Below are 72,089 nucleotides of genomic sequence, written 5' to 3' on the forward strand. Positions count from 1 at the left end.
TATTAAAATTTAAAAAAAATCAGATTCAGTTAAAAAATACCAGCTCGAAGGAACACAAAGCATAATGACCGGAAAATTTTTAAAGAATAGGCAGACACTCTAGCATAACTACAAATGACCTATGCACAAGGTTATTATTAGTAATACCAAAGGAATGGACACATTACCAACATCAATCAATAGAGGACTGTTGTTAGAATAACTTCGATGCATCCAACTGCCATCAAACACCTCGTGACCTTTAGCAGGACGTGTATGTTTATGAAGACGTTTCCAGGATGTACCACAGTAGGCTGTTCTTTCATTCCAGACATACAACAGCCATGCACTTCCCTGCCCACTTGAATTTTGCTTTTGCCGATAAAATATGATGTGCATCACTTCTGTGTGGTGGTGTTGAGAGCAGTGTGTAATTCACCTTTCTCTTGTTTCCCTTTGCTGAGGCTACACTGTGTTCCCGATGGGGTCTGCTCCTCTAGTTTGGGATCCAAAGCCACAGTGACTGACACAAAGCAGCTCTTAGATGACTGGTAAGTGGCGTGTAACGTGTGTGAGAAATAAGCCTTTGTTGTATGAAGCCATTGACATTTCGTATTAATTTGTTGCTGTAGTTTAATATAATATCCTGACATATGCATAAAATGGTACCCAGAAGTAAGGTGCTTCATATATATATATGGCATATGGTATTGTCTTAAGGACCAGCAGTAGGTGGCTCAGAATAATGTAGGCTGGAAGAATGGGACTTCATCTTATGCAATAGTAAAATATTTGGTTACTGCGCTGGTTTGAAATGATGTGTGTCCCCTAGAAAAGCCATGTTTTAATCCTAATCCCATTTTGTAAAGGCACCTGTTTCTTCTAATCCCTACTCAGTATTGTATGTTTGAAACTGTAATTAGACCATCTCCCTGGAGATGTGATTTAATCAAGAGTGGTTGTTAAACTGGATTAAGTAGAGGTGTGGCTCCACCCATTTGGGTGGGTCTTGATTAGTTTCTGAAGTCCTATAAAAGAGGAAACATTTTGGAGAATGAGAGATTCAGAGAGAGCCGAACAGAGCGACATAGCCATGAGAAGCAGAGTCTACCAGCCAGCGACCTTTGGAAATGAAGAAGGAAAATGTTTCCTGTTGTAATTCTCTTACTCCATTTTGTCTTTGGATATTTTGTTTTTGTCTATTGAATAGATAGATCTGGGGTGGAGGGACAGATAACTTTTTTTTTTTTTTTTTTTTTTTTTTTTAAAGGAAAGACAGAGAGAAGGAAGGAAGGATAGAAGGAAGGAAGGAAGGAAGAAAGGGAAACATTTTTAAACATTTTCTTGTTTTTATTGTATTCTGTTTCTCCGTTTTTGTTACATGGGCTGGGGCCGGGAATCGAACCGAGGTCCTCCGGCATAGCAGGCAAGCACTTTGCCCGCTGAGCCACCGCGGCCCGCCCGGGACAGATAACTTTTCTTTTTGGTTCGTAAACCTCTAGATAAAGGAAAGGCAAGTGTAAAATTCTACAATCAATTTAGAAAACTGTTTACACAGCCAAATATAAATTATATAAATATATTGAAAGCAAAATACATGCCTATCCTATTCCACACGAATTTCACTCCTAGGTATAAACTCAAGAGAAATGAGTGTGTGTCGATCAAAAGGCATGTACAAAAATGTTCACAGCTTTTTCCATATTAACCCAAAATGAGAAACAACCCCAAATGCATATCAACAGTAGAATGAATGAGTAATTGTGGAACATTTATACAATACAATAACACTCATAGGATAACATTCATAGAACAGTGCTCATAGAACACAGAAAGGAACAAACTCTTATTGCACATAACAGCATGAATGAATACCACAGACAAAACATTGAATAAAAGAAGCCAAACATAGAAGAGTATGTATTATACAATTAATTTGTATGAAGTTCAAGAAGAGTTTGGAGGTTTCTCAGAATGTTAAGAATAGAATTACCAGCTCTTCCTCTTTCTCCGCCGGCACTCCCGCCGCCATCCAGCCCTCCTCTTCCTCTTTCTCCGCTGGCACTCCCGCCGCCATCCAGCCCTCCTCTTCCTCTTTCTCTGCTGGCACTCCCGCCGCCATTCAGCCCTCTTCTTCCTCTTTCTCTGCAGGCGCTCCCGCCGCCATCTAGCCCTCCTCTTCCTCTTTCTCCGCCGGCGGCGCTCCCGCCGCCATCTTGCCCTTCTCTTTCCCCTTCTGCTCCGGCGGTGCTCTATCCGCCATCTTATCCTTCCCTTTCTCTTCCTACTCCAGAGGCTCTCCAACCACCACCGTGCCCTCTTCCGCCTTCACCTGCTCCTCCGCCACCGTCCTCGACAGCCTTGCCACCTTCACCTTTCCTCCTCCAGAACAGCTACTAGGGGAGTAGAAACGATACAGAACAGCTCCAGGAGCCACGACAGAGATAAAAAAGACAGCATACCCCATCCTGGAATTGCTGACTGTCTGGGAGAACCAGCTCCGGTGAGATTGCTGAGGGGCGCGGGCTTTCCCGGGCGGGGCGGCAAGCGGCCGGAGTCCATCCCTTCCTCCTTCCCTGGCCAGCTGGCAGAATTGGGCAGGCAGTCCCCTCAAGCCGCGGCGGCTGGAGCACCCACCACGCGAGGACCCCCGGGCCAACTGAGATAATTGGATTGGAAATCCCCAGACCACGGAAAACAGTGACCGGGGGGGTCCCTTCCAAACACGTGACTCCCCGGTCCGGCTGGGAACGGTGCACTCTCCCGGGCTGCGGCGGCTGGCGCCCTCCCGCCACGCTTGGCACCCTGGGCCAACTAGGAAATTCGGATGGGTGCTCTCCCAGGCTGCGGCGGCCGGCGACCCTCCCTGTGTTTGGACCCCCGGGCCGGCTGGTACTCTTCCAAGCCGCTTCGGCTGGCGAACCTCCCCCACGGCGAGAGTTTTCCAAAGTTAAAGGACTCACAGCACCTTTTACTGGTGGGACCCGCAGAAAAACGTGTGCCACGAGCACCACCTACTGGGCAGGATAAAAAAAACAGAACCAAACAAACAAACAAAAAAAAAAACAGAACCCAGAGATTTCACAGAAAAATCTTTCAACCTGTTGGGTCCAACACCCAGGGAAATCTGACTAAATGCCCAGAAGCTAGCAGAAGATAACGGATCACACTCAGAAAATTGAAAATATGGCCCAGTCAAAGGAACAAACCAATAGTTCAAATGAGATACAGGAGCTGAGACAACTAATGCTGAATATACGAGCAGAAATGGAAAACCTCTTCAAAAACGAAATCGATAAATTGAGGGAGGACATGAAGAAGACATGGGCTGAACAAAAAGAAGAAATAGAAAAACTGAAAAAACAAATCACAGAACTTATAGAAGTGAAAGACAAAGTAGAAAAGATGGAAAAAACAATGGATACCTACAATGATAGATTTAAAGAGACAGAAGATAGAATTAGTGATTTGGAGGATGGAACATCTGAATTCCAAAAAGAAAAAGAAACTATCGGGAAAAGAATGGAAAAATTTGAACAGGGTATCCGGGAACTCAAGGACAATATGAACCGCACAAATATATGTGTTGTGGGTGTCCCAGAAGGAGAAGAGAAGTGAAAAGGAGGAGAAAAACTAATGGAAGAAATTATCACTGAAAATTTCCCAACTCTTATGAAAGACCTAAAATTACAGATCCAAGAAGTGCAGCACACCCCAAAGAGATTAGACCCAAATAGGCATTCTCCAAGACACTTACTAGTTAGAATGTCAGAGGTCAAAGAGAAAGAGAGGATCTTGAAAGTAGCAAGAGAAAAACAACCCATCACATACAAGGGAAACCCAATAAGACTATATGTAGATTTCTCAGCAGAAACCATGGAAGCTAGAAGACAGTGGGATGACATATTTAAATTACTAAAAGAGAAAAACTGCCAACCAAGACTTCTATATCCAGCAAAACTGTCCTTCAAAAATGAGGGAGAAATTAAAATATTTTCAGACAAAAAGTCACTGAGAGAATTTGTGACCAAGAGACCAGCTCTGCAAGAAATACTAAAGGGAGCACTAGAATCAGATACGAAAAGACAGAAGAGAGAGGTATGGAGGAGAGTGCAGAAAGAAGGAAAATCAGAGATGATATATATATAATACAAAGGCAAAATGGTAGAGGAAAGTATTGCCCAAACAGTAATAACACTAAATGTTAATGGACTGCATTCCCCAATCAAAAGACATAGACTGGCAGAATGGATTAAAAACCAGGATCCTTCTATATGCTGTCTACAGGAAACACATCTTAGACCCAAAGATAAACATAGGTTGAAAGTGAAAGGTTGGGAAAAGATATTTCATGCAAATAACACCCAGAAAAGAGCAGGAGTAGCTATACTAATATCCAACAAATTAGACTTCAAATGTAAAACAGTTAAAAGAGACAAAGAAGGATACTAACTACTAATAAAAGGAACAATTCAACAAGAAGACATAACAATCATAAATATTTATGCACTGAATCAGAATGCCCCATATTACATGAGGAATACACTGCAATCACTGAAAAGGGAAATAGATACATATACCATAATAGTTGGAGACTTCAATTCACCACTCTCATCAATGGACAGAACATCTAGACAGAGGATCAATAAAGAAACAGAGAATTTCAATATTACAATAAATAAGCTAGACTTAACAGACATTTATAGGACATTACATCCCACAACAGCAGGATACACCTTTTTCTCAAGTGCTCATGGATCATTCTCAAAGATAGACCATATGCTGGGTCACAAAGCAAGTCTTAACAAATTTAAAAAGATTGAAATCATACACAACACTTTCTCGGATCATAAAGGAATGAAGTTGGAAATCAATAATAGGCAGAGGGCCAGAAAATTCACAAATACGTGGAGGCTCAACAACACACTCTTAAACAACCAGTGGGTCAAGGAAGAAATTGCAAGAGAAATTAGTAAATACCTCGAGGCGAATGAAAACGAAAACACAACATATCAAAACCTATGGGACGCAGCAAAGGTAGTGCTAAGAGGGAAATTTATTGCCCTAAATGCCTATATCAGAAAAGAAGAAAAGGCAAAAATTCGGGAATTAACTGTCCACTTGGAAGAACTGGAGAAAGAACAGCAAACTAATCCCAAAGCAAGCAAAAGGAAAGAAATAACAAAGATTAGAGCAGAAATAAATGAAATTGAAAACATGAAAACAATAGAGAAAATCAATAAGACCAGAAGTTGGTTCTATGAGAAAATCAATAAGATTGATGGGCCCTTAGCAAGATTGACAAAAAGAAGAAGAGAAAGGATGCAAATAAATAAGATCAGAAATGGAAAAGGAGACATAACTACTGACCTCACAGAAATAAAGGAGGTAATAACAGGATACTATGAACAACTTTACGCTAATAAATACAACAATTTAGATTAAATGGATGGGTTCCTGGAAAGACATGAACAACCAACTTTGACTCAAGAAGAAATAGATGACCTCAACAAACCAATCACAAGTAAAGAAATTGAATTAGTCATTCAAAAGCTTCCTAAAAAGAAAAGTCCAGGACCAGATGGCTTCACATGTGAATTCTATCAAACATTCCAAAAGAATTAGTACCAACTCTCCTCAAACTCTTCAAAAAAATCGAATTGGAGGGAAAACTACCTAATTCATTCTATGAAGCCAACATCACCCTCATACCAAAACCAGGCAAAGATATTGCAAAAAAAGAAAACTACAGACCAATCTCTCTAATGAATATAGATGCAAAAATCCTCAATAAAATTCTAGCAAATCATATCCAACAACACATTAAAAGAATTATACATAATGAGCATGTAGGATTCATCCCAGGTATGCAAGGATGGTTCAACATAAGAAAATCAACTAATGTAATACACCATATCAACAAATCAAAGCAGAAAAATCACATGATCATCTCAATTGAGACAGAGAAGGCATTTGACAAGATTCAACATCCTTTCCTGTTGAAAACACTTCAAAAGATAGGAATACAAGGGAACTTCCTTAAAATGATAGAGGGAATATATGAAAACCCCACAGCTAATATCATCCTCAACGGGGAAAAATTGAAAACTTTCCCCCTAAGATCAGGAACAAGACAAGGATGTCCACTATCACCACTATTATTCAACATCGTGTTGGAGGTTCTAGCCAGAGCAATTAGACAAGAAAAAGAAATACAAGGCATCAAAATTGGAAAGGAAGAAGTAAAACTATCGCTGTTTGCAGACGATATGATACTATACATCGAAAACCCTGAAAAATCCACAACAAAACTACTAGAGCTAATAAATGAGTACAGCAAAGTACCAGGTTACAAGATCAACATTCAAAAATCTGTAGCATTTCTATGCACTAGTAATGAACAAGCTGAGGGGGAAATCAAGAAACGAATCCCATTTACAATTGCAACTAAAAGAATAAAATACCTAGGAATAAATTTAACTAAAGAGACAAAAAACCTATACAAAGAAAACTACAAAAAACTGTTAAAAGAAATCGCAGAAGATCTAAATAGATGGAAGGGCATACCGTGTTCATGGATTGGAAGACTAAATATAGTTAAGATGTCAATCCTACCTAAATTGATTTACAGATTCAATGCAATACCAATCAAAATCCCAACAACTTATTTTTCAGAAATAGAAAAACCAATAAGCAAATTTATCTGGAAGGGCAGGGTGCCCCGAATTGCTAAAAACATCTTGAGAAAAAAAAACGAAGCTGGAGGTCTTGCGCTGCCTGACTTTAAGGCATATTATGAAGCCACAGTGGTCAAAACAGCATGGTACTGGCATAAAGATAGATATATCGACCAATGGAATCGAATAGAGTGCTCAGATATAGACCCTCTCATCTATGGACATTTGATCTTTGATAAGGCAGTCAAGCCAATTCACCTGGGACAGAACAGTCTCTTCAATAAATGGTGCCTAGAGAACTGGATATCCATATGCAAAAGAATGAAAGAATACCCATATCTCACACCCTATACAAAAGTTAAATCAAAATGGATCAAAGATCTAAACATTAGGTCTAAGACCATAAAACAGTTAGAGGAAAATGTAGGGAGATATCTTATGAAACTTACAATTGGAGGCAGTTTTATGGACCTTAAACCTAAAGCAAGAGCACTGAAGAAAGAAAGAAAGAAATGGGAGCTCCTCAAAATTAAACACTTTTGTGCAGCAAAGAACTTCATCAAGAAAGTAGAAAGACAGCCTACACAATGGGAGACAATATTTGGAAACGACATATCAGATAAAGGTCTAGTATCCAGAATGTATAAAGAGATTGTTCAACTCAACAACAAAAAGACAGCCAACCCAACTACAAAATGGGAAAAACACTTGAACAGACACCTCTCAGAAGAGGAAATACAAATGGCCAAAAGGCACATGAAGAGATGCTCAATGTCCCTGGCCATTAGAGAAATGCAAATCAAAACCACAATGAGATATCATCTCACACCCACCAGAATGGCCATTATCAACAAAACAGAAAATGACAAGTGCTGGAGAGGATGCGGAGAAAGAGGCACAGTTATCCACTGTTGGTGGGAATGTCAAATGGTGCAACCACTGTGGAAGGCAGTTTGGCAGTTCCTCAAAAAGCTGAATATAGAATTGCCATACGACCCAGCAATATCATTGCTGGGTATCTACTCAAAGGACTTAAGGGCAAAGACACAAACGGACATTTGCACACCAATGTTTATAGCAGCGTTATTTACAATTGCAAAGAGATGGAAACAGTCAAAATGTCCATCAACAGAGGAATGGCTAAACAAACTGTGGTATATACATACGATGGAATATTATGCAGCTTTAAGACAGGATAAACTTATGAAGCATGAAATAACATGGATGGACCTAGAGAACATTATACTGAGTGAGTCCAACCAGAAACTAAAGGACAAATACTGTATGGTCCCACTGATGTGAACGGACATTCGAGAATAAACTTGGAATATGTCATTGGTAACAGAGTCCAGCAGGAGTTAGAAACAGGGTAAGATAATGGGTAATTGGGGTTGAAGGGATACAGACTGTGCAATAGGACTAGAAACAAAAACTCGAAAATGGACAGCACAATAATACCTAATTGTAAAGTAATCATGTTAAAACACTGAATGAAGCTGCATCTGAGCTATAGGTTTTTTTTTTTACTATTATTATTACTTTTATTTCTTTTCTCTATATTAACATTCTATATCTTTTTCTGTTGTGTTGCTAGTTCTTCTAAACCAATGCAAATGTACTAAGAAACGATGATCATGCATCTATGTGATGATGTTAAGAATTACTGATTGCATATGTAGAATGGTATGATTTCTAAATGTTGGGTTAATTTCTTTTTTTCCGTTAATTAATAAAACAAAAAAAACTAAAAAAAGAAAAGAATAGAATTACCATACGATCTGCAATCCCACTTCTAGGTATATACCCAAAAGAAGTGAAAGGAGGGACTCGAATAGATACACCAATGTTCATAGCACCATTATTCACAAGGGTCAAAAGGTGGAAGCAACCCAAGTGTCCATCAGCAGAAGAATGCACAAGCAAAATGTGGTCTACGTACCACGGAATATTGTTCAGTTGTGGAAAGAAATGACATTCTGATACATGCAAAACATAGATAAACCTGGAAGACGCCATGTTGAGTGAAATAAGCCAGACACATAAAAGACGAATATTGTATGATCCCAGTTATATGAAACAGAATATGCAAATTTTTAAACAGAAAGTAGATTATAAGGTATCAGGGGTGGGTGTGGGATGGGTGTGGTTGCTATCTATGCAACCTGCCAAATCGTCCTTGGTTCCTGTCTGCATGGCACTGTCAGCAGCAGACAATTCTGTTGTTCTTTACTTCTCTGTGATACTGCAAAAGGCCCCACCTGCCTAGAAATTCCAAACAGCCACTTTTCCCCTGGAGTCTATTTGGTTCCCTAGGGCTCCACCCAGAAAGCGAAATATCAAGCCTCCCTATCCAGGGGTAGAGGATGGCAGGGTGGACAGGGCACAGGAAAATTTCTCAGACTCCTACTCTCATTGCTTCCAACCAAATCCCTCTCCCCTCCTCTGGCCCAGTAGGGAATTTTTATGTAGTCCTTGGGGCAGGGAAGCCTAGCTACTAACCCCCCATCATTTTTTTACAGGAGTTTAATTCTTTGCTTTCTCCCTTGAGGGGTGGGGTTTTAAAACTCCTGTTTTTTGTTTTCTCTCTCTCTGCTCTTTGCACTGTTTGGCTTTCCTTGAATAAATACAGAATGCCTTTGCTCTCTGAGTCAAATGAAGGCCAAAAGATTTAAGAAAATGTAACAGCAAGATAGTCCGTTGAAATTTAAAAATAATATGACATATAAAAATTTAATGAGGAGTGTACGCAAAAGACAGAGCTGAGCCTGATGCATGACAAGCACTCAATATACAATGAAGTGATTATTGATATCTGCTGTGCAACGTTATGTTAAGGATTACTTACAATATACACACAATAGCTGGCTTATATTAGTTGTTCAATAAATGGCAGGTATCATATTGAAGAAAAATGGTTTTGTGCTTAATATGAAAGTTAATATTTTCTCAATGAGAAAGTTTGCTGAAAAAATGTATCTTTAAAAAAGCTTTGAAAATTTATGTTACTTATTACCCATTTTTCCTCCTAGTAAACCACATTCTAGGCTAACTCAAGGTGTACAACTTGAGGTCTCTGGCCTTCATGTTCTAGAAGATAACATCAGCAGAAATACCATTAAATATTTGGAAAGACATATGACATAACATTGGCCATTAAATCATCAATACATTGGACTGAATGGAATTATTTGCTTTATCTAAATCGTGTCAGAAAAAGGGGAAAAGCAAAATTATAGGTGGGTGTGTTAGTTAGATTCAGTTGTCAACTTGGCCAGGTGAGCATACCTAATCTTGTTGCTGTGGACATAAGCCAACGGTTTGTGAACCTCATCTGTTGCCAATTACATCTGCAGTCAGCTAGGAGGCGTGTCTGCTGCAATGAGTGATGTTTGACTTAATTGGCTGGTGCTTAAATGAGAGATTGCAAGGTAGCACTGCTAAGCAGCTCGGCATTCCTCATCTCAGCACTAGCAGCTCAGCCCAGGCCTTTGGAGATGCAGAAAGAAGTCACCCCGGGGAAAGTTGTTGGAACCCAGGGGCCTGGAGAGAAGACCAGCAGAGACCATCTTGTGCCTTCCACGTAAGAAAGAACCTCAGTGGAAAGTTAACTGCCTTTCCTCTGAAGAACCAACAAAATAAATCCCCTTTTATTAAAAGCCAATCCATCTCTGGTGTGATGCATTCCGGCAGCTAGCAAACTAGAACAGTGGGGTAAGGGAAGATGCAGAGATCCAAGCTTCAAGGCATGGTTCCAAAAAGGTAGGAAAATGAATCAGCCTTCTGAGATTTCTTCTAGCTTCTAGGTCTATTTTAGTAAACAAGAACTGTTCAGTAGAAGTGGGAACCAATGTGAATAGCTAATAGGGAACAGTTTCCTCTCTACTGCCAACAATTTGGATCCAGGGTATAGGACTTGCAATGAAAGTGTGGGAATCTTTGGGGGGAAACTAGAGAATGTTAATTAAGGCTAAGGAATTAGAATTAAAAATTTGTAGAAAAATACCACTTAAGGGTTAAGACTGTCCCAAGCAAAATCCCAGTGAACATAGAACTGTACCAAATGATTCTAGAGTCCAGTTTGAAAAATAAATATAGTAAAATAGCTATTGGGGGTAGGGAAAAAGAGTAATGAGGAGACACTGCCTTTTACTATATGATAATACGGATTATAAAGTTTCAGCAATTAAAGTGGATTGTAATGGTACAAGAAACAGAAAGACAGGCAATGGAAAAGAATAGTCTGAAACAGACTCTGGCATTTGTAGGAATTTAAATGTAAATGTTTGTGAACATTAATGGTATGGGATAGGTGATTCAACTTTCCCTAAGCACTAGATGAATGTATGCTGTACCTGTGGAGAAAACATTTAGTGTGATTCTGCCTACATATACACCCAAATTATTTCTAGATGGACTAAAGAATTGCATGTAAAAAAAATCAAATCAAAGACAAATTGAAGAAATTATTTTTCTAATATGAGGACATAGAATAATGTTATAATAATAAAAATGAGATCAAAACAAGAAATCCCAAACACAAATGATTCTTTATCTGGTTACCAGCCTGGAAATCCAAATATATTTAGGTTGAAACTGTTATTATCCTTTCGAAACCAACTTTCAGTTTCTCTTGCACACCCTCTGCTTGTTATTTTTAACAAGAAAAATAATTTCTTAGATATTAATTTTCTGCAGTCTTGTCCCAGGTCTCCCCCTGGTTTAACCTTTAACTGTTACAATAGAAGCTGCATTCTCTTTCTAACTAGAGCATTGGGTCTCCTCTCATTGCATTAAAAAGATTCTCCTTCTCTCTCTTTTCCTCTGTCTCTTTCCTGGATCAACAGTTTCCTCTTTTATCAGATTAATTCCCATCAGCATAAATACATGTGGATATATCTTAGTTTACAACACACGCATACGCACACACACACGATCACACCTTTAAGCCTTTCCTCTGGTTTTTGCTTCATTTCTCTCCTGTCCTGCAGAGGGAAACTTTTGGAAAGAACTGTCTAGGAACCCTGCCTCCACCTCCTCAACACACATCCACTCTTCTGCCCACTCCGACTTCTGCTCCAACACTCAAGTAGAATCACTTTTGCGTGTCACAAATCTTGCTGCAATCATTGGGTACTTTTCAATCATCTGATTTCACTTCCCAGCACCATTTGACAGAATTGATGATTCCTTCTTCTCGAAACGCTCTCCTCTCTTGGTATCTGTGGCACGACAATCTTCTGACTTCCTCCTCAGCAGGCTCTCCCTCCTCAGGGCTGTTTAGGACTCTCTTCTGAGTACTCACCATGGATAGTCTCCTTTATTTCCATGGCTTTAAATACACTGTATCTGCTGGCTGCTTCCAAATTTACATACTCACATATCCATTAGCTTATCAAAAATGGATATCTTGAGTTTCCCACAATCTGCTCTTATTTTACTCAGGCTTCCTAATCATATCCCTTCTGTTGCGCAAGCTAGAAACCTGGGACTCATTTTCAATACCCCCTTCTCACAGCCCTGAAATCAATTAATCACCGAATCTTGTGGATTCTGCTCCTGAAAGATATGTTGATTTACTCTGTTCTGTGTCCACAGCTACCCTCCTAAGTTACAATATTACTCTGCCCTAGATTACTGCCAGAAACCCTTAGTCTACCTCCCTCAATCCATTCTTGAATGATTTTTTTTGTACATGCTGATGGTAGTGTCACATTTCATTATTTTTCCATGTGAATATCTGGTTATTGCAGCACCATCTCATGAATTTTTTTGTTTGTTTTTGTTTTGCTTGTTTTTTGGGAAGTGCAAAGACTGGGAATCGATCCTGGGTCTCCTGCATGGCAGGAGAGAATTCTATCACTGAACTACCCTTGCACACCGCCCCCCCCCCCCCCCCAAGCACATCCATTCTTGCTGCCCCGCTATGAGTTTTCCTTGTAGCATCCCTGCCTCTCATTCCAGACCTCATGCCACTTATGAGTCAGGATACGTTATGGAAGTGGAGCCAAAACGAGTTGCTTATGAATTGGAAGTGAGATGGGAGGGAAAGAGTAATCAAGAATTTCTAGTGTTTTGCTGTAGCAACTGCATGGGAGGTAGGGATTTTTATCAAGATTGGGAAATTTGAGTTAGGGACAGATTTGGCTGGTAGTCCTAGGGAGAAGGGAAATCAAAAGTTCCATTGCCCATTTGCTAAACCTGAAATGTTAGCCAGTCTGAGTTGTATTACAGTTAGAGAGAAACGTTAAACACAATAAATACTCATTGAATGAATGAGTGAACTAAACTGGGCTACCAGAGGAGAAGCAAATTTGGGGGGAAAGATTGGTAAGTGCCATTTGCTATGATGTGTTGGAGGGATCTGTATGACATACTAATGGAGATGTCTACTATTAATTGGATAAATGGGCCTAGAAATCAATGGGGACATCAGACCTGGAGGCATAGAGTAGAGGGTCAGAGTTTAAAGCATGCGAAGGGAAAAAGTTCACAGGTAGATATCTAGAAAATTAAAATATTTTCCTGTCATATTTTTTTATTCAAAATAAAATTTGAATTTGATAGGGAATTTTTTTACAAGCATCCCTGCTCTACCCACTAGAAGCCATAGCACACCCCTTTCCTCCCCAGTCATGACAACCAAAAGTGCCTCCAAATGTTCAAATGTGTATGTGTGTACAAATCATCTTTATTGAGAACAACTTCTTTTTAGCTACTAAAGTGTTAGTATTTGGGAACATTGGAGAGGTAGCAACATAGCAATAGTATTATAGGTTTTTATCCTGATAAAAGGCCCCTGGGGAAGATTTCACCATTAAGCAGGCTGCGTGTACCCCAAGAAGAAGTGGGTCAAGGAGAACATCCTGGCGGGTAGCAACACTGAACCACAGGGTGGAGGAAACAAAGCCCATAGTATGGCAATGTGTGGGGCTTCGTTATGTCAGCAGCCTGTGGCCTTTGCTTAGTCTCATAGATAGCGCCCCCCCCACCCCCCCCCCCACTCCCCCACCCCCGCTGCCACTGCAGTAATCCTGCCTGCTATTCTCAGGCTGATGGCCTTGGTAGAATTGGACTGAGCTGTTCCCGGTTTTGCTGGGACTGATAGTTTCTGATTCCCAGTTTGAACTCTCAGCGCAAATTCACCTGCTGCCCCCTAGTGAGGCTACTTGGTGATGCCTGGTAAATTGTGAGTGTCTGATTTTGGTTCAAGGCTGAAACCTTGAACCTGCAGCTGGCTCCCAGCTTGAGTAACGGGGTCTAGCAGAACAAAGAATGCTTGAGTGCTAGCTTTTCTCCCTTACTTGCTCCAAACGGCATCCCTAACCCTCACTAGCGACTTCACAAACATGGAAAAGGTGGAAGGCACAGGAGGTCAATAAGGAAGGGAGAGGAATACAACAGGGTAACACAAAGGCAAATCCATTGCAGCAAGTTTCAGTAAGGTAGAAAGTAGCCCCAAGAAGAGTGGGCCGGGGCACCTCTTTGCTACAAGGGGACATACTCTCCATTTGCTTCAGGTGTTGCTGTCCTTGTAGACACCTGTGAAGAACATCTGGAAGAGATACCATTTTGTTACAGACACACAAATGAAAATGTTGTTAACTAATACAGACCATGGAATGGCACAGCTCCTTAAGAGTTGCAGCTAAAGACAGAGCGTCTATTTTTACATATGTGCCAAGAAAAGAAATGCTAATCATAGGCAATAGAGTTCCTTAGCATAGATTCAGAAATATCGTGGGGCTAATCCTGCCTCTGAAACCTAACAACTGCATATGGGAGGGTAGGAGCAGATATAGAAAACTGTTCAGAAGTGGTGTAAAGGATTCCCATTAAAATGAATAGTTTAAAAGTCCCTAGTCTTTGTACTTCCTTAAAGAAATCTTAAATTTAAAAGTCACACAAATTATGAAAAATCATTTATATTTGTAAAAGATTTATCACAGTTACTTTAAATGGAGTCATCCCACAGTACACCTAAGTTTTTTTGATTGAGTACAACTCAATTTATTCACAAGCATGTGTGTGTGTGTATCAAGCAAAATCCTTGTACATCGTGTATCAGCGTAATTTGTATTTGGATTAAGATTCTGATAGAGTGTTTTGAACAGAGTGGAGACACGACCTGATGTGTTTTAAAAGAATTCTGGCTGCTGTGTTGAGAATATAGGAGACCAGGTGGAAGCAAGATTAGTTAGTGCCTTCATTTTGAACAAGATGAAGGGGACTCTGATTGGGGTGAGAGTCATGCAAATGCTGATAAATTGTCACATTCTAGAGATATTCTAGGTATATTTTGAGTATAGAACCAATGGGACTGGTGCACAGATTGGATGTGGGTTTGGAGAGGGACAGGGAGGGAAGGAAGGAGGGAGGGAGGGAAAGAAGGAGAGAGATTGAGAGAGAGAGAGAGAGAGAGAGAGAGAGAGAGAGAGGGCATTATTGCACTATTAAGTTGAAGATGATGCCAAGATTTTGGGACTGGGCAATGAGAAGAATGGAGTTGCCATCCACAGAGATGGAGAAGATTTAGGGAGTAGCAGAACTGGAAGAGAAGACCTTATGAATTGGAGATAATGAGTTTAAGATATCTGAAATGTTAGACATTTGACTGGAAATGCTGAGTAGGCAGTGGAATATATGAGTCTGGAGTTCAGAGGAGAGTTCATGTTGGAAATATCAAATTGGAAGTTGTCCACATATAGTTGATATTTAAAGGCCTAAGATTGGATAAGATCACTCAGGTGAGTGAGGATAGGAGACTTCCAACAATGGAGTCTCTAAACTCAAGAGAAGGAAAAAACAGTGAGGTATGACGAAAACAAAGTGCAAAATCAAGTGAAGACAGTAGAAGAAGAGTGAGCATAAAAAGGTAGTAGCAGTATCTGCTACATGTGCTTATGATTTCTAATTTCAACAGCCTGAGGTGTGAGGGCTGCTGCGCACATGGTAGGTGAGCATAGAGAGTTGGACAGATCATTAGGACACAAGAAAGTGTTTAATTAAGAGCCTGGTTTTGATCAGTGAGGTGATATGATCAGATTTGCTTTAGAACTATAACTTTGTAGGCAGTGTGGCAAAGCATTTAGAAATATACACCAAGGTAGTGTAGGGAAAGGTGTGTGTGTGTGGGGGGGGTAGAAATAATCAATTTTGTTTAAATTACTTTGCATTGCTATTATGGCATATTATGTATTACATATTAAGGTGTATTACTTTTGTAATTTAAAAACTAATAAGGAAAATTAATTAAAAATAGGAGAAGATGGCAAACGGTGAATAATTGGAAAGTACATTATAAAAGCACAGAAAAGTGATGATCACAGCAGAATTAGGACACTCACAGGGGAATGAAGTGAAGTCACACTTTAAAAGATTTTTAGGATCTGGTTATCCACTAGGAGTTGGATAAAGGTGAATAAGAAAAAGCAAGACAGAGGGGAATGCTAATGAACTCAGAGGGGACATAAATCTCCTCATCCATCTCTCCCAAGAACAACATAACATGAACCCCTCCCTCCAGAATCACCTAAGGAAATGTCCCAACATCATATTATAGGGGATGGGTAGGGATGCGGGAATTAATTCCCTATTCAGAACATGAGAAACTCAGTTATGTAAATGGTTTACTTCAAACTCCTGTTCTCTTTTATGTGAAAGTAAAAACTGGAGTATGAAGTGATATCATTTATTATAAAGAACTTTGAGGGGAAAACATCTTCTTAAAAAGTAACACTCTCCCTTATGACATGGTTTTCTGAGGTGACATGACTTCTAGGCATGAACCAGACAGCTGATTTTGTGAGCTAATACTACCTAATTTGGTTCCCCAAATCAAATTCAGAATTTCTGCTAGGCACTTATTTGGTTTATATTTAATATGCACAAACATTTTAATGATTTCTCGATATCTAGGGAAGTACTTTATAACCATAAATAGGACATGTCCATGAATAGAAACAGAAAAGTGACCCAGCTCACATATAGTAAGCTCACCTGCATCTAGAGCTTTCTGCTAAAGCAAAAGACAATTCATTGTGTTACTAGAAGTATACATCACAACTCTATTCAGTTATCTACCTAGTTGGTCTCAGCATTAATGAATTATAGACTCCACCTGAAGCTTGGCTGATTAAGTGTATAGATGTGCCTACATTTGCCACGTAGCAATTTTAAGACTTGCCATAGTGGAAAATATCTGTAGAGGATTGCCTTAAGAATATGCAGATAGTCAATTCCTCTGGAAACACAGTTTTATGCTTAGATTGAGCCAAACCTGAAAAGAGTTACTTATAGGACTCCAATACTTTAGAAGTTTAAAGATTTGCTTTTTCTGAATTGCATTCAATGTATCAGTGGTCTACATTGTACCTTATGGTAAATTAATTTCTAATATTCTAAGTAATTTAACATAACACCTTGAAGATAAAGTGTTTTCCTCAAGAGGAATTCCCTGAAACAGAATAAAACTTTTCCACAATTATAACAGTTATAACTATCATCTTAAAAAAAATCAAGAATTCAAATTATTTCCAAGTATTATTTAAATGAAAGTATTTATGTAAATATTTTTGTGTAAGAGAAAACGCTGGTAAATGAACAAAATCTGAGCCAAAATGAACAATTCTTGCTATGAATTTTAAAGTTATTTTATTTTTCTGTTGGAAGTTCTGTTTTATTTAAAACCTTATAGTATACTGACCTCTATACCAACATTTTCAAAGTTTATCCATGATATAGTTTTCAAATTATTCCACATAAAGCTGTTTATAAATAACATTTTCATCTATACTGATGATTTTAAAACAGTAACCACAACAACACAAAAACAACGAATCTTCCTCTCTTTAGCAGAAATGTACTGTGGAGTCATCTTGTTTAAACGTCTGCGGTATCAATTCTGGGTGAACCAGGATGGTCTCTTCCTCTCTCGTTCAATGATCCTCTTGCCCTGATCTTGTTCAGCTGGTGTCTCTCCTGTATACAGCACCACAGTCTCCACATTAGGAGCCTTAAAAGGGCCCCCTTCTTGTTTCCATATCTGTCTTCTGATTTCTACAGTCTCCTTGCGCACCTTAGCATAGCAATAGCCACAAAGGACATGCTTCTGTTTCAGGTGGCCACATTCAGGACAAATGTCTATATTATTCTTTAAAAAAACAAAGAAACATATTTCAACAAGAAACATAATGTCCCCCAAAAATCACTGACAGGAATTGTGCTTACATTTTAACTTTCTTAAAATGTTCATACTGCATGAGGTTATATACGATCTAGTTAAATCTCACCTTCAGAGAGAAACTAAGGGCAAGCAACACTGAGTTTGAGTTAAAAAAAAAAGAAAAACCAGGGCCAGAACTCCCATCTACTGACTTTGAATCTGGTCTCATTTCTAAAATCTTAAATTCTCTCAACCAAATTGTATGAATTATTATAAGACTAAGTAATGAAATGTTTTACAGTTTCAGAGTTTAAGTCCAGACCCAAGTGCAATTCAGTAATGCTTACTGGCTCAAGTTCTAAGGGTCTGGTTTAATATGGAATGTGTAAGCTTATGAAGTCAACTTTGTTCTCGAGGTTCATTTGTATAGTGCTGCTGTTATGTAATGCCATAAGATAAATGGTCATTGAAAGCACAACTGTTAAAGCCATGAATTAATGGATCAGAGGTTTTCTGTCAGTAAAGAGCGCATCCATGTGTGGGAAAATCTTCAATTAACTGAGGCTTGAGAATCAGAATGCCAGGGCTCATATCTTGTCTCTACGATTTAATAGCTATGTGACGACAGGCATTCTTTTTGTCTCAGTTTCTTCATGAAGAAAATAGTATTTACTCTGAGGGTTATTGTAAGGATTTGATGAGATAGAGCACATAAAAGCACTTAGATGCATTGTAGGATTTTAATACATGTTAGCTATTTTTATTATTCATTTGACGATTTTCTTTCATAGCATTTTACTGGACACAAAATAAATATGTAAGGGCTAGTAATATCTAAGAGCCAAAAGACCTATAGCTTCTGACTTTAATTTTAAGCTCTACCATAGTTAGGGTGCTTATCCAAAGTGGCTCAAAATTACACAGCTTAGGACTGGCGCAGCTCACAATTCATAAGTCATATAAGCTCTTCACAACCATAAGTATTCTGTCCAATCCCCAAACTACCTCCTTGGCAGTGTTCTTAATGTTTAGGCTAAAGGACAGTATACCTATATGTGAAAATATTGAATTTCATTTCAGCTAAAGGAAAGCAGACATATAAAATCTGAGAATAAGTTATCCATAAGCTACGTGACTATACCATTAGGATGTTAAATGACAGACCTGAGGAAAAGGTACACCCATAAAATCAACACATTACCTTAATTTTAATAAGCTTCCGAGGATTTCTTCTCCTACACCGGTTAACTTCAATAGTGCGTCTGTTTTTGGGAGCTGCCATCCAAAAGATACTATCCAAAAAGCTGGAAATCTCCTTACTTCCACTGGTATCATTTACAGATTCTGCAAACATGGCTGGACCCTGAACTGCTAATGCTGGTCCTATAAAATAAAACATGGAGACAAAGAATGAGTTTCTAGCTTTTAAATGACTATTTATAGATATAATTCTCTTTAATCAACAGTGATCATGCAATAGATATATAAACATGAACACATATGCAGATACACACACGGGTGGCAGAGAGAATTTAACATCTGTTAGTTAAATTCAATAAAGACATTTAACAGGAAAGTGTAGCTATTCAAATATACTAAAGCTCATACAAGAGGCCATAAGGAATTTTAAAAAGCACAAGAATAATTTTTTCTCAGCATTCTGCTGAAATTCTACCAAGAGTTTGTAATTGTCTGAAACGCAAAACTCAGGGGTTTAGTAGCAAACACGAATTAAAGTCTGAAAGGTACCTGCCTTAAACAAAATCACCAATTGACCAAACAAAAAAATCACTACATCGTTCACATATTATTTGTTGGACAGTCCATAATTACTTTACAAACAAATAATATATCAAAAGACTGAGGTTTCCAAAATACACTTCTGAGCTGCAGAGATAACCACCTATTTGCTCTTTTTGTTTTTCACTATATTCAAGTGGAGTCAAGTTCCTCTGTCACATAATCTGTTTATGCCCCTCAAAAAAATCACTGAAATCTACATAATATTTAACTTTGATTTTCCTCTTTTCTCTAAGGTCAAGTGCTAGTTCATTACCACTTAGTCTGACAGTCATTAATTTATTTGTGATATCAAAGTTTCACATTTGCTTTTCTAAACTGTTTTTAAAGACGAAACGATTTTTTCACTATTACCTTGCCATTCCTCAGACTTGAATGCTTCTCACTTCAGCGACTCATAAAAAAACAACAACACCAAGCTCTCTAACAGTTAATAACTGAAACTACTTTTCAATACATCTGTACTGAAACGCATAGCCTAGGAGCAAAGAGCTCTGGCTCTGGCCAGCCTGGTTTTGGATCCTCCATCTGTATGATGCTGGGGATTCTCTGAGCCTACTTCTTCAGTTGTAAAGTGGAACATCTAATGGGATTGTTGTGTGGAAATAGATGTAGAAGTCTTACTTTGCACAATACATGGTATATACCGGGGCTCTCTGTTCAGAATGCCTGTGTATTATCACTTTCGGGGCATACTGAGGCATACCCCAAACGTGCGGTACTTTACAAATCGAGTAAATGTAAACGTCAAAGCTATGCCAGTTATAACAGTAAAGACACAAAATTAATTCCCAGGCGAAACAGAGAAATCAGGCTTGGTCTTCTCGGAGCTCAAATTCTGTGGACAAAATGCATTCCGAGGGCTGGAAAGGGAAAGTAAAATCGATCCAGATAGTGGCGGGCCTTAATGCCCAAACTAAAATCCAAACTAAAACACTTGGATTATAATCTGTGCAGGAATGGGACAAGCAGGGGGCATGGGGCCGGGGGAAAACAGCTGTCTGTTGTTCCTAAGCGAAAGTCACGAACAATATTCTCTAGGAGCGGCTGGGTATCAGAACCCAGGCAAGCACGCAGGCTCTTAAACATGTCTACAGCACTGCCTAGGGTCCCCTCATCCAACCCCTTCACCACGGCGGTCCTCTTCACCTACCACACGGAGGACTGGGAAAACCTGGTCGGCTCTGCAGAAGTTTCCGCTGCAGCCGCTCCCAACAGTTCCGGAGCAGTCTCCCCGCTCCCGGCCACGGGGAAAGGACCAGCAGAAGCATGCTCGACGCCATCTTCCCAGTCAGAAGACGACGCCCACCGGCTGCTGAGTCCCGCCGTCACCTGGGGCATGCGTACAGACGCAACGCCGTGGCGAACCCTCCTCCTGGAACTACAATGCCCAGATGTCCCCGCAGCGGCTGTGACTCTCCTCCAATCAGAGAGAGAGTAGGAAATAGGGGTGGGAGGGGAAGTGAGAGGAAGCCGGGTACGGGACGCATGCGTGCGAATGTGCCTTGGCTCTCCGGGCAAAGATGGCGGAACGAGGTTACAGTTTTTCGCTGACTACATTCAGGTATGGGAGAGTTCCCCAGGTCCTCCGCGTTGCGGAGATTGGAGGCGCTCCGTCAGCCGGGTTCTTTGCGTCCTGGCCTCTGACCTGGTGCTTCCGGAGGGTCCGGTATAGAATAGGGGAAGGAATGCGGCGTTGCAAAGTCATTTGCCGGACCACGGTACTGGGGAGTGGGTACTGGGGAGCAGCAGTCCCAGGAGGCCACGCGGCTTGTGGGATTTGGGGTAAACTTGGGGCTCATGGAAGATGAGGACTCCAGCCAGAGATTCGTTTACGTTTTGGCGCCCAGATAGGAAGGCAGTTTTGGATAAGTCATCTCTGGGTAACCCTTTCAGAACTCTGTATTTGCTTCCTGGCCCATTCGGGCCTGATTCGGGAGCGTCCGAAACTCGGACTCTTGGTCCAGTGTGTGGAGTCCCTTTTCCTCGGAAAGCCTCCGTTTTCTGGAGTTTTAGTCTCCAGTTGGCCATAGTGACTTTAGAAACCTCCCGCTTTCGGTTTCTGTGCCTCTGTTAGAAGAATAAAGAAAAAATGAAAGCGTTACTCATTCTGTCACTTGGTGCTTGTGGACCTAGTACTTCTCGCTGAAGTACCAGGCTATTTGCGTTTTAGCTATTTTTTTGAGGATGGCATATTAACTTTAAAAAAGATTATAGACTTTTCAGTTGTCGAACAAGAGGTTAAAAATAATATTTTTGAAAATACAGTTGAAATAATCATCGTTCCCAATGTAAGAAACCATCACCGAAGGATTTAGTAAGTCGATAAGGGAAAGGTTCTAATTTGGCTGTTTTCTTAAGGAGCACCAATGCTCTACCTAAATATAGTCCTGTTTAATGACTAAAGCAGATTGGCTGTAAGTTTTGTTGAGTACGTTCTTGCGTGGGTACAGCTTAACGTCCTACTTCTCTTTCCACAACCATGTATGATAAATGTCCTGCTAACACTTTACAGATGAGGAAACCAGAGCTCAGAAATTAAGTGATTTGTTCAAGATCATCAATGAGTAGCCGAATTGGCATTCAAACTGGTTCTCTATGAAGGCAAAAGTAATGCACTTTCTATTACGTTGTTGTCTTAAAATCCTAAAATACTTTCCTTCTGACAGTTTTCGATAAGGGAGGATATGTACTAGATTTTTTTTTTAACCTTTGAATGAAATTAATTTAATTCTGCAATGAAAGGGACAATATGTGCCAGGTAGTCATTTCATATTAGTGAGCAAAGCAAATGATCCTTTATCTCTAAGGAAGTGTAATCCTGGTGTAATTGAAACAAAACAATATATGTCATGAGCGACTGAAACTTTTTTAATGTTTCTTTATCAAAATAATTTTCTTTTTCTGAAAGGAGTTCATCTTTTATTTTTTTAACATGGTGAGTTCATCTCTCTTTTAGCTAAAAAAGAAAACATTTGTCTCCAGTCTGTTTTAATCAGGATTAAACAATTCACAGTAGAAGTGACTAGAGACTACATAAAGAAGTGTTACTGTGAACTACATTCAGTTGAGGAGGTTGATAATAAATGAGTAAAACAAATTGGCTCCTGGTAATGAATTCTGAAAAAATGCTTTTCTTTCCCTAGTTTTATAAAGTTTAAGAGGGTGGAAAGATTGGGCAGTCAGGAAAGGCCTATGTTTAGAGGTAATTTTGAGACTAGAATATGAAAAGGAGCCAGCCATTTGAGATTTAGGAGTAAGAAGAATTGTGGACAGAGAGAACAGCTTGTTTGTGAAAGCCCTAAAGGTGGAAAAGAGCTTATGGTCTTAAAGGAGTTGAAATAAGCTGGAGTATAGTGAGCAAGGATATATGTGGCTAAGGGCCAAATGATGCAGGGCTTTGTAGGCTAGAGTAAGGAGTTTTTATTTTGTTTTAAATGAACCAAGAAGTTATTACCAAATTTATGGAGGAGTGTGACATGGTGCAAAAATAGGAAAAGTAGTTAATAGGCTATTTCAGTTTCCCTGGTCTTTTGGAATAAGGGTAATGGGAGGACAGAATACAATGATGTCTTGGATTGATTGCTCAGTGATGGGTAGACCAGCTTGGGCAGGCACACAGGAAATAAAAATGATAAAAGTATGTATAGGTGGCTCTGGGAATATAGAAAAGAGAGCTGTTAAGTTTACCTGAATCTGTATATTCCACAGAGTTATTTCAGCTAGGTATTGAACAATAATTGAAAACTGGATTGACCCAGAAAGTCATAATATAATTATTGAAATAGTGACCATTAAAGCACAAGTACAGCTTAATTTTAAAAATTTAAGTGTCTACTGATGTTATTCTGCTTAAGTCAGCTAATTTTGTAATTTAAGTCTTTGTAAATCTGTCACCCTTAGGTTTATTCTTTAAATAGGTGTAGATGTGTCTCTATTAACCGAGTGATTGTGGACTCCTCAAACTAGGTTATTGCTAGACTACTGACTGAGTAGAGTTTATGCTCTGTTGAGGAGGAAAAATATTGTAAAAACAATTCAGATATGATGAATCTTAGCCAAAGAGGAAGTACAGGACACATAGCATAAATGTATGGGTATTTAACCTAATCTGAGGGGTCAGAGCTGGCTTCTTCCCTGAGGATGTGACATTTCTGCTGAGGAAGGATAGCAAGGAAGGAGTTAACCAGGCCATAGAGTGGAAAGCATTCCGGAGGAATTAGTTTGTAAAATGGGCGTTTGAGGTGTAAGAGTAGGTTCTCTGTCAGGTTCAAGATGGTATACTTCTTCTAACTCAACAAATAAATTGAAATAAAGTATGACCTGTAAGGCCAGTTTGGGACTAGAATTAGACCACCAAACCTATGGAACCAGACTTAATTATAGCTACTTCATGGCATCTAGAAGTAGTTTTATTGTATAGAAAATAATTTGTCATAAATGATATCTAGGTCTTACATCTTAGGCCATTTCTAAAATTTATCAGCACCCGTGAAGTATATACTGTTTGGTATTTGACAGACATATACACATTCTTAGTAATTTTACTATTCAGTGTTTAGCTAATTTTGTGCCAGGGACTGTTCTAATTACTTTAATAGACATTATTTTAATCAATCTTCACAGCAGCCCTTTAAAATAGGTAACTGTAGTATTATTATTCTCATTTTACAGGTGAGAAAACTTGAGACACAGATTAACTAACAGGCTTTGTGATGAAAGAGGCAATAATAGTGATGTTGTTCCAAGTGGAGACAAGAGAAAGCCTCCAAAGAAAAGAGCTTCAATATATGTGTTTAAATCTCCTTGTAAACTTGATTTCTCTACAACTTCATGATAAAGGTTTTGAAACCTAGCTATTCAAACTGATATTTGATCAGTGGGATTTGACCTGTCTGTTCTTCTTCTGTTTCATAGAGATGTTCCTATGATAAATATTTGAGAATATCTGTACATAGCAAATAACCTGTTTTGTTTTTTAAAAGCCCGTCTGGTAAACTTGTCCAGATTGAATATGCTTTGGCTGCTGTAGCTGGAGGAGCCCCTTCAGTGGGGATTAAAGGTAATTAAATTTTAGATGATTTTAGATGATTATGGATGTGATAAAATAAAAATTTATTAAATGTTTCATTCATTTCATATGCCTGTAATAATCATCCTAATTTCCTTTTGGTATTAATTTGCAAGTAAATAGCTGTGGTAGCATAATTTTTAATGGCTCTTTTTGCTAATTTATAATGTTTCAAAGAATGTAGTAATATGCCTAAGATGATTAAAGTTTTTTTCAAAGGAAATATAGGATGTACATATTAGCTGTGATAATCCATGAATACTATTTCCTATGCAGAAAACTGTTACTTTCTTTTCCCACTGATTATATTACTGTTCTCTGACAGTTTTTTATCTTCCCTAAAATTAAAAAATGGTTCATTATGAAACTTAATTTAAAGATACTACTATAATGTTTTGTATCAATACATTTTTAAAAAATCTGTATCATTGGCCTTAAATTTCATATTATAAGAATATATATATATCTTATAAGAATATATATTTCATATTATATTTTTTAGGTAGGTAGAATTCCAGTATTTTAAAACATGTCACTCTTAGGTATACTTCAGTTGAAGAACAGTCTTATCATAATATCTTTTACTATAGGGATTTCTTGGTAGAATATAAATGACCGGTGAGAAAAACTTGATTTCCTCCTTAATTTTGACACAGAAGTCTAGCAAAAAAAGAAGTGAACAAAGGAGTTTTGGTGAAATGCGTACATGGATAAAACTGTTGAAACAAAGTCTTTGAATGATTGAACATTCAAATGTTTCTTGCTTTGTTTATAGCTGCAAATGGTGTGGTGTTGGCAACTGAGAAGAAACAGAAGTCCATTCTGTATGATGAGCGAAGTGTACACAAAGTGGAACCAATTACCAAACATATAGGTTTGGTGTATAGTGGCATGGGCCCAGATTACAGGTATTTTATTCTGTTTATTCTTGTCTTCCTCACCATCTCTTGAATTGCTTATAATCTTTACTTTGAGGAGGAAAATCAAAAGATATTCAGCTCTTTTTCCCTGTGTTTTGTTTGTACACAGCAACCTGAGGGTTACTTTAAAGTGATGACTTCATGTTACTCAGTTCTAGGAGAAGAGATAGATGTAATGTTATTCCTCCTCTTACCTCTATTTATGGACTTTTCCTTCTGATCATAGTCCCTCCCCTGGCATCCTAGAGCTGGGCTTAAAAAGGTTAGGTGTTCTGTAATGCATTATAAAAACGATAAAAGCAGTACATATTTTGGTAAACTATATTTTTAAAGTATCAGGCAGCAAAAAGAAAGCATCACCACCCAGAGTTAATCTCATTATCTGTTTCTGTTCTTAGCAAAGGGTTGAAATTCTCAAAAGCTGCTTCAGGATTCTGATAAAGCAGCCAGCAAAGATCCAGATGCTCATATAATCACTCCCTATCTATTTCACAGAAAAAAGGAGAGTAGTTATTTTATCCAAAATTGTAATAAAAAATCACATATAATTTCTATCCTGTTATATCTGGATACTGTCAAATTGAAAAAGATTGACAGCTTTCTATGTTTATTATTTAGCAAGTCAACAGAATAACTATTACTTAAGTAAAAAGGAATAATTATTACTCTTGATTTTGTTAACAAGCTTGATGGAGGCAAAATTTAAATGAGCAATAAAGTCACTGGAATGTGGTTAGGCCTTACTACAGTGGATCTTTTTACTGTGGTACAGACGGGATATTGTAATGTTTAACCTCTGATAGCATTAATCTGAGAGGGATGAGAGTTGAAGATTGTATAGAGGATTAATGGGTATATTTTACATCAGCAGTACATAAGCAGGTAAATGTAAATCCTTCTTGTCCTGCTAACATATTTGCAAATATATTTAGCGTTGTATAGCCTGTTCTTAATGTTTTTTGATAAGTTTTATGGTTTTTGAATTACAGAGTGGTTTCTTGCTGTTCCTTAATCTCTGAGGGGGTTCCTTAATCTCTGAAGTGCAGGCATAGAGATTAAAGCATTCTTTGGAAATATCCAGCCAGAATAAGAGAAACATGCCAGGAATTCTCTGTGTGTGGTATTTTAAGGCACCTACATGTATGTGTACGTTAGTTGGGGTAACATGCTCTTGGAATAAGGGAAACAGTCCTGAAAAAGCCATGGAAGGAGATAAAGTTCTGATTTTGTACACTAAAACTGTTTCTGCTGAGCTGACTCATACCCTGGGTCCCTAATTTTCTTCATTTTGCCATCCTCTTGTCCGTCTCCTATGGCTCAGCTTCTCTGTGGTGCTCTAATTCTAATTTTCTTCTAAATAACCTGGAATCAGATCTGAGAGCAAGACTGACTTTGAGCTGATGGCTACTATTAAAGAGATACATGTAAGCCTTGTGTTGTAAGTATATGCTTATAGAAGGATAATAAGTCTTTAGGTAGCAGAGCATCTTAATTTTAATCAAATGTTATTTCTCCCTTGTCTGTTAGAGTGCTTGTGCACAGAGCTCGAAAACTAGCTCAGCAATATTATCTTGTTTACCAAGAACCCATTCCCACAGCTCAGCTGGTACAGAGAGTAGCTTCTGTAATGCAAGAATACACCCAGTCAGGGTAAGTTGCTTTAACTATTTGAAATGTATTGTGAATTAGGAAAAAAAGTATCTTTTTTTTTTTTTTAAATAGTATAAGTAGAAGAGAACTTACTATTCCCAAATTTGTGTAACAAGTAGAGAAAATCAGTGTGCTGTATGTTTCTGATCTTAACTGGATCTAGAGTATTTTCTCAAGGAAAAAAATGTGAATTTTTCTTGCTATTCATAAAGCAGCAAGAAAACAGTTTCTAGATATACAAAGTCCTTTTGCCAGTAATTAAAACACTTCTTTATGGGCAGATAATCATTTCCACTTCTGAATTTATCTTTCTAACCAGAAATGATTGTAAACAAATGATGAAAGAAATAGCTCTTTGACAAATGATACTCATTGTAATTCTAACGTTCTTCAGTTTTGGTGCGAACATGGATGAGGAGGTAAAAAAGTGGTAGTTATATAAAGTAGCCAGTGGAAAAACTACATATTTTGAAAGTTGTCATTTTATTAGGATTCTAAATGTTACTCGACATTTATTAACCCTAACTAATGTTATTAATTTATTAGGCTTCAGTGTCATTTTGTTTTCCAAAATGATTTGACTAGTGTTTCTCAGTTCCATGAAGAGAATTCATTTTTAATTTAGTCCCTCAGAAAGGTGTTAAATACATTTTTAAAGAACTTATATTTCAGTTTACCTGATACCTGCCTTACTTGAGATTATTGATGAATTCTTACCTTAGGATGAGTTAACACAGTGAAAATGACAAGTAATTTTCCGTTTTCTTCTTCAGTGGTGTTCGTCCATTTGGAGTCTCTTTACTTATTTGTGGTTGGAATGAAGGACGACCATATTTATTTCAGTCAGATCCATCTGTAAGTATCATTAGAGAGATTTGGTTATGTGCTTTTTGAGTATCTAATCAAAATAGCTGCCATAGTAGAATTTAAAATTGAGTAGTATTTTCTCTTACTTTTTCATTTGAGCTTTAGACAGTATGAAGTAGTACATATTCAGTTGCACATTTGAAATTTTGGTAATTTCAGTCTTCTGATAAGGAAGCTATATTAGTTCTACCGTCTCTGTTCTTCTGTTGTGTTCATTAACTTCACATTCTTGAATACGATTTGTTGAAATAATTATTACCTAGTCTCTTTAAATCTATAGAACTCTGTTACATTGAAAAGTATTATAATTATAGATATAGTTCTAGAGAACAGTGTTGTACTCTGCCATAGATTTACTCTTGGGGTTGACTTCAGTGTAATTTTTCAAGTAAAAACATTGATGTATCTAGAATTCAGTGTTTTCTGCAAAACAATCATGTAACTAATATCTTGAGTGAGCTGTCTTCTCTAAAGGAGAAAATTAGTATCAGATTTATAAAGCATTCAAAGAAGAATTATATAATGTTCCACATTTATCTCATTTTCTATGAGGAGAACCTTATGAAAAAAAGAAATCAAAGATCAGTAGCTCATCATTCATAGTACATCAGATCAGAAATAATTGTTAGTGGATAATTTCAAGTTCACTCAATTCAAACCTCATGATCTAGCCTTATAATCTGAAAAGGCAAGTGAAGAATATTTTGGTTTGTTGTTACTTAAACCAGTTAAAAAAGTATTTTGGGAACTTTTAAGAGTGTGGTGTTATACCATCTCTGAGCTTTGGAAGCTATATGACAGGCCCTCTCATCTTCCTTGCCAGTGGGTAGCAGTTACTACTGTCACTAGAATTCAGGGGTTTTAGCCTTTTTTTTCCTTCCTGTTTTATTTAAAAGGCATTTGCTTCTATTAAAATATAATTGGTTAGTTTCTTTCAACGTCTTCTGTGTGTCCATGTGTGAGCCAAGTTATATAAGATTTTTCTGGTGCTTTCATTTAACATTAGATAACAATATATCAAAAACATTATTTTTAATGAAAGGCCATCTTTTTAATATATTCATTAATGATGTTGAAGAGGTATATATATGGACATAAATATAACAAACTTTTAGATCTCTTCAGTCCTGTTAAGCTAAAATATCACTTTTGATTATTTGCTTTAATTTCAATTTCCTTTAACTAGCTTTTTTACTTTACTTATATAAAACAGACTGAACAGAAATAAAGCATACAGATTGGTGAATTTTAATAGATATGAATACCTGAGAAAGCCATTACCATAATCAAGATACCAAACTTCCCCATAATCCCCCAAAAGTTCATCATTCCTCCTTATTATCCATCCTTCTAACCTTTTAAAAACAAAATCTGTTCTGTGACATATCAATTCCAGTTCCAGTAAGTATTCAGTCACCCTAGAATTTAGAGCTAAGTTACAGAGCTGAAAAATAAATGGCAAAGAAATATAATTATATTAATTTTTAATTTATTGTAGTAACTGATACAAAGTACAAAATTTGTCATTTTAACCACATTCAAGTGTACAGTTCAGTAGTATTAATTATATCTACAATTTTGTACCACCATTACTGACATCCATTACTCCTATTTTCTCCTCACTTCAGACAGAAACTTCTCATCCATTAAGCTTTACACCCTCTTCCCACCCCCTACTCTTTCTTTTTTCTTAATTTTTTTTTTTACCACTCCCTACCCTTTTCTAACTTACAAACCACCATCTGTCTATGAAGTTTGCTCCTTCATATAAGCGAGTTCGTACAATATTTGTCTTTTTATAACTGGCTGATTTCACTCAACACAAGAAGTTCAGGGTTCATCCATGTTGCAGTATGCATTAGAATTTCATCCTTTTTCACAGCTATAATATTCCATTCATTGGTGGGGGGCATATGCTAAAAAGTGGGATTGCTGAGTCATGTAAATGCTATTTTCATTTTTCTGAGGAATGCCAAGCACATTTTCACAGTGGCTATACCGTTTTGCATTATCACTAGCAATGTATAAGTGTTCCTATTTCTTCCCATCCTCACCAACACTTACTATTTTCTGCTTTTTTTTTTTTTTAATTATAGCCATCCTAGTGGGTATGAAGTGGTATGGCTGTGGTTTTAATTTGCATTTCCTGATGACTAATGATGTTGAGCATCTTTTCATGTGCTTTCTGGCCATTTGTTATATTACTGTTTATATATATATATATTTATAATGTTTTAAAATTTCTTTTCTTCTTCCTCCCCCTCTGATTAGGGTGCTTACTTTGCCTGGAAAGCCACAGCAATGGGAAAGAACTATGTGAACGGGAAAACTTTCCTGGAAAAAAGGTAGGCTCCCTGTAACCATATTCACTACCAAACTTGGTTTATGGTGTTCAACTATCTTTAAATAGTTAACTTCATAAGTCTGAACACATTTCTCATATCACTATATATTTGACCCTAATTACAGGTAAAACAAACAGAAGAATTTTTATCCACCCTCACTCCCAGCCTTCAGTATGTTAAGTGATAAGTTATTTTAGGACCTTTCTTTCCATATTCTTATAGTTGTGTCCGAAATGTGTTCTTTTTACTTTTTTTTCCTACCATCTCAATTTTAAAAAGCGAGAATGAGAAAACGTTGTTATGCAAGAAATTTTAAAAAATGATACAGCTGGAAAAAAAGAAACAATACAGCTAACATTACGGCAGTTACTAAAAAAACTGTTGCGAAATGGTGGTGTTGATGGTGGATTCAATATCTAATGTATGTACTTGATAAAATATGGAACACTACATAAAAATCTACTGTCAATGCTCTCGCACAACGAACTGCTCACTTATTTCCAGCAGTCTTTTAGATTCACCATTATTGTAATGTGACAAAAATATTGTGACTTTAATCATATTTTTCACATAACTAATTTTTCACATAATATTAATGCTAAAGTTATTAGAACTCTTTGATCCAGGAAAAATGTTAAATTTTAAATAATCTTAGGATTTTAAAGCACTTTTTCTTTTGCATATTTATTCTTCTAAACATTGCACATGAAATTATAAGAATAAACATAATAAATTTTAGCCAGAGTCAGATTTCTCTGCTTTATTTTTTGAAATGATATTATTGGCACTATTTTCTCATTATATTAAAATATATAAAGAATTTTCCTCAAACTCACTTTGAGTTTACACTTTTTCATGATAATGAGAATTGAATACCATATAATTATCAGTTTCTTATTTTGGGACACCTTTCTCAATGAGTTCACTAAAAGAATATGTAACTTAGTATTTTTAAAAGTGTTTTAGATATTAAAAAATCTTATAGTACTGTTATCCTCAGTGTGTTTCAGTAGTGCCAAAGAGTGTAAGCAGTGCCATAATTAGAAAATCATTATTTTTTTTAAACAATTCTTTAGATATAATGAAGATCTGGAACTTGAAGATGCCATTCATACAGCCATCTTAACACTAAAGGTTAGCTCAGTGTTTAACAATTGGATTTATAATAATTTTATAATTAACTACATGGAAAAATTGACTTTTTTCCTCCCTTTTCAATAGGAAAGCTTTGAAGGGCAGATGACAGAAGATAACATAGAAGTCGGAATCTGCAATGAAGCTGGATTTAGGAGGCTTACACCAACCGAAGTCAAGGATTACTTGGCTGCCATAGCATAATAATGAAGTGACTGAATAGTCTGAAATTTCAGATGATCTGTGTACTTAAACATGTTTAAAGTATGTTTTGTTTTGCATACTTTTTGCATACTTATTTCTACATGGTTTAATGGACTGACGTTTTTAAAATGATACTTATAAATCATAATAAACTGTTAAACCCAACTTCTGGCTTTTACTTGTTAGTAACATTTTAACGTAAGTATTCCCTGCTTTTATCACAATTAATTTTTGGAAACTACATTCCAAAGAGTGATGAAATTAATCTTTATAGACCTCATGCAATTTTAGTTTAGATACAGTCTTGTCACTCTTTTGCTCTCAGTTGTTGCCTGTATATTATGAAGCAAAATGCTAACTTTGATAAACAAATCTGCTTAGAGAGCTGGAAAAATCTACAAATATTCATAAATTCATGAGACAGATGTAAAGCATAGGTGTTTGTTAGGCGCACTTAGGGATGCATTAGTGTTATCCTTGGATGCTCTGTGAGATTTTACTAGAGATAAGAGTGCTAAGTGACATAGGTCTCTTATAGATTGATATGGTATGTAAGTAAATAAAAATCAGTTTGTTGATTCCCTATTTGGTTTTCCATCACAAGAAAAAAGTATTTAAAAGGAGCACCCCTGGATAGTACTTGATCTTTTTAACTCAAAGATGAACATGCGTGCTGGAAATTAAATACTAATATTTAAGTACTACTTGCCTAAGTACTATCCGCATTTATGTAATCCCAGCATAATCAGAATCTTTACTATAAATGTAAGGTCTATGCAAGCAATGGGGCATTTGCTCTTATATGTGACAGCATGGGGTTTAGTTTTATTTTTTTATTTCTTGGTATTTTTAAAGCTTCTTAACAGAAGTCCTGTCTTTAGTCTGGCTCACATAGCAAAGGAAGGTTTTATAAACTTCATTCTTACCAACATGAGGGATGATAGGCCAGTTTATCACTTAAGTGTAGCTCAAAAGATTTTGATTAAAATTCACCTAAGTTTCGAGGAAAAGAGTCTCGGAGTATTTTTGTGAGGACTCCCCCAGTACAGATACCTATAAACCCTGAAACACCCATATCTCAGGTGGCAGAATTATAAGAGAAGGGAGATGGCAATTTGACCTCACCCCCACCCCATTTCAAGATGTTTACCTTGAAAATTTTGTCTAATACTAGTGTATCATGACTCTAGCACACTAGTAGAACCTAGTAGTAAAAGGAATAGTCTTTGGAGTCAGGTAAACCTGAGTTTTAGTCTCAACTCTCCCACTTCCTTACTGAGTAATAAAGCAAAGTGAGGACTAAATTAGTTAATGCAAGTGAAAGGCCTGGCGTGGTTAGTAGTTAAGTACTCGGCATTCTAGCTGCCTTTGAATTTGCTTAGATCCTCTAATCCAATATTAAAAACCAGAGGAATACCAAATACCAAAAGTACAAATCAATGAAAGGAAAAGTAATGGCAAATAATACTCTGAGATGAAAGTGCATGTAGATTCTCACTGGGTGTTAACAGACTAATCATACAGAATAAAGGAAGGAAAAATTAGCTGAAGCAGATTGGAATCCACATTGTATATATTTTGTCTCTTCTCCCTCTTTAAATGTGAAACCCTGTTCCAGTTGAAGTTGCCTTTGTTCTCAGTTTATTCATTTGCCTCGAAATTTCAGCTATAACAAGTTACTCCCTGAACCATCTGGCTAAGCTATTCCTTTTTGTCCTTGGGGTAGCAACCCATTGCATCAAAGCTCTTGAGTCATTTCTGTCCTGAGGATTCTAACTTCTAACATTAAGTGTCATAAGACTGCTATTGTTGATAGACCCTTCTACTTTTGGTTCAATTTGCATCTTCTCACCTTTACACATACATTTTGTCTCCACTTGTCCTCTCTGAACCATCAGTTTATATAGCAAAGGAATTGTTAACAAAGAAACATGGAAAAACATTCACATCTATTGGGGGGTTGAGAGGGCAAAGAGGAATGAGGAAGAGGGTTACAACATTGGGCACTGATGAGTTAATAAGAGAACCTCAAAGAAGTTTTCATCTGCTGCTTAATTATTTTTACAGAATGAAATAAGTAGGAAACCTCACCCCTTTATCAAGTGTCTTCTTGCAGGGGAGGCAAGCTCTGTAATATTACACCCCAGTCCCCGTTTTTTACATCCAAGTGTAAAAAAATTCCAACGTCCAAGGAATTGCCCAAGAACATCCAGGAGTTATCCCCTCCCTTGGATTAGAATCCTGGTTTCCTGAAAACCAGTGTAGTAGTCCTGCATTAATATATTGTCTTAAACGGGTCCCTTAATTCAGAGCTCCCCTAGTCCTGTACCCTATTCTTAGGGACCTTATAAAGCCAGAAATCCCTGGCTGCCAATTCAGTGACAGCTTCCTTCGTATTAGCATTTCATGAAAGATAAACACTTCATCAAAGGCCATGCCCCTGAGTTGCACTCCTTGAAAGCTAGCACTTTTAACTCAGATATTTTGTCAAGTACTTGCCTCCAGTATTTCAAAATACAGTATTTCAACTATTTCTGGAATCATGAAGTCTAGCCATCATCCAGTAACTTTCTATTATGAAGATGAGAATTTAAAACTTACTCTACCCTCACTTTCCTGCCTCCATACTCAACTAGATTCCTTAGTATGACTATAAGTATACTGGTGTTTACATTTCCTTTCTTATGTAACTTTTTGTATGTTTCCTGGAGATGCTACTTTTATAATTGCTTTTCTACTTTTTCTGTGTTGCTATCACTGATTCTTGCCAGATTCCCCAACAGAATTTTAAAATCCTTTGCATATAATTTTCCTCATGGTCCAATATCTGGTAATCTAACAGTCCTCCCACTATCTTAGAGAAGTTTCTGCTTCAATCCAGACTAGTAAATTTTAAACTTTTTATCCTCTCCCTTCATCATTTGGAATCTCCAAATTTTGAAAACATTATTCCACTTTTAGATTCCAGTATTGCTGATAATAAGCTTGATTCTAATGCCAAATCCTTTATCACTTTTTTCCTCTGAAGCTCTTAGGATCTTTTCTTTTATCCCCAGTGTTCTGAAACTTCACTGACATACCTTTGTGTGGATTCCTTTTTTTAAAAAAAATCCTTATTTTTTCACTCATCCGTCTATTTCTTGGATAAAAAGGACCATCAGACACAAGGTTTTCACAATTATACGTCAGATTGTAAAAGCTATGAAGTTATACAATGGTCTTCAAGAATCAAGGCTGCTGGAACATGGTTTAACATTTACAGGTATTACCCTCTAGCCACTCTAATACACCATAAACTAAAAAGGGATATTTATATAATGCATAAGAATAACCTCCAGGATAATCTCTTGACTGTGTTTGAAATCTCTCAGCCACCGAAATTTGGTCTCATTTCTCTCTTCCCCTTTTGGTCACGAAGGCTTTCTTGATCCCCTGATGCCAGGTCCTGGCATCCCGAGAGTCCTGTCCCACGTTGCCAGGGAGATTTACACCACTGGGAGTCATGTCCCATGAATGGGGGTAGGGCAGAAAGCTCAATCTGCCAAGCCGACTTAGGCCACATCTGAGCAACAAGAGAGGTTCTTTGGGAGTGACTCAGGCATAATTCCTTTGCAGGAATAAGTTTCATGGGAGTAAACCCCAAGATCTTGGGCTCAGCCTAATAATTTGTTTGTCCCCACTGCTTATGAGAATATCAGGAATTCCCCAGATGGGGAATGTTTCCTCCTCTCTCCCCAGTCCCCCAAGGGGAACATGCAAATACTTTTTTATTCATTGCCCGAATTACTTTGGGATGCATTGGGACATCCGTATGGATTTCTTTACATTCATTATACTGAGCACTGAAGGGGCTCTTTAACTGTAGAAACTGTGATCTTTCAGTTTTGGTAAATTGTCCAGTAGCATTTCTTTGAAAAAATTGCTCCATTATTTTTTATTTTTGTTTTTGAAACTTCTATTAATTGGATGCTAGATGCTTTTAAAAATGTTTTTGCTCCAAAAAAAGTTTTTGCTCTATTTTTCATGTCTTTTTATTCCTTCTAGTAAATTTTTTCCCACTCACCCTGTTCTTGTTTATGTTTAATTTTGAAGAACTCTCTTATATTGTGCCTCCTCTTTTTAAAACACACAAAAAATAACATCCTTCTGTTGTTTTGTGGTCAAAATATCTTTTATCTGAAATTGCTAGTCATGGAATACTTTTTGAAGCCATTCTGCTTTGTTTCCTTCAAATTCCAAGCAGAAAAATGTTTGGGAGTAGGGCTCAGACCCACTTAGAGGAGGATGCTAAATGGCAGTATTTATAAGCCATTTCTCTAAGGTCTTTCATTTGCTCAGTCTCTCCAGAAAGGAAAAGGGTTTGGGAGAGACAGTGATGGGGGAAGGGGAGAAGGAAGAATGTCACAGATGCCAGCATTCTTGGAGGGGCAGTAAAGGGGTCAATGGCACTTCACCATTTAGTATGAAAATTTTTCCTCTTCATAATGATGCCTCTCACCATTCTTTTTTGTGTGCCTTGCTCTGGTTCTTTATATTAAGCATCATAAACTCTAGTCTTCTGACAGGAGAAGGATGGTACTTGTTCTACACCGGGCAGAAGAGAGAACTTGAGTGTTTCTCACACAGATTTTTCAAGCTATCTCCATCTTCAGCCCTGCCCACTGCTCCCTTCCCTTCTGTCTTCCAGGCACCTGAAGTTACAGATCCTTTCCAAATGTAGCTAAAAATATTTAATAAATTAAGATGCATAAAGCACTTAGAAACAACAAATAAATGACATTTAGAACAATATCTGGCACATAGAAAGCTCTGAATAATTCTGCCAGAAATGAGTTGACACATCTCATTTGCGTTCATTTCTCTTGTTCTTGTTGTCTTTGTGGGATAATTCGTTTTTCATTCCCTTACTGTCATTTAAGCAAAGCTTGAGGAAAGAAAGCTTAAGATTAATTTTAATTAAAGTCCCCTTTAATTTTTAAAATGAGCTTTGCCTTCTCAAAGCTCTCACCTTCTGAGCAGCTTTGGACACCCTGCTAGGCTAACATAAAGTTCCCCAGTCCCTCAGAAGCCACTAAAATCATTGTTTTCAGAAGGGCCGCATATGTCCCTAATAGCATACTTTCTTCCAAGAGCCCAGTGCTGTACAGATGTATATGTGTTCACTTGGAGTCAGAAGTCCCAGCTCCAGCATTTACCAGTTTGACTTTGGACAAGCCTCTGGAGCCTTTTTCTTCTGTTAAAATGGGCCTTTTTTTTTTTTTTTTTTTTAAAACAAAGACATTCATTGCCTGGCATTCGATAGAGAGGTTCGAGCATTGTAGCAAAATAGGGTGTACTTGGCTGGACCTAAGGAGTTAAGTGCAATCGGGAGGTTTTCTCCAAATCGACTCCCGCGGGGCAAAATCCAACCACGACTGGGAGCTGAGGCGCTAGGTCAGCTCGCCTGGGACTCCGCAGCGGCCGGAGACCCACAGACCAAGGTCTAGCTCGGGCCTTTCTTGAGGCCAGGTGGGTGCACGCGTCCAAGATCATTCTGTAGCAGAGAAGCCTGGCGCCCTCAACAAACATGGCCGCCACGTTAGCTTCAGCGTCTCTCCGGACGCCGCGCTGCCCCCTGGGAATCGCCGGCTCGGCTTCACCCGTCCCGGAACCACATGACGCGCGGGTTCCTTAGGCGAAGGGGCTAGCGCGGCTTGAACGGCCGGGGCTGCCTGAGGCAGGGTGTGGGCTTCCCTATGAGCTTTCCTGGCCGGTCCCAGCCTCGTGGTGCTTGCGCCCGCCTGCTTGTGCTCTCAGCCCGGGACGCTGCTGGTGAGGATCCGGGAGTGGAGGAGAGAGGGGGGTAAGGGGTGGGGCGTCCCTTCTGCTGTAGAGAACCCGTCTGGGCCGGGCCGGCCTGGAGGGGGCGGGAGGTGCGGAGGGTAGTTTGGTGCGGGTACGCGGGGCGCTCCCTCGTTTAATAGTGGGGGTTGCTTTGACCCTGCCAGGCAGGGTCCAGTCTGCAGGTGGATGGCATGGCCCAGGGGCCAGATGCCCACCCGGAAGGCCCCGCTGGCCTCTGCGGCGCCCGCACTGCCGACCCTTGGAGTTCAGATGACATAATCTTGACTTTTGATTCAGAGAGGGAGCGGAAGTTGGTGGGCTCCTTCAGTCTTTTAAAATATGCTGGGTTAACGTCCAGTGCAAAAATAAGACAACTTGATTCCTTGTCCCACGGAATAATGTGTATTGTGTGATCCGTGGGAAATCACGGGGCAGCGGGTTAGAGGAGCCCAACTCATGAAGGAAAGGCTAAGTAGTCAATTTAGGGAAGACGCACTTGCTTTGGACAATTCTTCTAGTCGTGTGAATGCTTTTATTTAAGGATTAAAGTCTTGACTTTAGGAGAAATTACTAAAATTTTTCTGTAGCCAAACAGTAAGGCTGCTGATAGACATCAGGAAATTCCTTTTATACCAGATTGCCGAACTCCTGAATTTTATCCTGACCTGTGACATGCCCTGTGTTCTTGAAGATGAAAATCTAAAGTGTATCAGAGTCTATATATCCCATAAAATTATAATTTGCATTCTTTCTTTAGCTATTTGTTGAAGTCACTCCAAAAACAGATACGCAGAATGCAGAAATCCAAGTTCATAGACTCAGCCTTCATAATGAAACAACTTTGTTGCTAGATTGAAACTTTTAACCCTCAGTGAATAACTGCCATAATGTTTGAGGATTGTTCAAATTTAACACTTTTCTTTTCTTTCCATAGGAATAATGCTCTCAGCATGTCTGCACATTCCATGCTCTGTGAACGAATTGCCATAGCCAAGGAACTGATCAAGAGAGCAGAATCCCTTTCCAGATCAAGAAAAGGTGGCATAGAAGGTGGTGCCAAACTGTGCAGCAAATTGAAGGCAGAATTAAAGTTCTTACAAAAAGTAGAAGCTGGGAAAGTGGCCATTAAGGAATCGCATTTACAGAGCACTAATCTAACACACCTAAGAGCCATTGTGGAATCAGCAGAAAACCTGGAAGAAGTTGTTAGTGTTCTTCATGTCTTTGGTTACATGGACACCCTGGGAGAAAAGCAAACCCTTGTGGTGGATGTAGTTGCAAATGGTGGTCATACTTGGGTGAAAGCCATTGGCAGAAAGGCTGAAGCTCTGCATAACATTTGGCTGGGCAGGGGCCAGTATGGTGATAAAAGCATCATTGAGCAGGCGGAAGACTTCCTCCAGGCTAGTCACCAGCAGCCAGTGCAGTATAGCAATCCTCACATTATCTTTGCATTTTACAATAGTGTTTCCAGCCCCATGGCAGAGAAGCTGAAAGAAATGGGCATATCTGTGAGAGGAGACATAGTAGCAGTTAACTCACTATTAGATCACCCTGAAGAGCTCCAGTTGAGTGATAGTGAGTCAGATGATGAGGGCCCTGAACTTTTGCAGGTGACCAGAGTAGACCGAGAAAACATATTAGCAAGCGTTGCCTTTCCAACGGAGATTAAGGTTGATGTGTGCAAAAGGGTAAATCTGGACATTACTACTTTAATCACATACGTCTCTGCCCTCAGCTATGGAGGCTGCCACTTTATCTTCAAAGAAAAAGTACTCACCGAACAAGCAGAGCAAGAGCGGAAAGAGCAGGTTCTACCTCAGCTGGAGGCATTTATGAAGGACAAGGAGTTGTTTGCTTGTGAATCTGCTGTCAGGGATTTTCAGTCTATTCTAGATACCTTAGGAGGACCTGGGGAGAGAGAGAGGGCCACCATGCTAATTAAACGAATTAACGTAGTGCCAGACCAGCCTTCAGAGCGTGCCTTGAGACTAGTGGCCAGTTCAAAAATCAATAGCCGCTCATTAACCATTTTTGGGACTGGAGACACTTTAAAAGCCATCACAATGACTGCTAATAGTGGTTTTGTCAGAGCAGCAAACAACCAGGGTGTTAAATTTAGTGTGTTCATCCATCAGCCGAGAGCACTTACTGAGAGCAAAGAGGCTGTGGCCACCCCCTTACCAAAAGACTACACAGCTGGCAATGAACACTAATGATGGCCTGTATTTATTGTCGTGGAAATAAGTTATTTACACCAAAGGTTGGATATTCCCATCTAAATTGGAAACAATTAAAAAAAAATCTGTAGTAAAAATAATTACTTAGAACTCTAAAACCAGTAGAGATTTTGTTTATCTCATTTGTATTTAAAAGTATATAACCTCATAAAGATAAAAAAAGCACATGAGATAACCTTATTTATCAGACTATGTTATAGCAGTTAAGAACAAAAATGCATCTATTTAAAACTTTTAGCTGTACTGCAGTTGTTTTGTTTGATTCCGTAGGGCTATGGACTCCTCCAGTTAGGTATTCACATTTCATGGAATATGGCTACATTGCATCTTGCATTAAATATCTGGAGAAAACTGATGCTTGTTATTTATTGTATTGGCTTATCAGTTGATGTGGGTTGAGGGTTAAGAAGTAATAATTCAAAATTGACTGTAGGTTCTAAAGTTAATGGCTGTTAATACTGAAAAACTATGTAGTTTGACCATCAGATTCAGTCTGGTGGGTATATTTACAAAGAGTATATAATACAGAAGAAATTAAAGTGAATTCCAACTACGTAAGTCCCATGGATCTGTTGATAAACCTTTGTGAAAATAAAGAGAGCTAACAGCCCTACTATGATAAAATAAGCCTAGAACACCTAAGGTAAAATACTAAATTGATAAAGTATTTAAATTTTTTAAAATTTAAGTTTTATTTATAAATACAAACAGTTCCCATACTAAGAGTATTTAAATTGTAAGTGCTCCTTTTTCTGTTTCTTTTGCAAGTGGAAAGTAATAACTGGGCATTACCTCACTCTCATGATGGCAACAGAAGAGATTCTGTGGGTGTTCCGTGACACAGTTCTAATTAAAAAGAATTTTTTATGTCCACATTTCACTAGGTGCTTTATTTTACCTTGTAGCAAAGGAAAGCAGAAAATGGCAAAGTAGAAAAAAATTCACCATATTTTACAAATTCAGGTTAGAGTTTAAGTATTGAGCCTGACCTCAAAAATGCTTTATAAATTTCCTCTTGTGGGTAGAGAAACTCCTTTCCCAGCCACAGTGTTTGGCGGGAGATAGTATCTGATTCCAAGTCTAAATTAGGATATTCTTAAATTGGTGTCCATGAACACTGAAATGAAATGTTGAATTAAATGTGTGGACATTTCTCTGGGGAGAAATTCTGTTACTTATTTAGGACACATTAGGGGAAAAAGCTGGGGTTCTAGTTTATTGCAGAGAGGTTTATTTTGCTTGTTTCTCAGCTGAAATAGTCTAGTGTTAGAAAGTGAACTTGGATTTTCTGAGCAACGATTAAATACCAGACATATTGTAATAGTTTGATATTGAAATATGAATACTTGATCTTTGATCTAAGGAGTACGCATTCTGGAGTGGATATTAACTGAATTCTCTAAAAGAGTTATGTTTATGATACTTTGGAAATGCAGTAAGGGAGTAATTCTTGCTATAGGACTAGGAAGTCAGAGGAAGTAACATTGGAGGGTCTTGGGTGAGATTTTACAAAGTGTGTAAGAGAAAGGGTACTTAAGAGTTCAGGGAAGGAGATTGGGCAGGTAGAGAAACTGAGTGTTCAGGGAACAAGCTCATGTGGGCTGTTGATAAAACAAGGTAAAGCTAGAGAAGTAGATGAAGTTCTCTAAAGAGTTTAGCATTAGAGAGCCATTGGCAATTAAATTGCCAATGAATCACTCAGGAAAAGAACAAAAACCTGTACCATGGAGGAAGAACTGAAGGGAGGAAAGATGGGGCAGTAGTGCCTCAGCAAGGGCAGTGATAACGGGATACAGTTTCATGGGCAAGTGTCAAGCAGGATATGAGGCAGAATTAACATGATATTTGTTTATTCACTTAATAGTGCGTGTTATGTTTCAGAAACAGTGTGAAGAATTGGGTGTATACAGAGAAGTTTTGCTTTCAAGGAGTAGCAGGAAGAACGTAGATTTTTATACTTGCCGACCTTCGAACTTGGAATCTGCCAACTGGAAGTGGGACAACCACAGCTCTTCTTTGAAGAGCATTGTTTTCTGAAGTGGGCACAGCTGTACACCCTCCTCCGCCCACCAAATGCATTCCCTTTTTACAACCATTCAATGCTCACAGTTCTGATAACATAATACAAGTTGTAGATGTGGACAAGTAATTTGGCACTGCATCCCAGAATGTAAAATTCTATGTTCTAGAAATACACCCCCCAAGACCTGTTGACTAAAAAATTAATAAAGGTAAAATATGAGAAAAGTCATCTTGTAAAAGGAATGTTCAAGTATTAAATACCAGTTAAAAATCATGAAGTTGAAAGAATCATAATAGTTATAAAGCAAAATAAATGTCTAAAAATTACTAAAAGAAGGAAGGTAATGTAAAAAACTATGATTATGACTGGGAATTGGAAGGAATAGAGAGGAAAAGTAAGAAGCATGTTAAAAATCTCATTAAGAAGGAAGTCAACAGGAGCTTTCAAATATTTACCATTGAAATTAGAGCAATATACTATTGTGTATAAAACAGAAAATGTGAATTGTTAATATACATTAAATCAAATGCCTAACTTCCTAATAAGGGGAGGGGATAAAGAATAAATGTGGTTCAAATAGGAAAAGACCAAAGAATTATCCACAAAGTATTAAAAAAAAAAAACAGGATGAAATAAGAGAGTGGTCAGAACAAGAACACACAGCTTTGGAGGAGATTAATTAAAAGGAAATATATATACTGTTTTGATAAATTTGGAAATCTCATTAAAACATTTCTTAGGAAATATGAATTAGAATAGAAGAAATCAAAGCCTAAAAAACCAATAATCATAGGAAAAAATTGTGGTCCAATAATTTTCTCTAAAAAATGTCCAGGTCTAGATAGATAGCTTTATTAGATTTTTCTTCCTTTAAAATAGATAATTCCCTTGCTCATTCCCATGTGGATAGAACCTATCTTCCTCATCTATGTTCTGAAAAAGAGAGAGGGAGAAATAAAGAAGTTGCAGATAGAGGTTTACCTGTAGCAAAACACTGAATACAACAATGTTGAGGGACGTGGTTTATATCTGCCATAACGGGTAGTGTTGGGTGTTGGAGCAGGTGAAGGAGAGAGATTAGCCCCAAAAGAACTGCAGAGAACACCTCCTTTGTGGGAAGTCTTTTCCCAAGAAAAAGCAGGACAAAGCTAAACCAATCATCTTAGATTTTCCTCTCAGATTTAGAAATTGAATAAATTACTCTATCTTTCCAGAAGCAGAGAAGGGCCAGGAGTAATGCTGGGGTGAAAGAAAGCTCCCTATCACAGAAACAATATGAGGAAAAAGACTTTTCCTTCTTCACAAAGATTCAAAATAATTAAAGGACATACAAGAAGTTATAGAAATTATAAGGAAGAAATACAATCTATGACTTGTAGAAATAATAAAAAAAAAAAACCTCACTGAAATTAAAAGCTCAGAAATAAACCTTTAAAACATAGATAAAAGTAAAGAGAAGATACCTGAACTGAAATGTAAATCTTAATAAATATCCAAGAATTTAGCAAAGAAGTAAAAAAAATGGAAAATGTGAAAGAGAAATAGACATGGAGGACAGGGTGAGAAGGTTCGAGGGAGGTTGGGGAACACAAGATGGGCTGACTCTCTCTCCATGTGTTCCTAATTCTTGTTTCCTTTGCCTGCCTTTACTGTGGAGGCTGGAAACACTAAAATCTCTGTTTTTTCCAGACTTATATTTAGCCAAGGGTGGCCATATTCCTTGCCAACGCCAACAAGACACAAGTGAAAGTCTATTAACGCTGCCTCTTCTTCCTGATTTTAATGTGGACAATGGCTGTGACTTGCTACCATTTTCTGAGATGAAAAGCCAAGAGAATCTCACAGACATTGGTGTGGATTATATGATTTCCTCAGGACTTATTGCTATGTGAGAAAATAAAATCCTATTTATTTTTGCCACTATTGTTGGCTTTTCCATGGCACATAGTTGAAAATGTTTCCGATCCATATTAAAGTTTATTTGTTCCAAAAAGAGGGAAGAGACAAAATGGGAGAGAAGCAATAAATATGTGTTTCAAATGTACAAAGGAAAAAGTTAGAATAGACTATTAACACCCATGCACCCATAATCTAGGTTTTAAAAAAGTGTTTGGGTTTTTGTGGTTTTTTTGCTTTATTTACTTTGTTTAGATTTTCTTTTGCTGAAATATTTCAAAATGAAGACATTATTTCATTTCAATTATAAATACCTCAGTATTCAGTTCTAAAATGAGTATTTTCCTACACATCCATGAGTCCATGAACTCACCTAACAAATTTGACAATAGTAATTCTGAGCATCATCTAATGCCAGTCCATATTGAGCTGTCAAGAGAGACTTAATTCAATGAAGAACCAGGATGTATTTAGGTTTAATGTTTCTGAGTTCTATTTTAATCTAAAACAATATGCCACTTTTCTTTCATGACTTTGCCATTTTGAAGACACCAGGACAGTTGTTTATAGGATATCCCAGATTTTGCATTTGTTTGTTTTCTAGTGGTAAACTCTATTTCCTATAAACTGGAAATTAGAGCTAAAGGCTGGATTCAGTTCTCGTTAAGCATATAGGGCAAGAATACTATAGGGGATACTGTGTCTTTCATTTTGCATTATTCCAGGAGGCATAAAAGATCTGGTTGTTCCATTCTTAGGTGGTAACAGCTAGAACTTTCCACTGGAAAGCTACACTTACTCCCTTGTGATTAGTCAACTGTGAAATAATACTTTGGCACCAATGAGCATATTCAATTCCTACTCACCCTTTCACTTAATGATTTTAGCAGGCATTGGTGATTGTGATCTGAATCCATTGTTTCCCTGGGGGGCAAAATGGTGACTTTCCCTGATTCTATCATTTATTTTACATTTGTTAGCTATCATTCTTATTTCCCTCATGGATGGGGCCATTTGTTTACCCAGAAATACAGTTTCCCCTGGAATGACAGCGTATAAGCCTAATTTTTACTCTAATAATTTTCAGAGTTAGGGGGTTTGGTGTAATAGTCACCTCCAAAAAATAGCTAAGAAATTTTTTTAGGAAGGCATTTCTATTTTTTTAGTGTCATATTTACTCATGAATCATTATATATTCAAATGTTCCTGTCAATTACACTTATTATTCTTTTTTAATTAATCTTTTTATTCTGAGATAATCATAGATTCACAAGCAGTTGTAAGATGTAATACAGAGATCCCGTAGACACATTACTCAGTTTCCCTCATCGGTAACATCATGGAAAACTTGAGTACAATACCACAACAGTGTATTGACATTGATAATGTCAAGACAAACAGCATTTCCATCACCACAAGTGTCCTTTTATTTATTATTCTTCCTTAGGCTTTAATGGTCCACATTTGTGCCAGTAGAAACTCCTTCAAGACCCTTGTGTCATTTTTTTCCCCTGCCATTCCAGTTTATTAAAGTGAGTAAATTTATAGCTTTATTTGCATACAGAAAAGTACACAGGAGAAAAGTACGTATAAACAGCTCTGTGGCTGAACATGACTCAAAAATTCAACTATCAAGATAGAGTAGCCTCCAGTTTTGCACATTCAATATTTGGACATTTAAAATGCTATGTCAAGTCTGTGTTTGTAATGACTGAGTAGGAAGCCAGATGGAAAATTATGCCATATGTTCAGGCCTTACCATTAGACATACCTCAGTATTCAGCTCTAGCTCTTCAGAAGATAGTCCTGTATTGCTGAGTTAACTTGTTCCTCGTCAACATTAACTGCTGTTCTGGAACTTCAGCTGAAGAGGATGACCTTCAATTCCACAAGAAGGATAAACGTTGCGTCCATTTGCAATTCTAATTACTATAAAGGTAGAGAGGCTCCAGATGTGTTTTTTCCCCTTTCTAAAATCCTGTGGCATGGAAAACGGAGGCAATGCTGTTGGAACCCAGGAGCAAAGCTGACTGAAAAAAAGACAGAGGGCAAAGGAGAGAAGAGATACCTGCTTTTCCTTCATTTGCAATAGCTAGTAAGAGCCTGGAGAAAGATGCTCTTTCCCTAGGGAGAAAACTGAGCTTTGGAAAGAGCGGAACATCTGTTACATTTCAAAGGGCCTAAGGAGAAGTTAGACTTGCTTCAGTTTTACTTTAAAAATTCTCTGTGATGGTGTGAAGCAAGATTTCTTTTAAGGGGTGCCTTGTTCTACTACAATCTTTAGTTTTTATACCCTAAAACAGAACCCCAAACACCTTTGAATGGTAAGGATTTGAACATTTATTCAAAAAAGTTTGACTGAGGGATTTGTGGTGGCTACATCTCCCAATCAGAGGGTACATGGTAGAGTATTCTAGAAGATTCTAGGGACAAAGTAGCCAAGGGCTCAAGAAGGGAAACTACTTCATTTATATTTAAGCTAGAGAGTTTAGCTTCTGAATGTATTTAAAACCATAGACTCAGTTTAGCTTTAACCTAGACAGAAAGTGAAAGGCATTTTACAATTGAAAGAGGCAGCAAGAAATAGGTCAACAGATAATATGTCAAAGCTGGAACCAGGGCAGAGGACAGGACACATCTGGCTATTAGCTTTCTCCTTGACTGCTAAAAAAGCCAACTTTTTGTTCCTCTGTATCGTTGGCATACCAAGTTCAGAAGTTATGCAGATGGTTTTCCAAAAGTGTCCCTACATACATCAGGAGCTGCAGGTTGAGGAGCCACAGGGAGTTGTGGTGATGAACTGAAAGAACCTTTAGAGAAAGGGTTCTCAAATGCATTTTCAGCAGATTTGGTAACTGGCAGGGCACTTTGTCTGGGAGCTGGCTTTGGTGGTTCATTGATTTTGCTCAACAGTTGATTAGCATCAAAGTCATCATGGTCTGCGCTATCTTGAGGAGTGCCAACTTTGTTGTGAAAATAACTAGAGAAGGCACTGGAAGTCCCAGAGTAAGTCTGCTCTTCCTTCCTCACAGGTACAACAGGTGGCTGCCTCAGTTGTAAGTCCTTAAACATTTCTTTCACTTCCTTAACTTCTTAATCCCCTCATGGGTCTAAGGCAGTGAAAGCATCATTGGAGACGTCCTGTGCAGCAGCAGTTCTGGAAGGTGGCTGAGGAGGGGTAACCAGAAGAGAGGGGACCATAGGAGAGGACTGTGTTGACACAGCAGAAGCTGGAAAAATATTGCTCTGAAAAGGATTCCCCAGGGAGGTTGTTGATGGCCATGCATTAGCTGCCACAGATGCTACAGGGCCTCAAACAGCAGGGGCTGGAGGGGAAGCTGAGGCTGCAAAGGTGAAGGCTGGTTCCAACCTGGAACAACTGGACTTGTGCTAAAAATGAGTGACTGACTAAATCCTGAAGGTTGACCACCCACAATAGCTTCTGGGACCATTGAAGGGGACTGACTGAAGACTAAAGATGCTGGGGGGGGGGGGGGGGTTCCACAGTCCTGCCTGAGGGGTTGTAAGTGGTACAACAGCTAGACCCATAAGGGGCCCTACTTGGATAGAAACTTTTGTTTTGAAGAGGTCCAGAGGGTTAGTCCGTTGGGTTGCAGGTTGTCTTGTAGGTGACATCTGGCCTGGAGATTCTGAGATAGGAGGAGCAAAGAGGTCTGATGGAAGCAAGTCACTGGCTGAAGATGTTGGACTGTTTAGGTCAGGAGGTGTAGACACGTCCCCAAACAAATCCATCTGGTTAATACCCAATTTTAATTTGTTAGCTTGGTCATCAAGATTCAGGAGGTTTTCACTCCCATTCTCTACAGCTTTGTTGGCTTCTTCAGTCTTTTTCTTTTCTTCTTCCTTTTTCTTTACATTGTAGATAATCTGAAAAAAGATCTTTAAGAGCAACAACCAATGGCTCAGCCTGTTGCCCAATTTTTATGGCAAAAAACTGCTGCTGGCCTTCTCCTCCACATATATAACCAAATGCCTGGTTGTCTGTCACATCAGGGCAATGAAAGAAATTTTATTCACAGGATGTTCATGTTCTATTACCCCAGTTTTCTCATCAATTAATTTTATCCCAGAGAGCGAAATGTTGACCCAGAGCTTTTGCTTGTGTTGTCCTTGAGACTGAGCAGCAGCCGCCATTCCCTTTAGTTTCATCATGGTATCTTGGGTCATTTTATCCCCTCTTGCATCTGGCACATCATCATTGCCAGTTAGCTTGGCCTTGTATTTCACACTGTCACCTTTAAACCTGGCCAAGAGATACTCATCTGTCTTTTCAGAGCCTTTCTTTTTTTCCTTCTTTGATGGTGCTTTTGGTGCAGCCTATTGGTCAGGGTGACTGTTGGTTGTACTTGTCTCTACTTTGTTTGACATGGCAAGAAATCAGGCAGCAAACCCTGGCTCTAGAGGACACTTAGTAATACCAGGTGATTTCCAGCAGAGAAGTCTCAAATGAACATAACCTACAGACACATGCTAGCTAGTGCCTCAGTGAAAGAAGCATGACTTCCCCATCCCCAGAGCCTCCCCCTTGTGTCATTTTGACATAATCCCATTATAATTGGTTTCTTTCTTTCTGGCAGAAAAAAATGCCTCAGAATCACCTTGTACTTTCCTGCCAAAGAACTGGAATCAGTGATTTCTTCAAGGAGTCTATATTTCCTTTAAAAAATAATGGCATTTCAAAACAAAAGCCTGAAGGCTAGTGGCCCTCAGTGCTGCTTGGTAGTCACTGCGCTTGGGCCCTTTCAGTGTGCAAAGATGAAATATATTTATTTATTTTGAAGTGATCAACTTATACTAATATTTTCAATTCAAATGAACACTACAGGATTTTATTCAACTGTAATTTTAGACTTTGTGTCTCCTTTCTCTTGCACTGAAAATATTTTCCTAATTAATGATTACTTATAAGCTTTATGATTTGTAGTTGGGTTTTTTTTTTGTCCTTATAGCTCGTTAAGGATATAGTTAAAGTACTATTTTATGTCACATAAAAAATTTTTCCCTTTATGGAGTTATATGACTAATTTGTTATATATAGTTTGGTTCACTTGTTTCAGTTTATATATTTTTTCTCCTTGGATTTAATTTATTTTTAATATGTGTGACATTTATGTGATTCAAAAGTAAAAATGATATTAAAAATATTAGAAAACTGTTGTTCTATAACTGTTTTTCAAAATCATTTTCTTCCACCCCAAAAGAAACCATTTTATCCATTTCATAATTTTTTCCCCTCCCTCTGTCTTTCAATCCCTTTATCTTTTCTTCCCACCCTCCCTCCTTTTCTTTCTCAAAAGTAAACACATATGTAAGACTATTTTTCCCTTTCTTTCTTTCTTTCTTTTTTTTACATGGGCAGGCACCAGGAATCGAACCCAGGTCCTCGGGCTTGGCAGGCAAGCATTCTTACCTGCTGAGCCACCATGGCCCACCCTTTCCCTTTCTTAAATAAACTTTTTAAATAAGTTTTTTTTTTAAATGTAGAAATATAAGCTAGAGATGACTCCCTATGACATGGGGTCTTCTTCAAGCTTGTGAACGTGCCCTATACTCCAAAGTATGGATGTGCAATTGTCTAGTCAACCACTCCCCTCCTCATGGACATTTGGGTTGTTTCTAATCTTCTGTTTTTACAAATACCACCTTGTGCAGAGTTTATGGGATTTTGATTTTTGTTGTTGTTTGTCTTAGTGCAAATTTATCTTTAGAAATGAGATTTATCTTAAGAATGAGATTTTGCCAAAGAGAGTCTTTGTAGTTTGGTCAGATATTATCAGATTTCTCTCCTTGGGGATTTTAACAGCATGATGGATTTTATTATGTTTCTCGATTTAGTTCTTGGTCATGAGCTGCATTCATGTGGGTGGAGACCTGTTGTAAACAGGACCTCTAGAAGATGTTGTTTTAGGCAGGATGTGGTCCAACTGAATGAAGATGAGCCTTAATCGGCATTGCTGGAATCCTTTACAAGCAGAAGACATGCAGACATAGCATGAAATAAAGCCACAGGAAGGAGCTGGAAGCCGAAAGTCTGTGGGAACCAGAAGAAAGACATCTCCATGTGACGAGAAGGCCAAGGACGACCAAAGAACTGCTGGCAGCCAGCATCGGAAAGCTACCAACCTTGGAGAAAACGTGCAGTCGTGCCAGCACACCTTGATTTAGACTTCTAGACTTAAAACTGTAAGCCAATAAATTCCCACTGTTGAAGCATTTGTCATAGCAGGTGAGGCAAAGCTAACACAAACAGTTTGCATTCTCACCAGTAATGTATGAATGAATGTTTTCCCACAGCCTCCCCAATAGAGTATGTTGTTCACACTGTTGAAGCTATTTTTACTTTCTGCATTTCCCTTTTAAGAATGAACTTGATAATCTTTTCATGTTTAAGGATCAGTTCCCGTTTTTTTTTTCCCATGAACTCCTCACATATCTGTAAGATCTACCTTTTTTATAATGTTGTTTATGCCTCCTATAGCCTCTGTTTTTTTTGGTCCATTTGATCTATCTTGTGTTGAGATAGGTGTATTAAATTATCTTTGAATATTCAATAGTTTCTGCTTAATGAAGGTTGTTACTGGGTTGTTTGGTGTATAAAATCTGTTAAATTGTCATTGTGAATTGCAGTTTTTATCATTATAAAGAACTCTTCTTTGTCAACCTTTATATTCTGTTTTGTTTGATATGTAAGAATCCCTGCTGAATGTTATATCACTTGCCTTATTTTCCAATTATTTTATTTTTTCCTTTTTAGCCTTTTGAGTCATTGTTTTTTTTATTGAAATATATATTCATATACCATATAAATCATTCAAAGTGTACAATCAGTGGTTCATAATATTATCACATAGCTGTGCATTCATCACCACAACAGATTTTTTAACATTTTCATTACTCCAAAAACTAAAAATAAGAATAAAAATTAAAAAGAACAACCCAAAACACCACATCCTGTCATGCCTTCCATTGTTTATTTTTTTATCTTTTTTTTGCTTACTTATCTGTCCATACACTGGATAAAGGAGGTGTCAGTCACAAGGTTTTCACAATCACATAGCCCCCTTCAAGCTCTCTAGTTATTCAATTATCTTCAAGAATCAAGACTATTGGATTATAGTTCAAACGTTTCAAGTATTTTCCTCTGGCTACTACAATACACCAAAAACTGAAAAGGGATATCTATATACTCATAAGAATAACCTCCAGAATGACCTCTCAAAGCTATTTGAAATCAGAAATCTATCAGCCACTGAAACTTTATTTTGTTTCATTGTTCTTCCCCTTTTCAGTCAAGAAAACTTTCTCACTCCCATGTTGCCAGGGCCAGGCTCATCCCCGGGAGTCCTGTCCCTCCTTGCCAGGGAGATTTATACCCCTGGGAGTCATGTCCTACATAGCAGAAACGGTAGTGAGTTCACCTGCAGAGTTAGCTTAGAGAGATAGAGGCCACATTTGAGCAACAAAAGAGGTTCTCTGGCAGTGGTTCTTAAGTGTAATCATAGGTACACTTAACTTCTCCTCTGCAGAAATAAGTTTCATAAGGGCAAGCCCCCAATATTGAGGGCCTGTCCCATCAAACTGAGAGACTCCAATGCTTGCAAGAATATCAAAGGTGATATTTCCACCTTTTCCCCCAGTCCCTCAAGGAGACTTTTAAAACTTTTGCCCTGATTACTCTGGGATGTATTGGGGCATCACACGAACCTGTACAAACCAACAAGATCTTAGTTCCTATTCAAGGTTCCATGTAATTATGGTGTTCAAATAAGCTGACCAGAAAAGTTAAATTAGATAATGTGCTACTAAAAATACAAATTATGCACCAAATAAACATCTCTTCCTTTATCTCACACAGAAGTTTAAGTTTTAAAATACAGTCACGATTCTTTATCCTTTATCTGATATACCTTTGTCCTACCAAGATCAGCTTCATTCATATCACTAATTGAAGTCCGATCACTTTTTCAGTGTTTTTTGGGGGGGTGGGTGGGTGGAATGGGGTACGTGGTCTAGGAATCGGACCCGGGTCAGATGTTGGAAGGCAAACATTCTACCACTGGGTTTTTCAGTGTTTTTAACAGTGGCTGTATGGGGTACAGACATTAATAGCTCTGATCCTCAGGTGTGACACAAATATCCAAAGTTTCAGGGAATGACCAGGTTATACAGAAAGAGCACAGCATCTCAGCATTTAGAAATAACAGTTACAACTCTGGAATAGATGTGACTGCTGTAATAACTTATGATCTAGGAACCTTTACATTAGGCCTTCACCTGATAACCTATGCTCTTGAATTCAATTCCCAGAGTTTGGACATTATAGTTAGTTCATATTAATGAGGCATTGTAATATTTGTTTTTGCATTTCTGGCTTAATTCACTCAACATACTGTCCTAAAGGTTCCTTCACCTTGTTGCATGCCTCATAACTTTATTCCTTTTTGCAGTTACCCAGTAGTCCATTGTATGTATATACCACAGTTCTCCCTTCCATTCCTCGGTCAACGGAGGTATCCTTAGGCCACCTCCATTCATTGGAAATCTCTAACACCACACTGCCATTAAACCAGCGTGGAAATGTCAATTTGTGTCCCTGCTTTCAGTTCCTCCACATATACATCTAATAGCGGAGTTGTAGGACTGTCGCACACCTGGTGCTGGGGCACAGCCTTCAGCCAAGCGGCTTCCTAAACAGGACGTGACAACAGAGGTCAGGCTTGAATCATTGTACTTAACTGAGCAGCAGGACACAAAGTTTTGCTGGTGCCACGGCAAGTCCGGACAAAGGAGGTACAAGCAGCTACAGATTTTATACATAGCAAGATGCTGAAACGTTCGGATAAGGCATTGTGGACCAATCAGGCAAATTAGGAGTTATAACCATATTTGCACTGGAGGGAGATGTGTTTTTACTGACTCATTAACCCGTATGCTGTGCAATCATGAGGCACCTTCTGGCTTGTGTACATGACCATCTGGCTTAGAGTTAACATCAGCTGGCTGGTGCTTGTGACTGCCTCATTTACAGTTAGTGGCTGCCAGCTGACTATGGCTCATTTGGATAACCTGTTGCAAGTTTCACAGGATCATGTGGCAACCTCATCCCTAGCCTCCTGTGGAGGCACCACATGCCCTCCAGAGGGACTGCACCACTCTACTTCCCTACCAACAGTGACAAAGTACTTCTCTCTCTCCACATTTTCTCCAGCACTTGTATCTCTCTCTTCATTTTAAGACAGTTTTATTCTCACATCTTACAATCCAAACAAAATAAAAAATCAGTGGTTCCTGGTATAATCACATAGCCATTCTTTCACTACCACAATCCATATGCAGTCATTTCCTTTTTTCCCCGCGAAGAATTCCTCCTTCATATCTATCACTTATTGACATTTAGTTTTGGCATACTGCTTTTGCTACACTTAATGGAAGCATATTACAATGGTACTGTTAACTGTAAATCCTAGTTTGCATTGATTGTATTTTTTCCCATATACCATCTGTTTTGGTTTGTTAAATGCTGCTGGAAATACAATATACCAGAAATGGGTTGTCTTTTATAAATAAGGAATTTATTAGGATACAAATTTACATTCTAAGGTCGTAAAATGGTGAAACTAAGGTGCCCAGAAAAAGATACCTTGACTCAAGAAAGTGCTGATGACATTCAGAATTTCTCTGTCAGCTGGGGAGGCGCTTGGTAAAGTCTGCTAGCTTTCTCTCCTGGCTTATCATTTCAAACTGCTTTCCCAGGGGCATTTTCATTGCATCTCCAAAGGTTTCTTTATCAGTTCTGAAGCTTTTTTCAAAATGGTTCTTGTGCTGATTTGAAAGTGTTGTGTACCCCAGAAAAACCATGTCCTTTACTCCTGATACAATATTGTAGGGTGGAAACCCTTTTGATTAGATTACCTTCACAGGATGTAGTGCTCCCAGCTGTGGGTGTGTCCTCTTGATGAGATTATCTCCATGAAGATGTGGCATGCCGAATTGTGGGAGTGGCCTTTTGGGTAGATGGAAATGCATCCCCGCCCATTCAGGGTGGGGTCTTCATAACTTTCTGGAGTCCTTTGAAAATGGAAACAGTCAGAAACAAAAAGACATATATCATCATACCTTATTCATATGGACTAACTATAATATAAAAATTCAGTGAACTGAAGTCAAGAGCATGGGTTATCAGGTTGGGGCCTTGTACCAATTTGAATTCATTATGTATCCCAGAAAAGCCATGTTTCAATGTTGATTCAATCTTGTGGAGGCAGCCATTTCTTTTAATCTTAATTCAATACTGTAGGACAGAAACTTTTTAGTAGATTATCTCAACATGTGACATGCCCAATTGTGGGTGTAACCATTTCTTTTATTTTTTTAAAATTTTTATTGATGAGTCTTCACACACATACATTCCACACATGGTGTATATTCAGTGGCTCACAGTATCAGCACATAGTTGTGTATCAATCACCATGTTCATTTTCTTAGAACATTAGATTAGATGGAGATTTGACTCCTCCCATTCCAGGTGGGTCTTGATTAGATTACTAGAGACTTTAAAAGGGGAGACATTTTGGAGAAACCTCAGAAATGACAAAGTTGACTGAAACTTCAGATCAGAGCTGACACAGATGCCAACACTTGGAGAACAGAGACACAGATGTTTGGAGATGCTTGGAGCCCAACAGATGGCTCCATGAAATGTTAAGGAAGCCAGAACCTGGAGAGAGCCAAAGGAAGCCAAGAGATGAAAACCAGCCCCAGAGAAGCAAAGTGAGGAACCCCCACAGGAACAGAGGCTGAAAGCAATGCAGCCCAGGAGCAAGGGACCAGCGGATGCCAACCACATGACTACATAGCTGACAGAGGTGTTCCAGACCCATCGGCCTTTCTTGAGTGAACGTAACCTCTTGCTGGTACCTCAATTTGGACACTTTCACTTCCTTAGAACTGTAAACTTGTAACTTATTAAGTTTCCCTTTTAAAAAGCCATTCCATTTCTGGTATATCCCATTCTGGCAGCTTGGAAACTACTATAGGCCTATTGTAAAGGGTTCTAGATTGGAAGCTCTTACAGAAGTCACATATATTCAGGAGAGGTAACTGCTATTTCTAAATTCTGAGGTACTGAGCTGTTTGTATATAACCTGGTCATTCTCAGAAACTTCAGGTATTTATGTGACACCTGAGACTCAGAGCTCTGAAGCTATGAAAATCAGCACTACCCCATGCAGTAACTATTTAAAAAGTTGAAAAATGGATCAGATTTTAAGTAGAAATATGAATGAAGCTAATCTGGATACAATTAGTGTAAATCAGAATACAGGGTTAAGGATTATATTGTTCATATTTTTAAACTACAACTTCTGTGTGAGACCAAAGGGAGAGATGTTTATTTGGTGCAAAATTTATATTTTGGGTAGTGCATTACTGAATTTAACTTGTATGGTCAGTTTAGTTGAACCCCGTAAGTACATGGAATCTTAAATAGGGTGTGAGATCTTGTTGGTTTTTCCAGGTTAGTATGATGCCCTGATATATCCCAGAGTAATTTGGGCAGTGAATAAAGAAGGATTTGCAAAGTCCCCTTGGGGAACTGGAGGGAAAGGAGGAAATATTCAGCTTCCTCATTTGGGGAATTTCTGATATTCTCTCAAGCAGTGGGGACAACCAACTAAATAGGCTGAGCCCTCATTCTTGGGTTTCACCCCAATCAAACTTATTCCTGCAAAGGATAGGCTAAGCCTATTTAAAATTTGCCTACAAGTCACCCCCAGAGAACCTCTTTTGTTGCTCAGATGTGGCCTCTCTCTCTCTAAGCCAACTCAGCAGGTGAAGTTACTGCCCTACACCCTATGTGGGACATGACTCCCAGGGATGTAACTCTCCCTGGAAATGTGGGACAGAACTCCTGGGATTCACCAGGACCTGGCATCATGGAATTGAGAAAGCCTTCTTGGCCAAAATGGAGAAGAGAGAAATGAGACAAAATACAGTTTCAGTGCCTGAGAGATTTCAAGCAGAGCCAAGAAGTTATCCTGGAGATTATTTTTATGCATTATATAGATATCCCTTTTTAGTTTGTGATGTATTGGAGTGGCTAGATGGAAGTATCTGAAACTGTTGATCTGTGTTCCAGTAGCCTTGATTCTTGAAGATGATTGTATAACAGAATACCTTTTACAATATGACTATGTGATTGTGAAAAACTTGTGCCTGATGTTCCTTTTATCCAAGGTATGGACAGATGAGTAAAAAAATATGGATAAAAAGAAATAAAAAATAGGTGATATAAAAGGTAAAATAAATTGGGTAGATTGAAATACCAGTGGTCAATGAGAGGGAAGGCTAAGGGGTATGGGATGTATGAGTTTTTATTTTTCTTTTTATTTCTTTTTCTGGAGTGATGCAAATGTTTTAAAAATGATCATGGTGATGAATACACAACTATGTGATGATATTGTGACCCATTGATCATACACCATTTGTTCTAGTTTACTAGCTGCCGGAATGCAATATACCAGAAGAGGAACAGCTTTTAGAAATGGGAATTTATTAAGTTGCAAATTTACAGTTCTAAAGCAATGAAAATATGCAATATTAAAGCAAGGCTATAGAAATGTTCAATCTAAGGCATCCAGGGAAAGATACCTTGGTTCAAGAAGGCCAATGACATTCAGGGATTCTTTCTCAACTGGAAAGGCACATGGTGAACATAGTGATGTTTGCCAGCTTTCTCTCTAGGCTTTTTGTTTCATGAAGCTCCTCTAGGGGTGTTTTCCATCTTCATGTCCAAATCTGAGCTCTCCACATCTGAGCTTTTGTGGTTCTTATTGCACTCTCATGGCTTTAACAGGGACTCTCTCCAAAATGCTTCCTCCTTTAAAGGATTCCAGTAAACTAATCAAGACCCACCTGGAATAGGTGGAGTCACAACTCCATGGAAGCCATCTAATCAAAGGTTACCACCTACAATTGGGTATGTAATATTTCCATGGGAACAGTCAAAAAGCTTCCAGCCAGCAATATTGAATAAGGATTAAAGGACATGGCTTTTCTGGGGTCCACCACAGATTCAAACTGACACACCATGTATGGATTATATGTGTGTGAAGATTTATCAATAAAAATATTTTTTAAATACAAAAATAAAAAAGAGAGGAAACATTTTGGAGAAATCTCAGAGCCCACACAGCTAGAGACCTTGGGAGATGTAGAAGGAAAATGTCCCTGGGGAATTCTTATGGAATGAGAAGCCTGGAGAGAAACCCAGCAGACATCACCATATGCCTTCCCACTGACAGAGGCGTGCTGGATGGCATCAACCTTTCTTGAGTGAAGGTAACCTCTTGTTAGTGCCTTAATTTGGACATTTTCATGGCTTTGGAACTGTAAACTTGCAACTTATTAAACTTCCTTTTTAAAAGTTATTTCATTTCATATTGCATTCTGAAAGCTTAACAAACCAATACAGTTTCCTCTTAAAGGACTCTAGTAAGTGACCCACCTTGAATGGGTGGAGACACATCTTCATGGAAACCACCTAACCAAAATGTCCCACCCACAATTAGGTGGGTCACATCTCCATGTAAATACTTAATAAAAAAGATCCTACCCGACAATCTTGAATGAAAATTAAAGAATCTGGCATTTCTAGAATACACAACAGTTTCAAAGTGGCACATCATCCCATTTCACCATCTTGCAATGTTGACATTCATTTGTTCTCCCTCATGCAAAAACATTCTTATATTTGTACATTCACTCATCATCATTGTTCACTCTAGGCATTGCTACTTTATACTGTCCTAGTCTTCATCCACTATCTTTCCTTCTGATGTCATACATGCCTGCAGCCCTTATCCCTCAAATACAGTCACACTCAGTTTCATTTTGTGTACTTACAATGTTATGCTACTATCAGATAGTATTGTGCTATCCCTTTCTGGATCTCTACAATCAGTCCTGTTAACATTCTTTACTCCTTCAGCACCAAATGCCCAATCTCTACTTTCTTTCTATCTCCTAATAGCCTGTATTCTCAACTTCAATGCTCTAAGTTCACTCAATAAAGTTAATTCATATTAGTGAAATCATACTGTATTTGTCCTTTTGCTTTTGGTTAATTTCACTCAGCATATTGTCCTTGTTCTAATTTGCTAGCTGCTGGAACGCAAAATACCAGAAGCAGAATGGCTTTTAAAAGGGGGGAATTTATTAAGTTGTAAGTTTACAGTTCTAAGGCCAAGAAAATGTCCTAATCAAAGCAATTGTATAAAAATGTCCAAATTAAGGTGCCGGCCAGAGGTTACCTTCACTCAAGAAGGGCCAACAAAGTTTAGGGTTTCTCTTTCAACTGGAAAGGCATATGGTGAACATAGTGACATCTACTAGCTTTCTCCCCAGGCTTCTTCTTTCATGAAGCTCTCCCACGGACATATTCCTTCTTCATTGCCAAAGGTCTCTGGCTGCCTGGGCTCTCTCAGCTCTCATGGTTCTTGTGGCTTCTGGTAGTTTTGCAACTCTTTCCAAAATGCTTCCTCTTTTAAAGGATTCCAGTAAACTAATCAAGACCTTCCTGGAATGGGTGGAGTCACATCTCCCTCTAATCAAAAGTTAATAGCCACAATTGGGTGAGTCACATCTCTGTGGGGATAATCTAGTCAACCTTCCAACCTGCAGTGCTGAATAGGGTTTAAAATAAATGGCTGCCTCCATGAGATGGATCAGGATTAAAATGGCTTTTCTAGGGTACATATCCTTTCATACCAGTACAGTCCTCAAAGTTCATCCACACTGTTATATGCTTAATGACTTTATTCTGTCTTCAAACTGTGTAATATTCCATTGTATGTATAAACCACAATTTGTTTAACCACTCATCCATTGATAGACATTTGGACTGTTTCCATCTCTTGGCAATCATAAATAATGCTGCTTTAAACATTGGTGCACAAATGCCCATTTATATCCTTGCCTTCAGTTCCTCTGAATATATTCCTAGTAATGGGATTGCTGATTCATATGGCAATTCTATACTTTGCTTCTTGAGGAATGACCAAATTGCCTTCTAAAGCAGTTGCACCATTCTACATTCCCACCAATGGTGAACAAATGTGCCTTTTTCTCTACACCCACTCCAGCACTTGTAGTTTTCTGTTTTTTTAAAATAATAACCACTCTAGTAAGTGTGACATGATATCTCATTGCGGTTTTGATTTACATCTCCCTAATAGCCAATAAGGTTGAGTATCTTTTCCTGTTTTTGAGCCATTAGTATTTCCTCTTCTGAAAAGTATCTGTCTATGTATTTTCCCCATTTTTTAATGGGGTTTCTGTATTTTTTTTGTTGCTGTTGTAGAATCTCTTTATATATTTTGGATATTAAACTCTTATCTGATATGTGGTTTCCAATTGTATGTATGTATTATCTCCCATTGTGTAAACTGCCTTTTTACTTTCCTGCCAAAGTTCTTTGATGTACAAAGGTGTTTAATTTTGAGGAGATCCCACTTATCTCTTTCTTTTTTCTTTGCTCACACTTTGGGTATAAGTTCTGGGAAACCACCTCCTGTCACAAAATATATAACATATTTCCCTATATTTTCTTGTAAAAGGTTTATGGTCTTAGCTCTGACACTTAGGTCTGGTCCATTTTGAGTAAATTTTTGTGTAAGGTGTGAGATGAGTCCTCTTTCATTCTTTTGGTTATGTATATCCAATTCTCTGAATACCATTTATTGAAAAGGCTGCTCTGTCCCAGTTGTGTTGGCTTGACTGCTTATTGAAGATCAATTATCTGTAGATGAGAAGGTCTATATCTACACACTCAGTTAGATTCTACTGGTTAGTATATCTATCTTTATGCCAGTACAATGCTGTTTTGACCACTGTAGTTTTTTTAAAAAAATATGCTTTAAAGTTAGGTAGTGTGAGGTCTCCCACTTCATTCCTCTTTCAAGAAAATTATTCAGGGCACCCTGCCTTTCAGATAAATTTGGTTATTGGATTTTTTATTTCTGAAAAGCAAGTTGGGATTTTAATTGGTATTAAATTGAATCTATAAACCAATTTGGGTAGAATTGACATTTAAACTATATTTAGTCTTCAAATCCATGAATATGATATGTCCTTCTATTTGTTTAGGTCTTCTCTGATTTCTTTTAGTAATTTCTTGTAGCTTTTGAGTAAAGGCCTTTTGTGGCCTTGGTTAAATTTCTTACTAGATATCCGATTCTTTTGGTTGCTACTGTAAATGGATTTTTTCCCTTCATTCCTTGGCAAATGTTCATTACTAGTGTATAGAAACACTACTGATATTTGGGTGTTGATCTTGTACCCTGCCTCTTTGCTGCTCTCCTTTATTAGCTCTAATAGGTTTGCTGTAAATTTTTCAGGATTTTCAACATATAGTTTAATGCCATCTGCAAACAGTGAATGTTTTGCTTCTTTCTTTCCAATTTGGAAGACTTTTATTTCTTTTTCTTGTCTAACTGCTCTAGCTAGAACTTTCAGCACAATGTTGAAACGGTGACAGAGGACATTCTTGTCTTGTTCCTGATTTTAGAGGGAAAGCTTTGAGGCTTTCCTTATTGTGTATGATGTTGGCTATAGGCTTTTCATATATTCCTTTATTTTGTTTAGAAAGTACCCTTATATTCCTGTTCTTTGAAGTGCTTTCATCAAGAAAGGATTGAATTTTGTCAAATGTCTTTCCTGCATCAATTGAGATGATCATGTGATTTTTCTGCTTTGATTTGTTGATAAGCTGATTAATTGATTTTCTTATGTTGAAATATCCTTGCATACCTGATTGTGGTATATAATTCTTTAAATGTGTTGCTGGATTCAGTTTGAAAGTATTTTGTTGAGGATTTTTATATCTATGTTCATTAAAGAGATTTGTCTGTAATTTTCTTTTCTTGTAGTATCTTTGTCTGGCTTTGATATTAGAGTGATGTTGGCTTCATAAAATGAGTTAGGTAGCTTTCCCTACTCTTCAATATTTGGGGGGCTTTTGGGCAGGATTGAAACTAATTATTTCTTGAATGCTTGGGTAGAGTTAAAAAATGAAGCCCTCTGGTCCTGGACATTTGTGTGTGTGTGTGTGTGAGCTTCTTGATGACCTATTCAATCTCTTTACTGGTGATTGGTTTGTTGAGGTCATCTATATCTTCTAGAGTCAATGTTGGTTGTTCATGCCTTTCTAAGAAGTTTTCTAATTCATCTGCATTGCCTAGTTTATTAGCATATAGTTGTTTATAGTATCCTCTCATTGTCTCCTTTATTTTCTGCAAGGTCAGTAGTTATGTCCCCCTGCCATTTCTGATTTTATTTATTTGCATCTCTCTCTCTCTCTTCCCCCTCCCTCCCTCCCTCCCTTTTTTTGTCAGCCTAGCTAATGGTCCATTAATTTTATTGATTTTCTCAAAGAATCAACTTCTGATATTGTTGATTCCCTCTATTGTTTTCATGCTCTCAATTTCTTTTATTTCTACTCTAATCTTTGTTATTTCTTTCCTTCTGTTTGCTTTGGGTTTAGTTTGCAGTTCCTTCAATAGTTCTTCCAGGTGTACAGTTAATTCCTCTATTTTTGCTCTTCTTTTTTAATATGGGCAAGTAGGTAATAAATTTCCCTCTCAGCACTGCCTTTACTTCATCCCATAAGTTTTGATATGTTGTGTTTTCATTTTCATTTGCTTTGAGATATTTACTGATTTCTCTTATAATTTCTTCTTTGACCCACTGGTTGTTTAAGAGTGTGTTGTTTAGCTTCCATGTATTCATGATTTTTCTGGTCTTCTGCCTATTATTGATTTCCACCTTTATTCCATTATGATCTGTGAAAATGTTTGTATAATTTTAATCTTTTAAAATTTATTGAGACTTGCTTTGTGACCCAATGTATCATCAATCCTGGAGAATGATCCATGAACTTTTGAGAAATATGTGCATACTGCTGTGGGGTGTAATGTTTTGCACAGGTTTGCTAAGTCTAATTCATTTATCATATTATTCAAAATCTCTGTTTCCTTATTGATCCTCTGTCTAGATGTTCTACCCATTGATGAAAGTGGTGTATTGAGGTCGCCAACTGTTATAGTAGTGATGAATACTCCCTGCAGTGTTGTCAGAGTGTACCTCATGTATTTTGGGGTACTTTGCCATATTTAATTCATAAATATGAATACATATTTATGATTTATCAAGAATTTATGAACAATTCTTGATGAATTGTTCCTTTTATTAATACATAGTTTTTTTTTCTTTGCCTCTTTTAATTGTTCTACATTTGAAGTCTAGTTTGTCAGATCTTAGTACAACCACTCCTGCTCTTTTCCAGATGTTGTTGTGTGAAATATCTTTTTCCAACCTTTCACTTTCAATCTATTTTGTTCTTGAGTCTAAAGTGAGTCTTTTGTAGACAGCATATAGACGGGTCCTGTTTTTTAATCCATTCTGCCTTTCTATGTCTTCTGACTGAGGAATTTAATCCATTGACATTTAATATTATTATTGAAATGCAGTACTTTCTTCTACCTTTTCTTTTGGATTTTATGTCATATTTTTTTTTTACCCTTACTGATAATATTCATTTCTATAGTCTTCTGCAGATCTCTCTCCTCTGTTTTTTCTTATCTGCCCAGGGGATTTTTTATTTAATATTTTTGTATTTATTTTAAAATATTTATTGTAGAGCTGGTCTCTTATTCACAAACTCTCTCAGTGACTGTTTGAAAATATTTTTTAAACTCTCCCTCATTTTTCAAGGACAATTTTTCCAGATGCAGAATTTTTGGTTGGCAGTTTTTTTCTTTCGGTATCTTAAATATATCATATCACTCCCTTCCCTGAGTGTATTTCTCAGCAGAAACTGAGAAATCCACACATAGTGTTATCTATTGAGCTTCCTTGTATGTGATGGATCACTTTTCTCTTGCTGCTTTCAGAATTCTCTGTTTGTCTTTGACATTTGACAACCTGATTAGTATGTATCTTAGAATGAAGTTCTATTCTGTTTGATGTACATTGTGCTTATTGGATCTGTAATTTTATGTCTCTCATAAGAGATGGGAAATTTTCAGTAATGATTTCCTCCACTATTCTTTCTGCCCCATTTCCCTTTTCTTCTCCTTCCATGACACCCATAACATTTATATTTGTGCACTTCATGTTGTCATTTAAATCCTGATACCCTGCTCATATTTTTCCATTATTTTCCCTATCTGTTGTTTTGTGTGTAAGATTTCAGCTATCTTTTCCCCTGGTTCACTAATCTCGACTTCTGCCTCTTCAGATCTGCTATTGTATGTCTCCATTGTGTTTTTCATCTCTTATTTTGTGCCCTTTCATTCCCATAATTCTGCTGCTTGTTTTTTCAAGCTTTCAAATTATTTTTAATGTTTATTCAATGTCTTCTTTATATTCTTCATCTCTTTCGATGTATCTTTCCTCAACTTATTGATTTGATTTTTGACTTGATTTAGCATGTTTGATTGAATATTAATTAATTGTTTCAACTCCTGTATCTCATTTGAAGTTAGTTTGTTTCTTTGACTAGGCCATATCTTTGCTTTTCCTAGTATGGCTTGTAACTTTTTGTTGGTTTCTCAGCATTTGATTTTCTTGATTAATTTATTCTGGAGGTCATTTTTACTCTTTAACCAAGGGCTTTCTTGTTGGTTGGCTTTGTTCTCTATCTGTTTTATTTTATTTTACTTTTTTAAATTAATCATACCAACATACAAACACAAACGTTCTTATCATATGATCATTCCATTCTACATATATAATCAGTAACTCACACATCACCACATAGTTGTATATTCATCATCATGATCATTTCTTAGAACATTTGCATCAATTCAGAAAAAAAAATAAAATGAAAACAGAAAAAATTCATACATACCATACCCCTTACCCCTCCCTTTCATTGATCCCTAGCATTTCAATCTCCTAAATTTATTTTAATATTTGTTCCCCTATTATTTATTTATTTTTAATCCGTATGTTTTACTTGTCTGTTGATAAGGTAGATAAAGGAGAATCAGACACAAGGTTTCACAATCACACAGTCACATTGCAAAAGCTATCTCATTATGCAATTATTTTGAAGAAACATGGCTACTGGAACACAGCTCTGCATTTTCAGGCAGTTCGCTCCAGCCTCTCCATTACACCGTAACTAAAAAGGTGATATCTATATTATGTGTAAGAATAACCTCTCGACTCTGTTTGGAACTTCTCAGAAATTGACATTTTATTTTGTCTTATTTCACTCATCCCGCTTTTGGTCAGGAAGGTTTTATCAATCCTTTGATGCTGAGTCCCAGCTCATTCTAGGATTTCTGTCCCACATTGCCAGAAAGGTCCACACCCCTGGGAGTCATATCCCATGTAGAGGGGGAGAGCAGTGAGTTTTCTTGTCATGTTGGCTGAGAGAGAGAGACCACATCTGAGCAACATATGAGGGGGGTAAATCTTATGCCTAATTTTAAGTAGGCTTAGCCTATCCTTTGCGGGGTTAAGTTTCATATGAACAAACCCCTAGATTGGGGGCTCAGCCTATTGCTTTGGTTGTCCCCACTGCTTGTGAGAATATCAAGAATTCTCCACATGGGGAAGTTGAATTTTCCCCCTTTCTCACCATTCCCCCAAGGGGGCTTTGCAAATACATTTTTATTCCCTGTTCAAATCTCTCTGGGATTTATCAGGGTATCACTCTGGACAAAACTACAGAATCTCATGCCCACTCAAGATTCCATGTACTTTGGTGTTCAATTAAGCTGTCCATATCAGTTATATTAGGAAATGCACTAGTCAAAATATAAATTTTGTACCAAATAAACTTTTTTTTCTTTAGTCTCACACATAAGTTAAAGTTTTAAAATGTGAATTACCATCTATTTTCAATACCCTGCAGTATTGACATTCCTTTGTTCTTCCTCATGCAAAAACATTTTTAAATTTGTACATTTAGTCACTATCATTATACATTCTAAGCATTCCTAAATTATACCATCTCAGTCTTTATCGTCTATACTTCCTTCTGATTTCATTTGTGCCCCCAGCCCTCCTCCCTCTATCATTTTCACACCCAGCTTCATTAGTGTTCTAACATTGCATTACAATTAAATAGTATTGTGCTATCCATTTCTGAATTTCACAATCAGTCCTGTTGCACAGTCTGTTTCCCTTCAGTTCCAACTGCCCAATATCTACCCTATTTCAATCTCCTGATGGTCTCTGTTACCAACTGCAGTTTTCCAGGTTCATTCACTAATGTCAGTTCATATCACTGAGACCATACAGCATTTGTCCTTTTATTTCTGGCTAATCTCATTCAGCATAATGTCCTTAAGGTCCATATAAGTTGTTACATACATCATAGCTTTATTCTGTCTTATGGCTGCATAATATTCCATCATATGTATATACCACAGTTTGTTTAGCCACTCATCTGTTGATGGACATTTAGGCTGTTTCCATTTCTTGGCAATTGTAAATAATGCTGCTATAAACATTTGTGTGCAAATGTCCATTTGTGTCCTTGCCCTCATGTCCTCATGTCCTAGCAATGATAGTGCTGGGTCATATGGTAATTCTATATTCAGTTTTTTTAGGAACCGCTAAACTGCCTTCCACAGCAGTTGCACCATTTGAAATTCCCACCAACAGTGAATAAGTGTGTCTCTTTCTCCACATCCTCTCCAGCACTTGTCATTTTCTGTTTTGTTGATAATGGCCATTCTGGTGGGAGTGAGATGATACCTCATTGTGGTTTTGATTTGCATTTCTCTAATGGCCAGAGAAGTTGAGCATCTCTTCATGTGCCTTTTGGCCACTTGTATTTCCTATTCTGAGAAGTGTCTGTTCAAGTCTTCTTCCCATTTTGTAATTGGATTGGCTGTCTTTTGTTCTTGAATTGAACAATCTCTGTATAGATTCTGGATACTAGACCTTTATCTGATATGTCATTTCCAAATATTGTCTCCCATTGTGTAGGCTGTCTTTTTACTTTCTCGACAAAGTTCTTTGATGCACAAAAGTGTTTAATTTTGAGGAGTTCCCATTTCTTTCTTTCTTTCTTCAATGCTCATGTTTTTGGTGTAAGGTCTAGGAAACTACCTCCTATTATAAGATATATAAGATATTTCCCTACATTTTCTTCTAGAAGTTTTATGGTCTTAGATGTAATGTTTAGATCTTTGATCCATTTCGAGTTAATTTTTGTGAGATATGTATCCCTTTCATTCTTCTACATGTGGATATCCAGTTCTCTAGGCACTGTTTACTGAAGAGACTGTTTTGTCCCAGGTGAGTTGGCTTGACTGTGTTATCAAAGATAAATTGTCCGTAGATGAGAGGGTCTTTATCTGAACACTCTATTTGATTCCATTGGTCAACATATCTATCTTTATGCCAGTACCATGCTGTTTTGAACACCATAGCTTTGTAATATGCTTTAAAGTCAGGTAGCATGAGACCTCTGACTTCATTTTTCTTCTCAGGATACTTTTAGCTATTCAGGACACCCTTCCCTTCCAGATAAATTCTGTTATTGTCTTTTCTATTTCTGAAAAGTAAGTTTTTGGGATTTTAATTAGTGTTGCATTGAATCTGTAAATCAATTTAGGTAGAATTGACATCTTAACTATATTTATTCTTCCAATCCATGAACATGGTATGCCCTTCCATTTATTTAGGTCTTCTATGATTTCTTTTGACAATTTCTTGTAGGTTTCTTTGTATAGGTCTTTTATATCTTTAGTTAAGTTTATTCCTAAATGTTTTATTATTTTGGTTGCAATTATAAATGGAATTTTTTTCTTGATTGCCCCCTCAGATTTTTCATTACTAGTGTATAGAAACACTACAGATTTTTGAATGTTGATCTTGTAACCTGCCACTTTGCTGTACTCATTTATTAGCTCTAGTAGTTTTGCTGTGGATTTTTCAGGGTTTTTGACATATAGCATCATATCATCTGCAAACAGTGAGAGTTTTACTTCTTCCTTTCCAATTTTGACTTTTATTTCTTTTTCTTGTTTAATTGGAGCTAATCTAAGCTCTGATTAGAACTTCCAACACAATGTTGAATAACGATGGTGATAGTGGACATCCTTGTCTTGTTCTTGATTTTAGGGGGTAGTTTTCACTTTTTCCCCATTGAAGATGATGTTAGCTATGGATTTTTAATATATTCCCTTTATCATGTTGAGGAAGTTCCCTTCTATTTCTATCCTTTGAAGTGTTTTCAACAGGAAAAGATGTTGAGTTTTGTCAAAACCTTTTCTGCATCAATTGAGATGATCATGTGGTTTTTCTTCTTTGATTTGTTAATATGGTATATTACATTAATTAATTTTCTTATGTTGAACCATCCTTGAATACCTAGGATGAATCCCACTTAGTCATGGTATACAATTCTTTTAATGTGGTGCTGAATTCGATTTGCAAGAATTTTGTTGAGGAATTTTGCATCTATATTCATTATAGAGATTGGTCTGTAGTTTTCTTTTCTTGTAATATCTTTGTCTGGCTTTGGTATGAGGGTGATGTTGGCTTTGTAGAATGAGTTAGGTAGCTTTCCCTCCTCTTCAATTTTTTTGAAGAGTTTGAGCAGGATTGGCACTAATTCTTTCTGGAATGTTTGGTAGAATTCACATGTGAAGCCATCTGGTCCTAGACTTTTCTTTTTTGGGAGCTTTTTAATGACTGATTCAATTTCTTGTGATTGGTTTGTTGAGGTCGTTTATTTCTTCTTGAGTGAATGTTGGTTGCTCATGCCTTTCTAGGATGTTGTCCATTTCATCTACATTGTCAAGTTTATTAGCATAAAGTGGTTTGTAGTATCCTCTCTTTATTTACCTTATTTCTGCATGGTCAGTGGTTATGTCTCCTCTTCCATTTCTGATTTTATTTATTTGTGTCCCCTCTTTTCTTTTTATCAACCTCACTAGGGGTCCATCAATCTTACCAATTTTCTCATAGAACCAACTTCTGGTTTGTGATTTTCTCGATTGTTTTCATTTTCTCAATTTCATTTATTTCTACTCTAATCTTCATTGTTTCTTTCCTTTTGCTTGCTTTGGGGTTAGTTTTCTGTTCTTCTTCTAGTTCTTCCAAGTAGAAAATTAATTCCTAAATTTTTACTTTTTCTTTTTTGATATAGGCATTTAGGGCAATAAATTTCCCTCTTAGCACACTGCCTTTGCTGCGTCCCATAATTTTTTATATGTTGTGTTTTCATTTTCATTTGCCTTGAGATATTTACTGATTTTTCTTGTAATTTCTTTCTTGACCCACTGGTTGTTTATGAGTGTGTTGTTGAGCCTCAATATATTTGTGAGTTTTCTGGCCATCTGCCTATTATTGATTACTAACTTCATTCCTTTATGATCTGAGAAAGTGTTTTGTATGATTTCAATCTTTTTAAATTTATTGAAACTTGCTTTGTGACCCAGCATATAGTCTATCCTTGAGAACTATCCATGAGCACTTGAGAAAAAGGTGTATCTGCTGTTGTGGGGTGTAATGTTCTATGAATGTCTGTTAAGTCTAGTTCATTTATTGTATTATTCAAATTCTGTTTCTTTATTGATCCTCTGTTTAGATCTTCTGTTCATTGATGACAGCAGGGAATTGAAGTCTCCAACTATTATGGTAGATGTGCATATTTCTCTTTTTAGTGTTTGCCTCATGTATTTTTGAACATTCTGGTTCAGTGCATAAATATTTGTGATTGTTATGACTTCTTGTTAAATTGTTCCTTTTATTAATGCATAGTGTCCTTCTTTGTCCCTTTTAACTGTTTTACATTCAAAGTCTAATTTGTTGGATATTAGTATAGGAGTATATACATATATACTCCTGCTCTTTTCTGATTGTTATTTGCATGAAATATCTTTTCCGAACCTTTTAATTTCGACCTATGTTTATCCTTGGGTCTAAGATGCATTTCCTGTAGACAGCATATAGATGGGTCCTGTTTTTTAATCCATTCTGCCAGTCTATGTCTTTTCTTTGGGGAGTTTAATCCATTAGCATTTAGTGTTATTACTGTATGGGCAATTCTTTCTTCTACCATTTTGCCTTTTGGATTTTACATGTCATGTCTAATTTTTCTTCTTTTTACCTTTGCTGATAGTCTTCATTTCTACACTCTTTTCCATACCTCTCTCTCTTGCCTTTTCCTATCTGTCTCTAGTGCTCCCTTTAGTATTTCTTGCAGAGCTGGTTGTTGATCACAAATTCTCTCAGTGATTTTTGTTGTCTGCAAATGTTTTAATTTCCCCCTAATTTTTGAAGGACAATTTTGCTGGATATAGAATTCTTGGTTGGCATTTTTTCTCTGTTAGTATCTTAAATATATCATCTCACTGTCTTCTCACCCTCCATGGCTTCTGCTGAGAAATCTATGCATAGTTTTATTAGGCTTCCCTTGTATGTAATGGATTGCTTCTCTCTTGCTGCTTTCAAAATTCTCTCTCTCTTTGACATCTGACATTCTGATTAGTAAGTATCTTGGAGAATGTCTGTGTGGATCTTTTCTGTTTGGGGTATGCTGCACTTCTTGGATCTGTAATTTTAAATCTTTCATAAGAGTTGGGAAATTTTCAATGATAATTTCCTCCATTAGTTTTTCTCCTCCTTTTCCCTTCTCTTCTCCTTCTGGGACACCTACAACAAGTATATTTGTGCACTTCATGTTGTCATTCAATTCCCTGACTCCCTGCTCATATTTTCCCATTCTTTTCCCTATATTTTCTTTTGCTTGTTGGATTTCAGATGTCCCATCCTCAAGTTCACTAATCCTATCTTCTGCATCTTGAAATCTTACATTGTAGGTTTCCATTGTTTTTTTCATCTCTTCTACTGTGCCTTTTATTTCCCTAAGTTCCGTGATTTGTTTTTTCAGACTTTCAATTTCTTTTCATTCATTCCTTGCCTTCTTTATATTTTCCCTCGATTCATTGATTTGATTTTTGATGAGGTTTTCCATGTCCATTCGAACATTCTGAATTAATTGTTTCAACTCCTGTATCTCATTTGAATTGTTGGTTTGTTCCTTTGACTGGGCCATATCTTCAATTTTCCTAGTATGATTCATTATTTTTTGGTGGCATCTAGGCATTTAATTACCTTAATCAGTTTATTCTGGAGACTGTTTTCACTTTTTTTACCTAAGATTTTTTTGCCAGATAACTTTGTTGTCTGTGTTCTTTGACATTCAGTTCCATTTATTTTGGACCTCTAGCTTAGGTTTTGCTTAACAGATCAGAAATTTCCAATTCTTGTTTTCTTGTTTCTTGCCCTGCCTGTATGGTGCCTTTTTTTTTTTTTTTTAGCTCCTTAGGAGAGTCTACTTAGGTATTATAGACCCCAGCCAGATTTTCCCAGACCAAACTGGCCTCCTCTCAGGAGGAAAGAGTCACCTGAATCAGTTTTCCCTGAGGGAGAGACCCAGAAGGTTAAAAGGCTTTCCTATAAAGCCTCTGGATTCTGTGTTTTTTCTATTCTGCCCAATATGTGGCACTTTTCTGCCCACAGGTCCCACCAGCATAAGGTGATGCGGTACCTTTAACTTCAGCAGGCTCTCCCTGCTGGGAGAGTGGTTGGGATAGGGGACAGGTTGTAGGTTGGCTTTAATCACTTCACTTTTCCAGCCTCTGGGGTCTGAATTCCTTGAGGAAGGGAGTCCACCTTTACTGGGTTCTACCCCTTTCCCATGGAAGGCACAGTCCAGACAAACACTTAAGATTAATTCTGCCTATTACTGGGGCAGTTGGAGCCTGAGAAGCCTTGCAGCTGTATCCAAAGAGTAGTCAAGCTGTAGAAACACAGCCACAAAAAAGAAAGAGAAAAATCTTTTTCAGAATAGGACCCCCATTCCTCAGGTTTGCCAGTCAAGAGCTTAAGTTGGTATGTTGCTATTCTAGTTTGCTAGCTGCCAGAATGCAACACACCAGAGACAGATTGGCTTTTAATAAAAAGGGATTTATTTCATTAGTTCTTCAGAGGAAAGGCAACTAACTTTCAACTGAGGTTCTTTCTTATATGGGAAGGCACAGAGTAATCTCTGCTGGCCTCCTCTCCAGGCCTCTGGGTTCCAACAACTTTCCCCAGGTGATTTCTTTCTGCATCTCCAAAGGCCTGGACTGAGCTGTTTGTGCTGAGATGAGGTATGCTGAGCTGCTTGGGCTGTGCTACGTTGTGATGTCTCATTTAAGCACCAGCCAATTAAGTCAAACATCATTCATTGCAGCAGACACACCTCCTAGCCTACTGCAGATGTAATCAGCAACAGATGAGGTTCACATACCATTGGCTCATGACCACAGCAACAGAACTAGGTGCTTTCACTTGGCCAAGTTGACATCTGAATCTAACTACCACAGTTGCTTTGTGGTACCTTCAGATCCTATGTACCCCCTCCTTTCCTTCATGGTCCAGACCCTTTCAAGTATTATGTGCTGTCCAATCCAAAATACTTCTCTTTCTTTTCTTCTTTTTTCTTTTCCCATCAACCCTGCCCCTCTGCACTGGGGCTAAATAGCAGCTTGAGCTTTGACTGGAGATTCAGCTGAGGTGGGGAACTATTTTTAATAGTCAGAATTTATTAATCAATTCCAGAATGGGAGCTTGGTTGTACTCAGCCCCTGCTGCTGGTAAAGTCTCTTTCCTTTCCCCTCTGGAAAGCAGCCTGTGGGGGTGGGGCACTGGCAGCCACAGCTTGGGGAGCTCACGGTTCTGGGTGTGCTCACAGCCAGTCCAGCTGGTCCAGATTGGGGTACACAGTGTGTCTGGTCACTGACGTGGCCCCAGCAGTTGTTCTGTATTGTTCCAGGCTATTTACTAGCTTCTCTGGAGGACAAAGTAAACCCCACACCTCACTAAGCCACCATCTTGGTCCCTAAACAGATTTTTGGAATCTGTTTTTGGGCATTCAGTTCAACTCATTCTCAACCTCTAACATAGCTTCTATTTAACTGTTTAGAATTTTTTTAGCTCTTGTTTTTCTCATTCTTGCTCTGTATACAACCTTTTTTTGAGGAGGGTCTCTCCAGATATGATTGACCCCAATCAGATTTTCCCAGACAAGGCAGGACTAGCCTTTGGGAAGAGGATGTAATCAGTTTCTAGCTTCCCTGAGGATGAGATGGAGAAGATTTGTTCGAGTTTCCTGTGGAGTCTCTGGACTCCTATTCTGCCCAGCCGGTGGAACTTATCAGCCTGCAGCTCTCTGTTGGCATAAAGTCATGCAGTTCATTTAATTCT

At 37.8% G+C, this 72,089-nt stretch overlaps 3 protein-coding genes and 1 pseudogene across 3 annotated transcripts; 2 read left to right on the plus strand and 2 right to left on the minus strand.

Moving 5' to 3' along the window:
• Nucleotides 1-17,289: 17,289 nt before the first annotated feature.
• On the minus strand, nt 17,290-21,012 carry MRPL32 (mitochondrial ribosomal protein L32). The gene is made up of 3 exons (XM_077119382.1): nt 20,771-21,012; nt 19,019-19,200; nt 17,290-17,805 (listed from the first exon to the last, which is right to left on the minus strand). Exons 1-3 carry the CDS (start codon nt 20,898-20,900, stop codon nt 17,551-17,553), a joined length of 567 nt encoding a protein of 188 aa, XP_076975497.1. The 5' UTR covers nt 20,901-21,012; the 3' UTR covers nt 17,290-17,550.
• A 37-nt stretch (nt 21,013-21,049) lies between these two features.
• Nucleotides 21,050-31,973, plus strand: PSMA2 (proteasome 20S subunit alpha 2). The gene is made up of 8 exons (XM_077119373.1): nt 21,050-21,181; nt 24,603-24,679; nt 25,464-25,596; nt 27,136-27,258; nt 28,032-28,113; nt 30,397-30,470; nt 31,547-31,604; nt 31,692-31,973. The coding sequence occupies exons 1-8, from the start codon at nt 21,141-21,143 to the stop codon at nt 31,806-31,808; spliced, it is 705 nt and encodes a 234-aa protein (XP_076975488.1). The 5' UTR covers nt 21,050-21,140; the 3' UTR covers nt 31,809-31,973.
• A 5,473-nt stretch (nt 31,974-37,446) lies between these two features.
• C1H7orf25 (chromosome 1 C7orf25 homolog) lies at nt 37,447-40,758 on the plus strand. Its single transcript, XM_077119387.1, has 2 exons — nt 37,447-37,619; nt 38,566-40,758. The coding sequence occupies exon 2, from the start codon at nt 38,582-38,584 to the stop codon at nt 39,845-39,847; it is 1,266 nt and encodes a 421-aa protein (XP_076975502.1). The 5' UTR covers nt 37,447-37,619; nt 38,566-38,581; the 3' UTR covers nt 39,848-40,758.
• Nucleotides 40,759-46,508: 5,750 nt separating this feature from the next.
• LOC143684971 (disabled homolog 2 pseudogene) lies at nt 46,509-48,179 on the minus strand (annotated as a pseudogene).
• Nucleotides 48,180-72,089: the final 23,910 nt, after the last annotated feature.

Source organism: Tamandua tetradactyla, chromosome 1, assembly GCF_023851605.1.
Source record: "Tamandua tetradactyla isolate mTamTet1 chromosome 1, mTamTet1.pri, whole genome shotgun sequence".
Lineage (NCBI taxonomy): Eukaryota > Metazoa > Chordata > Mammalia > Pilosa > Myrmecophagidae > Tamandua > Tamandua tetradactyla.

What these genes read in the sequence shown, in the direction of transcription:
- C1H7orf25 (XM_077119387.1), top strand. Translation starts at nt 38,582, where the DNA reads ATGTCTGCACATTCCATGCTCTGTGAACGAATTGCCATAGCCAAGGAA.
- PSMA2 (XM_077119373.1), top strand. Translation starts at nt 21,141, where the DNA reads ATGGCGGAACGAGGTTACAGTTTTTCGCTGACTACATTCAG. An exon ending in TATTTCAGTCAGATCCATCT is followed by an intron (nt 28,114 to 30,396) that starts GTAAGTATCATT and finishes CCCTCTGATTAG; the next exon opens with GGTGCTTACTTTGCCTGGAA. An exon ending in CAGCCATCTTAACACTAAAG is followed by an intron (nt 31,605 to 31,691) that starts GTTAGCTCAGTG and finishes CCTTTTCAATAG; the next exon opens with GAAAGCTTTGAAGGGCAGAT.
- MRPL32 (XM_077119382.1), bottom strand. Translation starts at nt 20,900, where the DNA reads ATGGCGTCGAGCATGCTTCTGCTGGTCCTTTCCCCGTGGCCGGGAGCG. An exon ending in TTTTCCCAGTCCTCCGTGTG is followed by an intron (nt 19,201 to 20,770) that starts GTAGGTGAAGAG and finishes TTTATTTTATAG; the next exon opens with GACCAGCATTAGCAGTTCAG. An exon ending in GGAAGCTTATTAAAATTAAG is followed by an intron (nt 17,806 to 19,018) that starts GTAATGTGTTGA and finishes GTTTTTTTAAAG; the next exon opens with AATAATATAGACATTTGTCC.